The following is a 72,089-nucleotide window of genomic DNA, read 5'->3' on the forward strand; positions in this document are numbered from 1 at the left end:
AATAAGAATGAAACATGTTGGAGAACATTTAAAATGGTTCATGGCCGGGAAGTAGACAAACGTCACGGTAATTTCCTTCTTTGAAAATAGTGTCTATTTAGTGGGAGAGACCGAAAATACTGGCATCTACTTAGTGGGACTTGACATAGCTGAGTGATCTTAAAGTGTCTACGTTGTGGGACGCAAGAAAAAGGCTAAGTCTACCATAAAGCGGACACTCTTTAATGTGGACACATTATTCAACATATGACATAGGACGACAAATACAGATAACAATAACAAAATGTGATTTACAAGCACTATTAATCTGTCATTTTAAAAGTTTTTTTCTAGGTAGACTTAATCAATCAAGTAGTTCTAAGCACTAAAATTTGAACTGTGATATTACTCAGAGATGTCACTGAAACTATAATTAAAAGGTCACTGGACCAAAGTCACTTCGGAATCGCTGTCAGAGTCAGAGTCACTAAATATACACACATTTAGCCAAGCTTTAAAAGTTCAGACACGTGATCCGTGTAGTCAATCTCACTCAATGTTTGGCTGATGAGGTTTTGCTTGAGGGGTCGTAGTCGTGCGATATTTCTTCATTCGTGGTGGTTCACGCCAGTGACCTTGGAGTTGCTGCATCTTGACCTCGGTGACTGACTGCTCTCGGTTCAGAAGACCAAGAACCTCGTAGATGTTTGGGTGTTTCTTTGCTGCGACTCTTGATCTTGTGGTGAAATCCTTCGAGGTTGTTATTCGTCCGATGACCGTCGTTTCCAATGTGATTCCACATGGTAGGGCTCCATGGTTCTTCGATCCAAGTGATTGTAACATAGTCCATAAGGCGCGTGACCTTTCAGGCTCCACCTGGGCTATCACCAACAGTCTCAGCCCACACATCGACCTTGTCAAGGGGAACAAGAGGCAATGCAGCAGCTCTGCGGACCAGCTTCTTCACTTCAGGATCTTCCGAATATTCCACAGATAATCCAACCTTCTGGGTGTAACGCCAGATGCACTGAGTGAAGTGAAAGAAGCATCCTCGGAACTCGGTATTGGGAAAAACATGCTTGACGGCGTTATGGGTCGCTCTTTCAAAGTCTAGCTGTATAGTCGGAGGAGAAAGACGACGACCAAGGTTCTGTGCGGCTTCCTCAATGTACTCAAACATACGTATGTATGTTTGTTCTGTCCTATTTGGGAACAAGCAAAACACCAGTGGGAACGTGTCCTTGAACTGTTGCATGCAAAGTATACATTTGGTCAAATATCCTGGGTGCTGAGGAAAATGTACCATCTCCAAAGACTCTGTCAACATCACACAAAAGGTTTTTGTCAGTTGTGAAGATAAGTATTTGGTCTCCGTCACCGGTAGTGTGTAGGAACTGGTCACCAGCATCTGTCAAAGCCCACTGTCCTTCGAGTCGGATGTCTTGTCTTGTCTTGGGAAGACTAGGCAGGGTTTTCTGGCGCTGTCGGTAGAGGATTGTCTTCAGTGATGTAAACGCTGGAATCTCTCGAAGAAGACCGCCAGGCACTGTATCATGGTGCTTTCGTAAGTTGGTTCTCTCGTCGTCGTAAATCTTAGGGATCGGCGTTGTCTCATTCTTCGCTCTGTGAATCAGCTTGGATTAGAGTGCATCAACTTCAAAGATGAATACAGGATCCGCATGGTTTTGGGAGTTTTCTGCTGTCTGGAGTCGATCTTGACATGTCACAATGTAAGATGAACAGGTTGATTCTCCACACAAGGGGTAGGTCTTCTCTCCCCTCTCACGATTAAGAAACTTGTTCTTGTTGAAATATAGATGTCTTCCCTCCTCTATAAACTTAACTCTAACTTGTACATTTGCCATTTTTCATGCAAGGGTGATTGGACTACTCCTACAGTGTTTTCATAGTAAAAGAGTAGATAATAATATGGCAACAATACCATTTTCAGCGTACCTAGCGGTAATTTCTTTCTGCATACATGTGTTTTTATAATGTAATTAAGTTCAAATTAAATTGAGCAATGATAAGTAAATCTTATGAACTCATGACTTGTCCCATCCGAGTCTTGAGATTAAGATCACCTTTTATTGTAAAATGTCTTTAATTTAATTGTAAAATGTCTTAAATTTTAGAAGCATCTACATGGCGGCAACCTATTCATTTCTGCGTTATCTACTTTGCGGTACTTGGGAAATTTGATTTATCTACTTCCTGGTACGAAACCTTTAAAATTTGTTCTATCATTAGCCAGTTGATATGTTATTAAGTCAAAGAAAACGGATCCTAGCTGGGTGATTTGTACAGACAGAGACACAATAGCAATTCCTTGTGCAGTTGGTGTGATGACTGACGCCAATAAAGGCCATAAATGTAAGATACAGTAGTTGATGAAAGTGACAAAGAGGAACAGGGTGACTGACAACGTACACTGAGGTGGTGATCATGTTGATAGAGATTAAGAATTCAGATTACATAAGAAGAAATAAGTCTCACATGGCTTGACTACATAGTTATAGTTTTTTTGGAAATATTTGAATGATGGCTGAATTAGACACTAGAACATTTCACTACATAACCAAAGGAGAACCAACAATACAAACATGATGAAGGACTCAAATACTGACACTATGCAAGAAGAGCCCTTTCTTGTGTTCCTAGGTCAGTATACAGAAACATAATGACTGGTTGTTTCCACAGAAACAGAATCCAGTCCAGCTATTCAGGAGCAGACAGGTTGGATTGCCTTATTTCATGGCAAAGGCTGTGATTCTTTTCAGGATCAGAATGATTTAATCTCAACATAATATGAAAAAGCAAGACACTGATGTTAAAAACAATAATTTGTTTTACCAAACTCCCCTGGTATAACCACTGATGGTATGAGTGGTGGTGGTGTTCCTAAAGTGTTAGTCGTCCCACCAAAGAACGACATGGGCTCGATTCCCAACATGGGTGTAGTGTGTGAAGTTCATTTCTGGTGTCCATCACCATGACATTGCTGGAATATGGCTAAAAGCTGCATCAAACCAAAGTCACTCAGTCACTAATGATACCACATTTCAATGTATGTGTGTAAGGGAGAACACACTAGGTGTACACAAGAACAAAATGAACCAACATTAGAGCCAGTAATCAAGACTTGATCGATTAATAATCTCATAATAACGTGAAGATTATCATGAAATAAGCCTCTACGTCATTGAAAAGAGATGATGGTTTCTCTGTTGTTCTTCATCTTGAGGCCAAAGAACAAACACATTTTGAGAGAGGGAAAATGATAACTGTAGTAGTATTGTTCTGAGTCTAGGTATATCAAGGGTGCTGTTGTACAAAACAACCTTAGCACTAAGACTACCTTAAGTCTGCGTTAAGGTATGGGAGTTACGGCCATCTTAGCATTAAGATCACTGCGTACAACAAAATATAATAAACTTTAAGGGCGGTAAACATGGTGAAAGCATCATTTATATCCAGAATAAAAAGTTAAGCGCCAGGCTATTTCAAAGCTAAGATGTGATGCTATGGAAGTCTTAAATGCTAAAATATTTGGAAGCATCAATCCATATTTACAGAAGTTTCATCTAGTAACTGACTTAGGAATATCATAATCATTTGTACTGAAGGAAATCGTGTTAAAGATATGATGGTACTGCTTTTTAAAACAAAATAACTATTCCTACCCTGCTTGTACAACACTACTACACTTTGGTTTCACTTGTGAAAATCATGAGACCATGTAACAGTCATTTCTGATTTTCACTTTTCAAAAGAAGGTAATTTGTTTGAGGAAAACAAAATGCCTGTTTTCCTAAAGCACACCTATCCTGTTTAAAGTTGAAGATATATTCAGTAATGGTTTTGTTTTTCAGGTACTCAACCAAATTAGGATAGATGTTATTTTTTGTAAGGTTTCCTATCAGACAACCTATATTGGCAAGATATCGTGGCGCTTAATGTTTTCCTCTAAGTATATAATCAACAGATGAGTGTAAGACGTTTATACCGAGCAAGTAAACTTCCTACCATACAATTTTTGTTCAAGTCTCCCTTCTCCACACCCTACAAAAACTGATGAAAGTATTAATCCTAAATGATAAACACCAACTAAATAGTTGTTGATAAGACAGTTTATTAAAAAACACATCATATGGTTATATCATCTATGCAATCACAATTCACTGATTTAATTCAATTGTCTGTCAGAACCATGCATTGTGATATGTCTCATCACCTTTTAATGTTTACCTCCTGTTATCACAGAAGCCACATCATGTACGTCCCCGATCATGGCATCCTGGACATCCATTCAGTTGCTATATGGTTGATACTTTGCTGATGATGTGGTGTTAAGTCTTCACACCACACATTAGCCCATACCACTGAGAATCTGTGGGCCTCCTTACATCCAGCCATGTCACATAAACATGTTACCATGTGTGTCTACTCATCCTCTGCTGTGATCAGTTAGTAACATAGTGTCAGGTCCTATTTTCAGCAACAGAGTAAACCCTGATGCCTTTTGATATGATGAACAGGGACATAGTGACTGCCATGCTAAAGACAGAAGCATGTACAGATGGTTGTCAGACTTGCCAATGTCTGGTTCCAGCTTGTAAGTTAGTGCTTGGTGAAGTTCTTATCCAATGCTGCTTTTGTCCTTTGTATGTTGTACTTGTTGCGCTTGAGTCGGTCTTCCACGGTGCTGCTGCTGGCATGCTGGGCCATCAGAGGACTGCAAAACCAACAAGGGTAAACAACTTAGAAGCTGAAGGTGAACAATATGCATGGACATCTGTAACTTGGCCAAACTTCATTAGATATATTTCACTTCATCAGAGTTATAGGACTGTGTTTACCTATTTCATTGAAGGGTCATGTAGCAAGGGTTATTCTTGTTATTACTACCTCCATGACATCACCACCATTAAACACATTTATTATGTAATCCAACAGAAGATGAAAAGAGTATCTGGAGTGGTCATGTGCAGGGATATATGTACATACAATGGTTTAGGTTGGGACTACAGTCAATGCTTACAGACAAACATGTCATCACTTTTGTCTATCTGCAATTAATTCAGAAGTGATGCACCAGGCTATGCACCAATATGTTCATTATGTACATAAGTCATAATAACTTAAACAAAGAGTCAGCTTAGTAAATGTTCATGGGCCCGTGACTTACAGCAAGGTCTAAAGTCTAAAACTTGCAGATAGAAAAGTTAAAAGAACAATGTACTAAGCCATGCCTATGACACCTACTACAGAATCACTGAGCAGATGACATACTATGACACAGTTTGTAGGCTGAAATGTTTTCTTACTTTATAAAGTCTGCACTGCTTCCCTTCTTTTTCTGCTCTGCTTCCTCCCGCCTGTCTTCTTCTTGGTATCTCTGCACATTGCTCTTCCTCTGTTCATCCCTCCACTGAGCATTGTCCATCATCTCCTGCAGTCGCCTTTGTCTTTCCTCATCTGTCAGCTTCCTGCAATACAGTCAAGTCTTGTAGGGTCAACCCTGCGCAGATAACTCCTGAATATAGACAGCAATCCCTGCAATACAGTCAAGTCTAGTAGGGTCAACCGTGTCCACAAAACTCCTGAAAAATAGACAACAATCCCTGCAATACTGTCAGATTTTATAGGGTCAACCTCTGTCCAGACAACTCCTGAATATAGACGGTAATCCCCGCAATACAATCAAGACCTGTAGGGTTAAACCCTGTCTGGACAACTCCTGAATATTGACAGCAATCAATGCAATACTGTCTACTCTTGTACTGTCTACCCTGTCCAGACAACTCCTGGATATAGACACAGTCAACCCCATAGAAACTGGTATCTCATGTACTCCGTTGACCACAGCATTTAAGGCAGTCAAAGACAACATAGTCAATCAGACAACAGTCAACCCAACATTATCACCATAGTCAATCAGACAACAGTCAACCCAACATTATCACCATAGTCAATCAGACAACAGTCAACCCAACATTATCACCATAGTCAATCAGACAACAGTCAACAAAACATTATCACCATAGTCAATCAGACAACAGTCAACCCAACATTATCACCATAGTCAATCAGACAACAGTCAACAAAACATTATCACCATAGTCAATCAGACAACAGTCAACCCAACATTATCATCCATGTACTGATAGCAGTGTACACAACTAATGCATTTGCATACATAAAGCCAGCAAGCAAATGCACAGTAACCCTTTAGAGTACATCATGAATATCTATAGGACAACTCCATTTAATAGCTCATTTACAGTCAACATCAGTATATATTCAGCCATGTATGTGCACAGTCAACCTTGTATATACAGTCAACCCCTGCAGAGAGCAACCAAGCATTTAGTCAACCCCTGTATGTAACACCTGTATGTTCTGTCACTGAATGTACAGTCCATTTATCTATATAGAGTATGCTGCTATATTTAAAGTCAGCCCCAGAAGTGGAGGGGTAGCATAGTGGTTACAGCTTCCGTTTGTCATGCCCAAGACAAGTGTTCAGTTCATCACATGGGTACAATGTGTGAAGCCCATTCCTGGAATCCTCCACCATGATATTTCTGCAATAATGCTAAAAATGGGATAAAAGCATATTCACTCACGTGCAGTCAACCCTAAAGTTATGAAGAACCCCTGTACACAGTCAACCCCTGGCTATAAAGGATGTGAAATACATTTTTCACAGATGAAGTATAATCAGTACACTACTTTCCATTTTCAGAGGCTGTTCTGACCCAACCAGCCATGTACACAGTCAACTCCAGTCTGCAGTCAACCATTGTACAACAAGCCCTGTACACAGTCAACCCATATACACAGTCAATCCCTGTACACAGCCAATCCCCGTAGACAGTCAACAATCATGTAGACAACCCTTGTTCAGTCAATCCCTGTACACACAGTCAACCTCTGTATAAAATCCACCTATGTACAGTCAACCCCTGTACAGTCAACCCATGTACACAGCCAACCCCTGTACATCGTCAACAATTGTACTGACAACCCTGTACATAGTCAACCCCTGTACAGTCAATCACAGTATACAAACCATGTACAGACAAGTCCCTTTAACCAGTCAATCACTGCAAAGGCAAGCCACTCTACACAGTCGACCACTGTACACAGTCAACCACTGTACAGACAAACCCTGTATACAGTCAAAAACGGTATGGTCAACCACTATACAGGCAGCTCCAGTACAAAGTCAACCCCTGTACACAGTTAACTAATGTCAACAACCCCCTTACACGGTTAACCACTGTACAGGCAAGTCACTGCACACAGTCAACCACTGTAAAGACAACCCCTGTACACAGTCAATTACTGTAAACAGTCAACACCCTTACACAGTTAATCACTGTACAGAGTGAACCACTGTACAGACAACCCCAATACGCAGACATTCCCTGTACACAATCAATCACTGCACACAGTCAGCTACTGTACACACAACCCCCTTACATGTCAAGTATACACACTCAACCCCAGTAGAGTCAACCCCTGAACACAGTCAATCACTGTATGCAGTCAACCACTGTACAAACAACCCCTGTACAAAGTCAACCCCAGTACACAGTCAACCCCTGAACACAAGTCAACCAATATACTCATTCAACCACTGTATACAGTCAGCCACTTTACAGACAACCCCTGTTAATAGTCAACCACTGTACACAGTTAACCCCTGAACACTGTCAACCCATGTACAAACTCAACCATTGTATACAGTCAACCCCTGTAAATAGTCAACCACTGTACAGACAACACGTTTAAAAAGTCAACCCATGTACAGAGTGAACCACTATATTCAGTCAACCCCTGTACACAGTCAAACCCTGAACACAATCAACCCATGTACACAGTCAATCACTGTATACAGTCAACCCCTGTACAAACAACCCCTGTACAAAGTCAACCCCAGTACACAGTCAACCCCTGAACACAGTCAACCCATGTACACATTCAACCACTGTACAGACAACACCTGCAAATAGTCAGCCACAGTACAGACAACACGTTTAAAAAGTCAACCACTGTACACAGTTAACCCCTGAACACTGTCAACCCATGTACAAACTCAACCATTGTATACAGTCAACTCCTGTAAATAGTCAACCACTATACAAAGTTAATCCCTGAACACTGTCAGCCCATGTACAAACTCAACCATTGTATACAGTCAACCCCTGTAAATAGTCAACCACTGTACAGACAAACCAATTTACAGCCAACCAGCATACAGACAAAGCCATGTACAAAGTCAACCCCTCTGTATGGACAAATCCTATGAGTCAATGGAATGTGGAATGTTTGGCCACTGCCATCCTTGATATCTCTAGGGTATACATCTGATAAGTCTCCACTATACCCTGGATCTACGGCCCTGCCCGATGAATTTAGTACCTCCCTTGGTTGGCCTTTTACCCAATCAGGCATCTACGCTGGGAAGTTGAGCGTACCTATTGCAACTCACTTTCCCTTTTTAAATTACCTCACTGATTAAACTTGGCAGTGCCAATGAAAAAGGTAGAAAGTGTTTGTGCATGTATGTTTTTAAGTTTCAGACCTGTCAATTTGTCTACATGATTTCCCCCAAATCCGAGTTGCACTGCGAACAAATTTTCGCATTTGCAACTGCTATCATTGTTGACACTGGCAAGCTCGGTTGTAATGGCAGCTTAGCCGATTGGCTACTGTGAGAATGTGGAGCCAGCAAAGGAAGGTGATAAAATTATCTGGCCAAGCCATAGATGCATCCAGGGTATAGTGGAGACTTATCACAATGTATTCCCTGGAGATATCGAGGATGGGCCACTGCATGATGTAGGAATCTTGAAAAACCAAGTTGGTTTATATTATCACATGTTGCAACTCTTGTGTGGCTCACCTTCTAGGTGGTGTTGGTGACCGTTTCTTCCCTAAATGCCTTGTTTGCCTTGGAGAGGGACTGCGTGCCTTATGATTCTTCCTTTGTAGGTGATTCCCATACTTCCTTGCTGGAGACTGACTGCTTGACCTTGACTTACGTTTCTTTTGTGGAGGAGAGTTCCTACGTTTGTGTGAAGACTTTCTTTGAATGGGGGAGTGAGGCTGACCTCGAGACTTACCCCCATGTGTCTTATGTCTGACAGGTGATTGGGAATCCTTTCTCTGATGCCGAACTACAGGGGACCTTGATCGGTGATTCACAGGTTTCTACGTAAATCATAAACAGTACACAATTACTAAGTTATCATGATCAGTTTGTGACAGTTATCAGCATTTTGATCAACTACTACAGTAAACTATGCACATGATGAACCTATGTATAATGAACTGACTGTTTTGTCGAGGCCAGTTGCTTGAAGATCACAGTCAAAATGCATGTAATAAACTATAGTTACTAAAACAGATGGTCTGTTTCAGTTAACGATAACCGTAGTTTACTATAACTTGAAAAAAAGAAGCTGTACAAAGGAAAGTACTGTTCTTACAGACATGCTGAACAGTTCACATAATATAAACACCTTAAGAAAACCAGTTGTATTCTCTTCCGACTGACACCTGGGCAAAACCAGCCTTTGGAATCATCATGCTTAAGTTGCCCTGATGTTTAGAGCTGTCATGTTGTACAGCATCATTATATAGGCTTTAATTAGTATCAAACCTTTCAGTATTTGTGTCACTCTAAACCAGTATTTTCATGAACAGAATCATAAACTGATGTGAAACAAGTGACAATATATACATCAAGAACTTGGTTAACCATCCAATGACATATTTCATGACTGAATAAGCCTTGATGTTAACTATTTGGAGCATATCTGGGACATGATTGGTCATTGTGTGCAACAAAGGCATACTCCTTTACAGAACCTGGCCCAGTTGGAAGCTGCTTTACACGAGGAATGGTGTAAACAGACCCTTCAGAGGCTCAGGATTCTGACAGGGAGTATGAGGAGGTGAGTGCTGGTTGCTATACAGTCATATTGACGTTATACTCGGTACTGACCTTGAATCATGTAAGACACACAAAATGACATCAATAATGTTCACATTCAAGGGTCATACTTTTAATGATTTTTTAAAATTGAGCAGTTATCATAAAATCAACACAGATTCCAATCATTTTGTTGACATTGTGTGTCAAAGGCTCATTCTGCTGAAAAAAACTGGACAGCATGAGATAATTTATGTACCTGTTGAGAATCTATCATTGCAAAAATATAGGGAGTACTTAATTAAGTTCTTTGCACATACTTTGACATTTGGGATTTGATATCCATCTCATAAATCTTTCTATATACTAATAACTTCATTTGCTCTAGTTTTTCATCTGAGTCACCAAACCTCTGCATCATATGTATCAAGATGGGTACACACCATGAATGAACTGACAGTGTTCACCAGATTCACGTTTATGTCAAATCAAAAACGCACTTTTTTACAATAGCCAAATATCAATGATCACCATAACATCCGTATACACAATGCCACATGTGACCATTCTACAGGAAGTTTTGTCTTCATCTGTAGGAGGCTAGATATGCAGAACATGTTGTATGATCTTATATATACAAAGATATACCATATATTAGATTTCATTACCAAAAATCATCATTTATAAGAGCAAAGGGCATACATTTAAACCATATTTCTTTGCAACTCTTGAATCCTCTTCAGAAGAAGGACTATGTCTTTGGTGTCGAGACTGTTTGGGAGGAGGGCTGTCAGAATCAGAAGAGATACTACGTCTCCTTCGCTTTGGGGGAGTGTCAGCACTGTCCGAACTGGAGCTACGCTGGTGTTTTTTGTGTTTACCAGACTTTCTGTGTGTCAGCTGTGGCTGAGAGTGTTGTTGCTGTTTCTGACTTAGTATAGACAAGTATTGCTGTACAAGATCTTCCTTGTCACAACTTCCATGTTTATGTTTGTGTTTCTTCTTCTTCTTCTTCTTTTCCTTCTTCTGTTGAGCAACCTACACAACAGAGGGAAAAAACATACTGACAAAAGATAATACATAGGAACTTACGTGGTCATGCAAACTGTCACATGTGGTTAGAAACAAGGTCAAACAGGAGGTATTGGGGATGCAGGCCAGGTTGTTGGTACCCGACGTAAATGGCACTTGTCATTAATCAAGTCACAAGCCCAGCCCTGACTATCTAAATCTTGGAGCTAGTGCACATATTCAATTTGGATCAAAATTTCATGGATTTAACAATCCTACATTTAAAAATCTCATATATTAAACCTTTCACTATACATTAAAAAAGCACAAGTTAAAAGAAATGAAATATTTTAAGAACATGCTACTTCCTGTGTGTAAGAGTATGATATGTACATTCTCTCTTGTTCGAACAATAAACCTTTTGACTTGACTTGGCTTGAACTGACACAAGGTCAGGAGGGATTACCAGTGTGAGGTGAACACCATACATCCCCATACTCCACTGCACCTACTGTATATCTCATAGGGCTTCAGGATTTTGAGATAAATGAAAATCCAAAATGTGTCGATCAGTAATGATTGAGAGTGTTAAATGAGTATAATGTATTTCATTTGCATGGCACATTAACTTCATGGGGGAATGATCGCTTAAGCAAGTCCTGGAAATGTAATCAGTCACAATCTGGAGTTCCAGCTTACAATACAAGACTTCTGGCATGCCTCAATGTTACAACTCTTACTTGCAGAGGGATATATACCGGATATATATATATACATACACAGAGAGAGAGAGAGAGACAGAGAGAGACAGAGAGAGAGACAGAGAGAGACACAGAGAGAGAGAGAGGAGGGGGGAGGCTATTTGGGCCGTAAATGACAATGATAAATATGTCTATTTAACATTACTTAGGAAATATGGATGAACACACACACACGCACACACGCACACACGCACACACGCGTGCACACACACACTTTAAAACAATTCATAGAGAATGGGAGGACTGACAGAATAGTGCCCCTTGATTTGTTCGACTTACCATCTTTTGTAATTCTTTCATCTTAACAGGATTGCTAAGAATTTTACGTTTCGATTCTTCTTCACGTTTCCTGCAACAGATTATCATCAAAGCTAGACACACCAAATGGAGTCATACCCATTCTGGATCTTTTGAAAGCAGTGCATACATGTTATACAGGTTGAAATAGTGAGTATGGGTACAACTATCGGTACAGCATAGGCTGATATAGTGAGTATGGGTATAACTATGGGTACAGCATAGCCTGATATAGTGAGTATGGGTACAACTATGGGAGCAGCATAGCCTGATATAGTGAGTATGGGTACAACTATGGGAGCAGCATAGGCTGATATAGTGAGTATGGGTACAACTATGGGTACAGCATAGGCTGATATAGTGAGTATGGGTACAACTATGGGTACAGCATAGGCTGATATAGTGAGTATGGGTATAACTATGGGTACAGCATAGCCTGATATAGTGAGTATGGGTACAACTATGGGTACAGCACAGCCTGATATAGTGAGTATGGGTACAACTATGGGTACAGCATAGCCTGATATAGTTTGTATGGGTACAACTATGGGTACAGCATAGGCTGATATAGTGAGTATGGGTATAACTATGGGTAAAGCATAGCCTGATATAGTTTGTATGGGTACAACTATGGGTACAGCATAGGCTGATATAGTGAGTATGGGTATAACTATGGGTAAAGCATAGCCTGATATAGTGAGTATGGGTACAACTATGGGTACAGCATAGGCTGATATAGTGAGTATGGGTACAACTATGGGAGCAGCATAGCCTGATATAGTGAGTATGGGTACAACTATGGGTACAGCACAGGCTGATATAGTGAGTATGGGTACAACTATGGGTAAAGCATAGCCTGATATAGTGAGTATGGGTACAACTATGGGTACAGCATAGGCTGATACAGTGAGTATGGGTACAACTATGGGTACAGCACAGCCTGATATAGTGAGTATGGGTATAACTATGGGTAAAGCATAGCCTGATATAGTGAGTATGGGTATAACTATGGGAGCAGCATAGCCTGATATAGTGAGTATGGGTACAACTATGGGTACAGCACAGCCTGATATAGTGAGTATGGGTACAACTATGGGTAAAGCATAGCCTGATATAGTTTGTATGGGTACAACTATGGGTACAGCATAGGCTGATATAGTGAGTATGGGTATAACTATGGGTAAAGCATAGCCTGATATAGTGAGTATGGGTACAACTATGGGTACAGCATAGGCTGATATAGTGAGTATGGGTATAACTATGGGTAAAGCATAGGCTGATATAGTGAGTATGGGTACAACTATGGGTAAAGCATAGCCTGATATAGTTTGTATGGGTACAACTATGGGTACAGCATAGGCTGATATAGTGAGTATGGGTATAACTATGGGTAAAGCATAGGCTGATATAGTGAGTATGGGTACAACTATGGGTACAGCATAGGCTGATATAGTTTGTATGGGTACAACTATGGGTACAGCATAGCCTGATATAGTTTGTATGGGTACAACTACCTAGACAGTTCATGGCACATTTATCTAGATTTTCCATTTAGTAGGACATTAAAATATCACAGTTGCCTGAAGCAAATGAAATAAACAAACCATATTCAAAAACAATATTTTATCAGCACATAAATGTGATATAACATTGGCTCCTCTTTCCACCAGTAAGTCCCAGTGGCAGAAAGTCAGTAGTTTTACGACAAGAAGGCTCCGTTTTATATACAAAGGGAGAAAGATCACCCATTCTCATCAATAAGCATAAAGATATCAACTCATTTATGGGAATAATCCTGATAATCTTGCTATAAACATGTGCATAACCAGATGATTTCAGTCCAGCAAATTCTGCACCATAAGGTAACAAATGTCAAGCGCAATGTTCAGGTAAAGCTTTTCATTTACTCACGTAAACTTCACTTCATAATGCTAGGCCCATTTTATCAGACTGAAATATAGAACTCTTCTGAGCAGCCTGTGACATGCACCGCACCACAATCATATCGCTACAACTGTCATAAGTTGATGTTTAATGGAGTCCTGATTGTGTTAAACTGCTTTGTGGAACAAGGCTCTGGAATCACTCACTTGATGGCATAAAGTGGGTCCTCCCTCATTTTGGCCTGCATGTCCAAAGCAATGTTAGCTTTGATGCGTTCTCCAAACACATCCTCTACAACAAAATTTCAAGTGAGGTAACTAGAACTGCACTAACACAGCATCTGCAATCACTGGCACTTGTATCAAACTAAGAACAAATATCAGCTTTGAACTGTCTACAGTAAAACTGAGTAATATCAACAAAGCAGTGTGTCCCTCCATACATGAATGTTCAATATCTGACTCAGTCAGAGACATGGTTTACCATCTCTTGTCCCTGAGACAGGTCTTCTTTGTAGTACAAAGTAAAGCACCTGACCTTAAATCAGTGAGACAAGCACACTTGGGTGCAAACACAACAAGTGTGATTAATTGCATACTAATTGTGCCATGTGATTGATTAGTGAGAGGACTACAAGATCTGAACATGTTTAAAGTGATATTCTTTCAAATATAAAAACAATTAATGGGAGCAAATATTTACTTAATATTTTATGTAAAATATGACTCCTTTTGTTAAAACAAATCTCATGTTACCATGACTGAAAACTAACCTTCTTTTGGGGGAGTGTTATCTCCCCCCTCAAAATGTTTATCGATCTTCTTGCCAAGAAGGTAGTCATCTGTGTTGATCTTGTCCCGTGTATACATCCAGTCCATGTTCCCCACATCAGACTGCCTGTTGGACATGTTGGAATAGGTTTATGTAAGACATACAGTGGAATATCTCAAATCTGAACTGTGTGAAATGTGTTCTTTTACCAGCAAAATTGTTCTAAATTTATCATAAAAGCTTGCTTCATAATTACTGAGGACTCACTCAGTTACATATTACAGACTGAAATAGCAGTCCCAACATTCAAATTGCTTTCAGAATTTTGCTTTGAAATCCAGATGTACTCATGTAGTTGACAAAAATACCAGTCACAACAGTCAAATTACTATGAGAACAATGTTTTGTAACCTGGAAGTAGATGACTACAACAACAGTCCAATGAATAAACTTCTCCATTTCTTCTGTTCAGGTGGATTAATTTGTTAGACACACACTATCTAGTGTCACTTAACTTAATGACCAATTACTGTAGAGGCATGAGAGGAATAGCCCAGAGACGTTGTTTAAAGGTCATGTGCAACCCCAAAATCAAACAATTAAAACACACTTATTACTTAGTCATGATCATAAAATGCACTAATGATTAAGAAAAAACAAATTAACAGAATTATAAGCATATAATCGCAAATCAGAAGTCCAATATTTTGTACTTGGATTTACCTCCCTCGAAATTAAAGCAGCCATGATACCGAACCCAGTCACAGCCAGTGGGTGTGCACTCAAGTGTAACAAAGCTTTTTCATTGGCCACTGGTTCAATTTTTCCGATACGCTTAGCTGTCTCTTTGTTTATGGCTCAGAGTCAGAAGTCCAGTAGGTGTTAATTTCAAATTGGATGTGGTTAGTGATTGAAGCTGTGTATTGCATATTGTCATTAGCAAACAGGCAGGCAGACATATAGGTGTGAATCAAGTGCATACCAAAAGGTATCAGAATCTGCAAAGTTGTGTTTTACATTGCATGTGACCTTTAAACAATAAAGAAGAAGTTGACATCATGACATTTTGTCTTAGACCAATTATTTGCTGTTTTCACATTCACCTCATAGTTATGACCAACCAGTGAAACAAATGTAGGGAGACTAATTTGTTACTTGCTGACAAATGAAACTTATTGACATGGAAGGTTACCTACAGAGGCAGAAGCAAACCACATTAACAGACTTTTTCCACTGAAAGTATAAATAATATATTGAATATAAATATATTATATAAACTAGGATTGCCTCAAAGGCAATACTGATGGTCTTCAGACTTTCCCCATGCACCGACTGTGGCTATCTTCACTTGAACAGTTTCTGTGGATGCCAGCTAGACTGTCCATTACAGTGTTTTTCACATTAATTTGGCACTGAGTCAACACTGCTGACATGAACACAACATTGACAAACTGCAGAAAAACAAACACGATGGCACAGTCAAATATACAAACTACTGGAAAGATTAGAGCCTGACATTTCCACAATACTAATTGTTTTAATTGTAGACCTAAGAATAGAGGAGGTACGGCTTGTCAGCTTCCCAACTGGGCAGATCGATGCTCATGCTGTTGATGACTTATTTGTCTGGTCCAGACGCAATCATTTACAGACCACAGTCTATAGCTGGAATATTGCTGAATGCGGCGTAAAACAATATACAAACTACTGGAAAGATAGCTGAAATACTGCTGAGTGTGGCGTAAAACAATATACAAACTTCTGGAAAGATTAGAGCCAGACGTTTCCACAACACTAATTGTTTTGATTGTAGACCTAAGAACAGAGGAGGTACGGCCTGTCATACCTTCCCAATTGCGCAGATCGATGCTCATGCTGTTGATCACTGGATTGTCTTGTCCAGACTCGATCATTTACAAACATTGACATATTGCTGGAATACTGCTGAGTGCGGCGTAAAACTGCACTCACTGACTGTTACAGAATCGACTATTTCCTTAACGCTCATGTATTTCTGTGACCATTCAGTGCTAAGCTGGGGCAGTGCAGGTGAAGAGAAACTCGAGTTCTAACTAGACTGTGCCATAGTGGCATTAAAAATAGAAATCTGCCTGTCAGTGTGGCACGGGAACATTTTGTTAAAACTTGAGTAGATTCTGGATGGAAATGTGAAAATTTTGTTTCCGTCCTAAGTGTGACCTAAGTATTGATTTTTACATAACCATAATGTGAAGCAAAGATGTTCCCCATTCAATTATCTACAGTTTGGTACCTTAAACGAGGAAATCCATTGTGTTTTTGCAGAGTTATGACATTTTTATGAACCATATGAAAACACATCTTTGAAAATTTGACCAAATTTCAAGGGCAATAACTCCAAAACTATTTAAGATATCAAGATGCCTTGAACAAAAATTAAGCTTTCCAGGGTATGGGCTTTCTAATGGTGTATCAAACTTGATTGTGCTATATGCCATTCTGGAGAAGACGATTTTCAAAGACTGGCACTGTCAACACATGGAAATCGTTTTTTCAAAATAGCGGAAAATTTCATCTGCTAGTTTATGTTTTTTGCATGTTTATTCGATGTGGAATGGGGTTGTTCACATTGAGTGAAACTTTTGTCCATTTATCTCTTACAGTTTTTGAGGTATTCAGATTTTCACAATTTTGGTTGTCAACCCTTACCGGAAGCCAGAAGTCTGGATTTTTTGTTCATTGTATATCTTTCAGCATACACACTATCAACCCTGAAAGTTTCATCAAAATTCATCCAGCGGTTAGGTCAGGAGAGCTGGCACAAAATCCGTACAAATAATAATAATACTAATAATATTTGGATAATAACAGTAGGTCTTCCAGACTTTTGTCTGAACATCTAATAAAAGAGAACATAAAATACAAACTATTTCAAATCCAGACAGATTCCACTGTATTTGTACTGTCTGGTTCCAATCCTATGACTATCACATGTCATGATTAAATTTTTCTATGCTGTTGTACTCTTGTGACATGTGGCATCATCTTCTATGGCATCTGACGAATTAAAGCACACCATTCAGGGCAAAATGTACCCATTATAACAGTAAAACTATATGAAAAGATCTTACCTAATTTACATCCATTGAATAATTTTTTAAACACATCATCTAACCTGTACCCAACATCACAATTAACCGTAAAACTCAAGTGACCATGGTGCCATTACACTGGCAAGTGTTGTCTCACCTTTACTGGCTACCAAACAGTTATTTGCTAATAAATCACACGAGAGCAGTTCCAGTCACTTACACTCTGGGTATTTTTCCCCATGGTATTTGACAACAATAAAGGACAGCAAAAGAAAATTCTCAACAGTAAGTAACATAAGAGACCAATAAAAGATGAAGTCATGAAGCCTATAAATTTCTTTTAACACAGTTGAGGGAATGTCACACAATCTATGAAACAGCAAGTTCAAGTTCACAAAAATTATTAGTTGTTTCATTTGTTATCAATCTGTTATAAAAAACACTCAAACAGTTACACAATCAACTATTCAAAGTTACTGTAAGGTATAATCTACTACATTATTTCACACATGATGAGAAATTCTGAAATGGTGATAACTGTTACAGGTAGTTGTGAGAAAACATCTATTTCCATTGCCATGATTCCCTTCCGTCATGTTATATTAAAGTCAGTTATTTGAGGTTACTTTATCATGATACGAACATGCATTATTTCACAAATGACATGAGGAGGGATTCTAAGATGCTTCGGTGAAAAATCAAAGGCGCCGACAATACTTTATCAGACGATAATGTGCACTTTTTGTTTTAAGTCACAATGTGTTGATGTCACTGCGCCATTCCAGATTGCCCCCTCATAATCAAACGTTTTTGCATTACGTTACAATGTACCTGACGTCACGATGGATGTCAGTTGCCATCGCCTCATACAGCCTACCACTATAAACTGCTTCGTCGTATCCTGTTAGTTGGTTTCCAGTTGCATCACACAGCTAACATCACTGGTGTAAACATTACGTTTATGTTTTCCGAAGGATAAAATGTCTCATAGTTCGACTCACAATTTTACAGAGACACGGTAATGTTTGCAATGTTTACATTCCCACAATGCAATCGTGAAATGTCACATGACTAGTCAGCTTCAGCTGAATGTACTGATCTAAACTTTCGTTGGTAGTAGAAATGAGTCGGTCATATTGCCTTGTATGGTTTAAGAGAATCACAGATGTAAATTATAATGATCTAGAGAAGATATTTAACCCGAACATAAACCAAACTGTTCATCATTTGTTTTTCTAGTAACGTTTGTCTTAACGTAGGGGGCTGACACGTCAAAAGAACTGCACGTCAGTTAGCCCTGTGCAAGGATTCTTAATTTAGCTCACAGACACCGTCCTCTGTTTTCTGACACAGATTAATCTAAATCAGGCTTAGAAATTATTACTTACGGCAAGTGTCCGAGTGCTTTAACAATATGATAGTTCAGGGCGAAAGTGTGCTATATTACACTATACATGGTGGAAAAACAAACTGTATTTCTTAAGTATTGATAATAATATTTAAGTATCTGTGACCTCCCTTTTGTAGTCCAGGTGCCCTGAAAATTAAGAGTATGAGTTCAATGGACCCTCCAATACTGGACTAAGGGTAAATCCCTTGACATAAGGTATTCTCAAATACACCTGAACTGGCCCCAAGCCAAACCAGCCCCGGGATATGTAGCCCAAACCGGCCTCTGGATATATAGCCCAAACCTGCCCCGAACCCAAACCGGCCCCTGTGACAATTAACAGTGACGATGGTTCCTGAATTATCGGAAAACAAACTGTAATCCATAATTGACAACTCAGACAAAATGATTTCATTTAATTCCTTATGTATTGTCATCTGTCACAAAAGTCACACTGCAGGCACTGTTGTCTTTCTCGGAAGAGTCAGACACGCTATCCATGGTGAACAACTTATGAATCATGTCCTTCAGATGATGTCTGTTATAAGATCACATGGAAGGTGAAGATAACATTATACAGTACAGTTGACAGAGTGAACACCATCAGTGTCAAGTAATAGCATATGCTTAAGTCAACATGTAAATTAATTTGCTCACGATAATCCGGTCAAAGAGTTGTTAAAACAATACATTCACTTTAATCGCTCAGTGAGGCATGCGTAAAATAACAGTTTAATTTGGGAACTGAAGAAAGTTCTAGTTTTCATAAACTAAACTGTTAGCAGAACTCACTCTGTGAAAGGTGGTTAATGTGTGCTGAAAATATTGTTCCACTCATGGAAACATGTGAAAATATGAAGGACGACATCATTTGTGACATGGAAACATGCGAAAATGCGAAGGAAGACATTATTTGTGAATTCGTAACAGGAAAAATATTGGCATAACAAAGGTGAAACTTGAATTCATTCTATTGGATTTGCATGTTATTCTTACATTGGATTAATGTGTCAATTCTGTGGATACGATACAAAGAAATGTAAGCACACATTTTATTTCAGTTTAACATAGTATCGTTTTGCGGATTTATCTTTTAGATTTTAAAAACGATTGCAAAAAATGTCCTCTAGCATGGGATCTCCGTGATCAGTAGCACTTGCATGTTCACTTGCTTCTCAATGACACTAACATTCGCAAATATAGTTTCATAAATCGATAGTACATGTAGAGACACATGGTCAATGTGTTTTTGTCATTTATCTTAGAGGAATTTAAATTTATATGTCCTTGTAGAAATAAGTACTTCTCGGGGCCGGTATAGGTCAAATATCCTTGGCCGGTTCGGCTTGGGGCCGGTTCGAGGGTAATTCGGTATTCTGATATGTTGATATATAACAGTTAATTGTGAGGAAACACCTATTTGGTACTGCCATTATTCACCTATTTGGACTGCCACAAGCTTATGAACATGTTAGATACACCTGATAACAGTGTTGTTGCCGTTGTCGCTGTTTAACAATTTTCCTTAGCATTCCTATATTGACTGAAAGCAGCTTACCTGGATTTCTTCAGCACCTCTGATATCTTCTTCTTTTCCGATGCGTCAAGACTGTCCATCTTTTCTCAGCTATGTTTTATAAGCTTTGCTGAGAAATATCGTTTAGATATCGTCTTACTGTGAATAAAGTGCCAAAGTTGTGTCTCTCAGTGTGTGAATTTGTGAGTCAAGAAGACTAAAGTACATCAGAAACAAAACAACTAACAACTTCCGTTCCGTAAAACGTCTCTATAACTTGCTTACTCAGGATTTCATGACGTAGTACGCACAGAATCCACGAAGCAGGTGCACGTCGAAGTGTTGTTTACATGCAATATTGCCGCTATATTAGAATTTTCTGGACATGTCAGCAGCTGCCCCCAACACCGAGGAGAATGAGTTGAAGGGAGGACATCCTCCTGCGGGTATATGTTGTTCTACATTAAGCTGTTAGAGTGAAAAGTTATATATTTTCGGATGTTGGGCGAGAAGAGGGTTCGGAGGTTCATTAATTATCATTGCGGTTATTTCCCTTTCCTTCGGCTCATAGGCTCATGTTAAGATAAGTTTAAAGTACTCATTTAGCTGCTACGCTGTTTTCCTCAAAATCAGACACAACTGTCCTGCAGTCATAGTATTATATAAGTAATGTGTTCGCCACCTGATTTTATGACTATGTTACCATGTTTACCAATATTCTTTTCCGCTAATACATAGGGTAAGGTTAGGGCTTTAGAGTTAAGGTTGGAGTTTTGGGTTAGCCTTTTCTTTCTTTTTCTGCCTGGGTGGCTCCATTGATCCTGTTGACAGGGAAAGTTTGAACATGTCCATTGATAAACCTAGGAAATTTTTAGGGTGGTATTGCCCATCCTGTTTAAATTTGGGTGGTTCCCAATTCTTGATAGGAGGTTCAAAATGTCCCACCAGGTCAATGTTAGCTGGGCCCCTTTTAGATTTGGGTGAATACATTTACTTAAATTGCTATATATTTACTTAGGCCACACCTTTATTTTTTGGATGCAGAGTGTTCAAATATTTTGTGTCCAAAGGACGCAACCCAAATTTCTAAAAGCGGCAATCCATATTTTGATGCGCAGATGCCGCAGAAACACATTCTAGGTTTATCCTGCATGTAGGTCCTCATGTCAGGTAAAGTGCCAACACTAAGTGGTTGGTCCTTTTATGGGCGAAAGATTTCTGCCAGTAAACAATGTTTTCGTCGTTATCAATCTATGTCTAAGAACAGATGTTTTTTTTATATCTGTAAACCCTAGACCGAACTGTAAACCCTTGAAATAATCCTAATATATGGAATACATTTCAAGCGGGGAAAATGGGCAGAACTCTTACTGGCCTGAATTATATAACATGGTGTTGAGGAATGGTTGTGGAGACATTGGATTGGGATTCGTACCTGTAAATGTTACTTCTTAATGGAGAGCAATTCGTGAATTTCCTTGCTCATGCAAACACTGGAATTTTGATACGCGAATCATTGGAGATGTGTTTATCAGTGACTGGAAAAATGGTTAAAGGTCACATGCAACAAAAAATAAAAAAATAATTAAAACACAGATATCACTTATTCATGATGTATAAAATGTGTATTGCTGGTTAAGAAAATACAAATAAACAGAATTATAGGCATAAAATCGCAAATATAGTCCAATATTTTGTTCTTGGGTTTACCTCCCACAAAACAATACTGAACACAGTCAGAGCCAGTGGATGTGCACTCAGATGTAACAAAGTCTCATTGGCCACTGGTTCATTTGCCGATACGCTTAGCTGTCTCTTTGTGTATGGCTTATAAGCCTGATAGGTGTTAATTTCAAATTGGATGTGGTCAATGTTTGATGTTGTGCATTGCATATTGTCATTAGCAAACAGGCAAGCAGACATATAGCTGTCAATAAACTAGACATTGAGCTTTCTCTGAGACAGAGGCTGCTTGTCACAATCAAAATGATTTTTTGTATGTAAGACGTAGATTATTTACTTGTTTGTGTACACAACCAAAAGTAGACTACTGCTCATGACCTCGTACTCTCATACTGTTTCAAGCTCTGCGAACCTATTCACTGCACATGCATTTATAAGTGCAGCATAGCTGTTGAAACCACCTTTTCCCCCAATGCTGGGGGAAAATTAGTGGAATTGTCTGAACTTCAATTTCGTGGGCTTTTTTACATTGTATTTTTGAGGACCATTTCACAAAGAATAACCTTTTGGCGATCAAAAGTTCGTTTAAAAAATTCCTTTTTTCATTGTGCCGTGAAAGATAACAGCTCATAAGAACAAAGTCTCAAGCGCCACGGCCTACCAATTTTGTGACATATTGCACATTCAGTCTGTGTTATCGCTTGACACAGCGATGTGAGACAGTACTGGGAGAACATGTCATGGAGTCATACGGGGAACTATTCGTTACACAAAATAAGTTTATTGAATACAAAGAGAAAACAGAAGATAATGACAGTCTTAGTAAACCTCTGCAGTTTGGTGAACCTATGGACATAGAAACAATTCAAGGTATGGTGTCCAAGGAGGCTAACACTGTTTACCAGCATGAATGGGCTGCTTCCTTGTTTCATAAGTGGCAAAACCAAAGTTTACATTTATCAGTTTCTGAAAACCTGAAAATGTCAAGACACTGCTTGACTTTGGTTATACGTGATATACCTGACGATTTGTTGAACGAGGCTTTTCAACATTTCGTGTTTGAGGTCAGGAGTGCAAAAGTGAATCGTTGTATGGTGCATTTTGTGGCATTCAATCCTACCTACAGTTTCAGACATCTTGTACGGCAATTCGAAGTGGAGTAAATGTGCGTCTGAGAAATACCCGAAGAACGTGGAATTTGTATCAGTAGAGGACAAACCCAGAACAATAACTACAGCCACAGTCATGGAGTCACTCTTGAGCAAAGACGAGGAAACCAGTCTCCCTTGTTATCAACTTGAACTTGTAAATTGATAAATAAACTGCTTTAAATGAACATTGTTTAATGCAATTGAAAGGCAGTCATGCTTAGGTCAGTGTGTCAAATTATCCATAAAAGTTTCAAAATTTGGTCAATTTGGTTCATTTGTCATTTCTACTGTTTTGTCTATTGAAAGTATGACTGCTGTCAGTTAGGGAGATCTGGACGTCACCAAATTGACTGTCTGTGACTATGATACCTCACATGAGGAGTATCTTTGATTTAGAGACCTTGAAGGAGGTTCCTAAATCACAGATAGACCTACTTTGAGGTCTCTAAGTCACAGATAGACCTATCTTTGTGACATCCAGGTCTCACTGACAGGTTAAGGTACAGTGCTGGACAAAGAGATGACCTCACCAGAGGTTTATAAAGTCAGTTGAGACAACAGCAACCTCCACCAGCAAATCGACATCAGCGTCTCTTGGATCTCTGGTACAAAGTTCCTGCTCACGTCATCCATGAGGAAACGTGTTTTGACATGTATCGATTCAAGTGGTCTTTACACACGCTACTGAAGGCTTGGACAGTTCCATAATGTGACTTGAAACACATCTTGTGAATGATCTTTATGAGCCATAGCATCAGGTAATAAGTTTCTTTTGCCCAAGAGGGTAAGAATGGTTTTCTGGGAAGGTGCTTATATGAGTTTTCATGAGTTTCAAGAGAGAGTCAACTTCGCTTGCATAGTCTGTTGAGTATATATTCATGTTATTCTCTTCCATACCCCTTGAACGAATGGTGAGGGCCCTACTAGATGAGCATGTGCTTGTGTTGCAGTGAAGGTTGGAGGTATGCGGATAGCCTCCAAGACCCACCCATCTGGTGCTCCAGCAGCTGAAACCCCTACAGCAGAGGAAGAGGAGGAGTTTGGTAGTGGGTGAGTCTTCTCTACAGCATGTAGCAAAATGTTTCCTCTCACATGGTTTCCTTCACTTTCCTTATCAATGTTTTGTTGTATTTCCAGTTTCCCATTCACATTTCATCATTGCACTTGTTATGTAAGTCTTCTCTTTGTGGAAGTGGTACCTCTCAAGAACTAAAGTTACTAGTATGTTGTTGATCTGAATCTGTACTTGTCTGCATGAGATTTCTGGTTTTCTGAATGTTAGCAGTGGAGATGAAAAGCAGATATTGTCAGAGTCAACTGTCTGCTGGTTAGTATTTAAACAATGAGTTTTTCTATGTATGTGTGTGCTGACCTCTGATAACCTCCAACATGCTGTGTTGGTAGACTTGAGTGAAACAGAGTTCATTTCAGCTGAGCTGTGGGCAGGTACAGCTGCATGAGCAATTGAGCAAGGTTTCATGCTCAGCTTGCATGTATATATTGTTGTGTAGATGTATTGCACTTTGGTATTTTGATGTTGACCATCTGCCTGAGCAAATTATGATTAAGTTCAAACAGGTCATTTTGATGAGTGGTTTATGTAAAATGTTGCCAGATTTAATTGGACGAGTTGAAAACAAGTTGTCCTTCCATGGGCTGATTGTGTTCCCCAGTTGTTGTGACTAGCAGCTGAAGTGTGCCTGGGACCTTGGTTTGTCTTTGAGGTACTGGCAGAACTGTTTATGATAACTGGTTGGTGTGCCAGCAGTAGCTGCTCCCAGTGTCGGCAAGCCATGTTAAAGGTCACATATACTCTAATAGGGTACAAATGCAAAATCAGTTGCTGACATCATTGTAAATGAAACCCCGTCATTAAAACTGCTCATTTCGATCTTTAATTACCTTAAATCGACCTTTTTGTCAACCGTGCACAATTCTCAACCGCAAACGAAATTTCAACCAATCAGAGCGGCGCGTCTCGGTGACGTAATAGTGGGTATAGAAATGGGGGTCTGTGCAGTATTCATCTACATTTCAGGGGTTAAACTATTTCGTTTACAGGTTTGTACAAACCTGCAATCGCGAAAGCTGTTGAGAAAAATGGAAGCTATATGTTCTCACAATCTACTATCATTTAGTTTTGTCTCCTGCTTTGCCTAGTTTTCGAGTTACAACCCTTGTTTTCATAGACGATTCTGTCAAAATCACTTGGTGTTGCTAGGTTGTAATCCCTGTTAGGTGGTATAAACCTACACATTAATTGTCATTATTCACTTGATGGTCAGTTAATGAATTTATAACAGGTATAATTAGTGGTAACGCCACTTAGATTACCCGACAAAGGCCCCCATTTGGCATTTCTTTTGTCAGGATCGATCAAAGGATTAACCAATAACACGCTGATTGATTAATTAGTTTTATTGGGATTAAAATGGGGGATTTGTCAAAAGGTAGTGTTTATGTATGTACATTTACTAATCTATACTGAATACACTCTGTTGTGTCTGTCTATGTAAAACAATACCCTTCTTTCAAAGGATTAACCGCCAATACATCGATTGATTGCTCATTATTGGCTAACTAAATAACTTTTTAAAAAGAATGACGCACATTATGCAATTAGTTGCCAGGTGTGCTATCTTGGGTAACCAATGAAACTATACAGCAATGTGAAAAACCTGAAACGATACATCACGTTTTCGTATATTAGACTGTTAAAAGACACATCACTTGGGAAATCTGCAGATGAATTATTTATCACTTGTTTTTGTGGATATTGATGGATACATTCCTCGAAGAAGGTAATAGCCTGACATTGCTCCTATAACTGTAATTTTAATATTTGCAGTTTTGTTTTTGATAAGTTGTCGTAGCTTTCAACAGAATCATTGTTTTCGTCGTTAAGTGTAATGATGCAGACGACATACACTAGGGCATGCGTGCGAATTATGATTCATCAGAGACCATACAATAGATGGTCTCTGGATTCATATAGGAAAACTATGAAATGTCTAGTACATATTACATTCCTGTTATACATTGGCAGATCGCTTCTTTTTATTAAGTTGCAAGTAAATGCATGCAAGTATGATTATAAAGTAATTAGGATTATGAGACCAAGTATAAAGACGTATATTGACAAGTGTCTACATACTGGTGAGTGAAAGTTACAAACCAAGTAAATTTAGCAAGTGAAGAAATTTATCGTGCAGTATTTTCACTTCGACCCCGACCTCGCTTAGGGTATGTTACATGTTGTGTCATGCAAACTCCTTTTGGTAATGATTTAAATACATATTTATGTAGTTTTGATTTTCTAACTTGATGAGAACAAACCATACATAATCTCATTAATTCAAATGGATTTGACTTCACGATTGTCAAAAAATGGCGGCACCCTGTCTTGGGATGAATGCTATTTAAGTTTGTTTTCACCGACTTTCAAAGGGACAATTACTTTCTACTGGTAGTAAAATATGTATTTCATTGATGGACAATAGGATTTTGCATGACATTGCTTATAACATAACAATTTCACTGTTGGAAGTGAGGTGGAGGTCAATATAACATTGCTTGCAATATAAATGTCATTTCGACCCCCACCTTGCTTCCTTGGAAGAAGTCCTTATGTTAAAAGTTGTGTCATGTAAAATCCTTTTGGCCATGATTCAAATGCATATTTAACTACCAGTAAAAAGTAGTTTTGATTTTCTAACTTGATGAGAACAAATCATAATTTCAATAATTCTAACGGACTTTAGCCCGTGACTTCATGATTTTGAAAAATGGTGGCGCCCTGTCTGAGGATGAATGCTATTTAAGTTTGTTTTCACCGACTTACAAAATCAAAATTACTTTCTACTGGTAGTAAAATATGTATTTTATTGATGGACATTAGGATTTTACATGACATTGCTTATAACATAACAATTTCAGTCTTGGAATCGGTCAATATAAGGGGTCAATATAATATTACTTACGATAATATTGTCACTTCGACCACAACCTCGTTTCCGAAGAAGAAAGCGATATATTCATGCAAAATCCTGTTGGTCAGCAATGTGTAGTAAGCAGTCTTGATTTTTTAAACTCAGTGAAACTTGAACTCCATTTTCTATCCTGGAAGCGTGGTAGGGGGCGAACCATCCGATTTAGTAATTACCACAAGCTTCCACAAAGCTCACTTCGCACACACTAACAGCCAGTTTATGCACAAACCACGGAGTCTGATTGAAATCTGTGCATAGTGACACCATCACTCGACCCCAAGGAACAATTGACGGTAACACAACAATTCGGCATGTCTTTGGTGATGTCGAGAAATCAGCAATATGACGAGCATCCTACACATTTTCTATACATTTAACGAGAAATCGTTCCTTCTATGACGTCACTGTAGTGCTCTGGAGACAGGGTTACGTTACCTGTCTGCTGTTTCGTTTGTGTGCGAGAGAGAAGCAGACGGCTTTTTAGCAACTTTTAAGCGCTTGGTATTAACCACAAGGTTTTTTTTTAAAAAAAATGGTGTTTCATTTATGACTAACCAAAAGTCTTTCATATGCAGTGATAAAAGGAGTACCAAAAAATTGAGTTTAGTGGTCCTTTAAGGGTCAGGGTGAGCAGACCAAGTTACCTTTCCCCTAGGCTGCTGAGGTTGGATTGATGACTGGGATATACTGGACATCATGAAGGGATAATAATAGGAGATAAGAGCATGGTGCAATATGTTTATCACTCACTCCAGAACTTTCCTCTTAGCATTGTGCCCCCATCAGAAAAATATCTTAAGTTTTACACACAACAACATGACACTTTCTTCAAACACCAAGTGATAACCCCCCCAAACCCAAGCTGCTTGTTATGCACTAGAAGGTTATAGTCACAGGACTTTATCTAATGGGGTACCCTTTATTTCCCCTTTCCGCATGTAATGTGGGAGGAAGTCGTTGATGCCTCATCTGCCTGTCCGTCCATCCATATTCATTTTTGAGCTTAGCTAAAAAACGTGCAATATTTTTCGACAAAAAGTGGTAAATATAATAAGCAAAATGTAAAGTTATGCCTTTTACTATTTACAGACTTTTGTCATTTCCATTTTACTTGGTTTCCATGATTTGGGCTTAGTCTCAAAAGGGAGGTGTGGGCTTAGTTTCCCAATCACAAGTTGAAAACTTCTTGATATTGTAATAGGTGTGGTTTTGATGTTCGTTACATTCACCAAGTGAAAGCTGAGTTTGAGGAATAATGAGGTGGGAACAAGATGTTAATCAACCTTCATTGGACTTTGCGTTGTGTGTTTCTTTTTTAAATGTAGTGTTTCAGGCTGATGTGTTCTCTACTTTCAAACTCAGTAACCAGTTCCTTAATCGGGCAAGTAGGGAAAATAACAGAAGCAAGCTAACAACTGACAATAATTTATTACAAAACAGAATACGTAGCAAAATACAAACAAAAACTTAACAGCTGATAAATGACACACTATTGCATCAACAGGTTGATTCAGATCGGTTAAACTTTTACTTTTAAGCCACCAACCCTGTTCTTATATAAATGTTACCCAAAAGATACAGATCCTAGTTCGTTTCCTACTCCTAATTTTCCCCCAACCCAACCCAAAATACACCAACAGAAGAAACCTAGCAATACATGGCCTAGTGTACAGTTTAATGATCCACTCCTTAAATGGGGAGGGAATGACCCTGGAACAGGACCTGAAGGGGCGATTTTACCTGATGTTACTCGGTTGACCGAAGCTAGACAACTAAATCACTTATATAGCACTCTAGAACGACCTCCGACATGGGTCAAAGTTCACCTACTGATCACGAATGTCTCCGCCAATCAGAGCCTACCCAACATATTTAGCACCAACCACGTGGCCTACCCAATGTATCTAGCGCTACAATGAACAGTCACCTTGGTCGGAAAATTATCCCGCAACAGAGGCAAGTGAAACAATGTGCTACAAGACTAACCAATACAAAGCTATTCTATGCATGGTATGTAATGATGAAATATACATTTATGCACCCCCATGCCCAGTACTTAGGATAGAATTTAACCCAGTTTTTCAACAGTATCTTTCAGCAAAACATGGCAGATGTGCGAGGCAGGTCCCAAAGTGGTGCATTTGCTATTCACAGATATTTGTAAATTCCATTTTTCTCAGTTTCCATGCAAACGGTTTGGAGTAAGTCTCAATTGGGAGTGATGGGCTTCGTTTCTGAAGGGAGTGCAAATCGAAAGCTTTGGTGCCTGTTGCTTTTTTAAGATTTTTGTCATTTGTATTTTTTCAGTTTCCATGGAAACATGAACACCAACAAAACTTGGTAGATATATGAAACAGAATCTAAAGTGGTGCCTTTTCCTAATTACAGATCTTTGGCATTTTGTATTTTTCGTGGTTTCCATGAAAACTGTTTGAACGTGGTCTCTAAAGTGAAGGTGACCTTCATTTCTGGAGTGCAACTCAAAAGATATATGGTAGATATATCAAACAAACGCTACAGTGGTGCCTTTTGCTGTTTGGAGAATTTTGTCATTTTACTTTTCTTTGTTTCCATGAAAACGACTTTATCTCAAAAAGGTCATTTTAGTGGTTTTGTTTCTGGTCTGGAGCACAACTCAAAAGCACTTTGATATCTCTCTTCAACATGTTTAAGATTTAACAGATATATCAAACATAAGCCTAAGTGGTTTCCATTGAAACTTTTCGGACTTAGTCTCAAGAAGGAGGAGGTGTTTCGTTTCTGGAGCATAAACTTCTTAATATCTTTCAGCAGTACTTGACAGATAAGTGAGGCAGGTCCCAAAGTGGTGCCTTTTGCTATTTACAGATTTTTGGTGTTTATATTTTTGTCAGTTTCTATGGAAATGATTCAGACTTTATCTCAAAAAGGATGGGTGGGTTGCATTTCTGGAGCACAACTTGAAACCTTTAAGTATCTTTCAAGAGAACTTGGCAGATTTATAAGGCAGATTTTAAAGTGGCATATTTTGCTATTTACAGATATGGGGCATTTAGATTTTTCATGATTTCTGTGGAAACAATTTGGAATAAGGCTAAAAAAATCAAGCTGGTATTTAAGTAACTGTCTGATGATTTTTTCTTTCAAATATGTGGGAGGTAGGGGTATGTATCATCTTCTGATGACTCTTGTTGGCATTTCTATTTTAATACGGAACTGATTTGGACTTAGTCTCAAATCGGAGGGATGGGTTTTATTCTGGATCACAACTCGCAACCTTTCAATATATTTCTACAAAACTTGACAGATATATCAAACAGAACTTGGAGTGTTGACTTTTGCTATTTGCAGATGTTTGGCATTTTTGTATTTCATGATTTCCATGTAAACAATTTGGGCTTGGTGAAAGGAAATCAAATTAGATTTTAAGTAACTGTCACTTGATTTGTTCTTTCAAATTTATGGGGGCTGGGGAAATTTGTCATCTTCTGATGACTCTTGTCTGCTGGGGGAACAGAGGCAAGTTTTAACAGACTCACTTGCTAAGGTGAGACCACATGTATCACATGTGCTTTGTTGTAGGGCAAGACTAAAGTCCTAGAAACTCTCAGGAGTCAAGCTGCCAGACACGTCACCCATCACGGACTTAACATTGCTTAACTGAAACTGATTGGTGACTTGAGTTCTGTGCACAGGAACAAATGCCACCAAAATATCAAACAGCCGATGTGGTTTGGTTCTGGTTAGTTCCTTGCTACTTACTGATTGCCATTTATTAGACTATTCTTGTTTTGAGTTATTTTACAGTTCATTATTCTCATTCAGAGACAAACAGACCATATGTCCCTAGATTTATGAGCACATTGCCATGTGTTGCAGAGAGGCAAAGCCCGACAAGCACCATCAGTCCATCCTGGTTTCTGGAGCTGTAACAAAGGTAAAGTAGACTAGTGAATATCATTGTTGATAAGTGATAAAACATTTGTTACCCACACGATGGACAACCTTGCTTAGTTGTGGACCCAAACAATGTTGAAAGAAATTCTCTGCTTGTGTGTCATGCTTGATGCACTTTTTTGTCATGGGTGATGCTGTGACTGTATGTCATGTGTCATGCTCTGATTGTGTGTTGTGTATAATGGTGCAGATGTATCCTCCGCAGATCATGTGTCATGTCTCATGCACTGATAGTGTGTCATAATGTCCTGCTCTGAATTTGTCATGTGTCATGCAGTGATTGTGTGTCATGTGTCCTGCTCTGATCGTGTGTCATGTAGCATGTACTGATTATGTGTCATAATGTCCTGCTCTGATTGTGTGTCATGCACTGATTGTCATGTCATGCCCTTATGCTTCATGTCTGATGCTCTTATTGTGTGTCATGTGTTCTGTCCTGATCATGTGTCATGCTGTGATTGTGAGCCATATGTCCTGCCTGAGGAACTGTAATGCTGTGTTTGTTTGTCATGTCATGCTCTGATTGTCATGTATCATAACTGTAAGTTGCACTCTGCATATTGCTTGTAGGGTGACAAGGACTTTCCACCTGCAGCAGTGAAGGCATACCATGAGAAACCAATGCCAGCCATTGACCGCCACGGTCCTCCCAGAACCAACATGAACATCCAGCAGCCCCGCAAGTGAACTCAAGAAGGCGTTTTGTTGTCTGTCACAGCTGGAGCACATCACCCCACCCCCTCTTGTCATACTGCTACCCTACTTGGCTTTGTAGACGCTGGACTACAGGAAGCACTTGAAGTCATGGTGAAGGTTAAAACATTAACTTGTGTTGTAACAATCTCATGTCATTGGATAATTGCCATTACAAGTCATTACTGAAGAATTTGATGATATAACAATTTGACTGTTATGTGGTACAGCAGATTGGAGATGTGTCAATCTTTAGGATAGTGACATCATCAGCCTTTTGCAAGACACATGTGATTTATACTTAATATATGTGTTGTAAAAGTTGATTGAGTGATACTTTGCATCAAGAGACGTTCAAGGGCCATATGTCCAGGTGGTGATGATAGTTTACAGTTGTTAAAAAGTGCTAGTCTGTATAAATTATACCTATAACATACATCTCTTGTTGCAACATTTGCTGGTATACGATTCCTATAGCAACAGACCCATGGTGCCACATCGTCATCATGTACGTAAATAACCAAAGTGATGAAGTCCTCCAAACATCATCACATGTTCATATCTGATGTCTTGGTATGCTTGCATTTGGTTGTTGTGTATTTCTGAGTGAGTGCTCAGTCTGTTGTTTGCCTGAAAGTGTTACTGTAACACTGGTTGTACATCTAAGTAGATCAGGTTTCTGGGACAGTGTTGATATTGTCACACCAAGCACGTACACTTTATAAACATTTATCTCCACCATGCTCTTAATTGCACTCTAGTTGGTGTTGCTCGTCTTGAAACATTTTAAATACTAGTAATAATAAATCTTAGTGTTGTAAACTGAGAACCAATCTGCATATCGTATATCCCATTCATCCTGTAAGATTAGCCCCAAAACATAAAAACAGCATGAAAATGAATGTTCATTTTCTGCAGATGACAACTTCATGCTGTATATTCGGATCTCCATAAGTAATCTTTTATATTTTGGGAGGCCAAGTATATTTCATGTTGCTAGTTACAATGTACTGATTATATCATAGTCCTGTTCATGCTGTCTTGGTGATGGATATATATACATCTTGGTGAGAACAACTCCAGACAGAAAACAGCTGTATGCGATGGAAATTGTTAACGTGTAATTCTGTCATGGTGGTTTGACTGTATATTAAGGACATGATGGGAGGCCTCAAGTTCCACCCTGCTGATACGGCAGTAGCACACACTGTTTCTTCAGTCAGTGCACTCTTGTCTCTGAGAATGTTCAGTACATTCATGCCTGCCTGTGCCTGTCACAACAGCCCCTCATACGACTGTACGGAATAGACATGCTATTTGGAGGTATGAGTAGACTTGTACGTGCCGATGCAATCTGACAGCACCATATTTCAGTAGTTGCTATGTACCGGTGCCTTATATTGGGATGAATGTGTCTGTATGTCATTCCAGCATGTGCAGCATGCACTGCCACATGTGATCGCTCCATACAATGCTGTACATTCATTGTGCTTGTTTGTAATATCTTTGGGTGTACCTTAATCATCTGTATCATGTCTTTCTAAGTTAGCCTTTGAATTGTTATATTGAAAGCTCCTATGCTGTGAATAAAGATGGCAAACTTTCCTGCATGTTTTGTTGGTTGTCTTCTTGAAATATGCATGTGCCAAAGGCACTGCCCAGTAGGTTCATCTTCCTGAGGAAGGTAATTACATCAGCACACGTAACTTTAACAGTAGTCTTACTGAGGCAAGGTCTGCCTACAGTGTTTGTTCATTATCATGGGGTTCACCATTGATATTGTCAGCTGTTATATAGAGGTAATATTGCTAAAAGTGAGTGAAACAGTTCTCCATGAATGAGGTGATGCTGTGGCACCGATTCATAGCCAGCAACCTAAACGTTTCAAAGATCAGTGAGTTTTGACACTATTCCAAACCATATCACTTGGACAAACAATATTTTGGGAGTCGAATTTTCAAGAGATTCATGGCAAGGGATATTGAAGATGTAGAGATATTATTGCCACTTCCACAGCCAGACGGCTGATTATGCTTCTGCTTAGGGCTCTGACGGGTAGCAAAAATCGGACTCGAGTACCCGAGGGATAAAACCCGACCCGGACTCGAGTACCCGGAAATTATAGCACCACTTTTAGTGAGAGCTATGTGCGTGTGTCGTAAGTAGCTGAAACAAGAATGACCCATTTATGTTATAACGTCTGTACTTACATGAAATCTTTCCTTAAAACGCGTGGTTATCAAATTTGACGAAACACAAACCTAATATCATTTTACTTATTTGACTAGCATGGGTCTGTGCAGTGCCACATTATTCAGCTGACTCAATGGCACAAATAGCCCATAACAGAAATCAGTTTATGTGAAGCATACGGTCACATTTCGCAACACGTTGTTATTACCACACACAATCGAGAGTTTGAAAAACTTTGATAACAATGAGTTTCAACCAACCATACAGAGAACAAAACAAAAACAAGCCATTGTCAAAAACATTTATTAAAACACATTTCGTTGAAACCAAACGAATTTTTTTGAAAAGATTGCGCATTGTAACAAAATGAATTTTCCACACCAGCAGTTGACAACATTTAACACATTTGTACGTGTTGATGAAAGCACGTAATTTGAAAACTAGAAATTCAATAAACTGAAGATAACACATTGTATCAATCATAGTCAAAGTTGGTTAAATTGTCGAAGAATGAAACGATTTAAATGAAAAAGTCATATCCTTGAAGTATCCCAGGCTCACTGACTGGGGGAAAGTCCTGTAATGTTCTTGTGACTGTAGGAGCGCGCTCAGTTTCAGAAGCTGTAGAATCTGGCATTGGGGCAACAGTGGATTCTGGCTTTGCGGAAGAAGTATGCATGTTTTTGTTCAGAAATATTATAGCATCAGCCGTGTCAGGGTGGAGTGAAGCTCTTTGTTGTGTGATTGTAAGCCCGGCTGCAGAAAATGCTCGCTCTGATGGTACACTAGTGCCCGGAATAGAGAGGAAACGTTATGCAAGGGTTGCAATTCTTGGGAAACAGTGTTTGTTTTCTTTCCACCAGCTAAAACTGAATGATTTGCCTGTTTGCAAGTTAGAAACCTTTGAAGCAGAAGTAAGGAAATCCTTGTATTCTTGTTGTGCATTTCTTGAAGACAAGTCAGCGTTTTGGTCATCGGCAATCTCAATTATGTCTCCGAAGAGGAAGTTCATAGCCTTTTCCGTTTCACGGTACTTGGGTTTTTTTCATTGGTGATACTGGTTCCAGCTTGACAGTTACTTGTTCGGTGGCTGGTGTAGTGGAAAGTGTGGGTTCTTGACCCTCTCCAGATGTTTCCCTTAACAATGTCACAACATGTTCTTGTGTTCCTCTCCGCTGTTCTTCATAAAAAAACCGAACATTTTTGAAACACAGATCCAGTGCTGTGGCTGTCATGGTTGGGGATAGCCAGAAGTCAGCTGTCATAAGGCGGGATTTAAGTCCATCTGCTATAGTTGTTTTCATGTCAGCCACAATGCGAGTGTCCAAATCGGACGGAACGAGGTGTTTTGTGACTAAGGCAAACACCAGTGGGTACACTCCAGCAGCAGTGGGGAACTCCTCGCTGCACAACACCTCTGTTGCAGAAACAAGTGGTTTGAGGGCAACTATCAACTGTTCCACAAGAAGCCATTGGTTGCCTTTGAGGTTGAGATGTTTTTGTTTCTTGAATTTGTCATCATGGAGAACTGCTACAATGGACGTTTGCAACTCATTTAACCTCTCAAACATGAAATATACAGAATTCCATCTCGGTGGAAGATCAGTGACTACGTGCTTCACCGTTTTGCCAAGACGCTACTGTACATCTTCAAGCTCTTGTGTAGCTAGCACAGATTTCGAAAAATAACTAACCAGTTTTCGTACGTGAATAATCACCTTGTCAATGGCATTCAACTTCAGTGCATCGTGGACAGCTAACTGCAGGGTATGTGCGAAACATCTGACGTGTGGGAAGCCAGTTGCCCTCGCTGCCACAGTCATATTGCTTGCGTTGTCTGTTGTGAGACCACAAACATACTCAATTTCAAACTCTGTTTTGATGGATACCAAGGCATCAGCGATGTTCTCGCCTGTATGGCGATCCTCCATGCGTCTAGTGGCAAGAGTGCATGATTTTAAATCCCACTCGTCTATGATGTAGTGCCCTGTCACGGTGATGTAGCCATGGGAGGCACAACTGGTCCACATATCTGTTGTCAAAGATACGCCAGAGGACTGCTTTAGAATATCCTTAAGCTGGGTTTTTGTGTCGGCATATTCTTTCATAAGGTAATTATGGAGGGTCTCTGGACATGGCACGATATAACTGAGATTCAGTGAGTGACAAAAATCACGAAAACCATTACCTTTAACAAGGTTCAGAGGTCTGAGGTCTGTAACGCACATCAGCATGGCCTTGCGCGTGAAAGTTTCGTGTGTTTTTGAGTCGAGCTTTTTTCAGTTGTAACCACCAAAATATCCTTGCATCGGCAGTTGACCGGAGTTTGGGAAGAAACGTCCACACTGACGGACTTGTGTGTCATGTTAAGGTGTTTTCTCATTGAACTGGTTGAGCTCCCACCATAGCTCAACATAAAGCCACAAAGGCGACACCTGGTTTTTCGTTTGGAACTGTCAAGATCAAAATGCGCCCACATGTTCGATCTTTTTTCATCCATGACTGCGCGAAAAGTCACATTTAGTTTAGAGTTATCTCCCTTCATCGGGTACTCGAGTCCTGGAAATCGGACTCGAGTCCTGCCGTACCCGACCTGTCGCCGTCAGAGCCCTACTTCTGCTGTGTCAAGATTACTACCCAGTGGTATGTCAGAGGTTCAGGATCATCCCAGTATTACATTACCTTTCCCTCCCACCAAAATAGCTACAAAAAATACTCTATTCTAAACTATTTAAGGACCAAATTATTCCTGAAACAGAGGTTGGCATTTAATCTTCTCCAAACATGGCTTTAGTGTCCACGTGTCCTGTCAAGTTCAAGTGCAAGTGCATTGTCAGCAATACATGACATTCATCTGTGGACACAAAAAGATGATTCCATTCCGTGGTAGAGGTAAAACTATTATGAAATGCGTGAAAGTATATTTTTCACAATGTAGAGCACTCCAGTAGGTACATACACAGATAATTGTTTCAAGATACCTTTTCACATTTGGAATTTAAGGGCAGGAAACAATCCAAAGTAACATGCTTTAGAAGAAGCTGTTCTAAAACATGGTTGAATCGCACATGGCGGATTGTGTACCACCATGTCATCTACACTCAACAAGTCTGTTGAATACTTACAGGTCAATGTCTTAAAATTGTAACAGTACATTAATATTGCTTAAGAACTTTCTTCCATAACCTTGGTTATAGAATTCCTATCACAATGACATGCTAACACAAAATTCCCAGACTGGTGGGCTTGTGCCTCAAGTGATCCAGTAACTAATGGTGATGTTACAGACCACCATCCCCAGGCAGCTTGGGATGCATACTTCCCACGGGGCAATAACTTGAAACAGATCCACTCATCAGGGAACAAATAAACCACATGTGATCACATATTCGTACCTGCATAACTCTGGTATAGTAACAGCAATGAACATATTGAGAGGTTTATTTCTGAGCATTATTACAAGACTGTGTTCCTTCTTTGATGGTGGTAAAACTTGTGATCTTGGTTTGCTGACAATCAAATTATAATGATCATAATGAGAAATCAGACCCCCTACCTTGTTGCATTTGACTGTGGTATAGACTTACACTGTTGCATACATCACAAAATGTAATACAAATAAAACTTCATTGTACAAATACATGAACAAAGTGGGAACACAAGACATTATTAACTCTAACTTTAAGTGTTCAGAATTTCCAACAAGAATCTCAAACATTCATAACTTTTAAAAATTCATCCAAGATAAAACAGCTCTAACTGGCATTTGGGAATGCAGGTATATTAAACAATGTCATTAATGACAAATATCATTGTCTCTGTTATAGGTAACACAGTAATATGTCTATGCTATACAATCTGATTCCAGCTTATGAAAGATGAGCCTTTTGGTGAGCGTGAACTGTGGGGCAGGTGACTGCTTGCCTCCCTGTGGCGCCACCTCCATCCCAACCTCATTATTCACCTTTGTCAGAATACTCAGCAGGTCCTCTCTGCAACAACCAGAACATCAGGTCATTGTGAGTTAAGTTTTCCCAAAATCAAGACCTCCAACTGAGTGTCCCGTGGGATGATCTGAGGCATATTTCCCATGAAAGGAGAATGTATGGATTGAGTCACTACAAGTGGAAAATCTATGTCTATAGTCAAACTGTTCATCTATGCAATCTTTTTTACATTGTAACTAACAAAGTACATACGTGTGAGCAAGCGTATCTAGCATCTTGGTGAGCTTGTTGATGTACCATGACCCCTTGGACTTGCTGCGGTAGGATACATATCCAGGTGTTGTGGCATAGCCCACCAAGAAGTCAGCCTCGTTAGCCACCATCACAGTGGGTCTATCTGTCTTCAGGTCAGAATCACTCTGCACTTGCACCCCTGTACACACACAACAAATGTGGTCAGTCTACACAACACATTAGTAACAGTGAAGGACATTGTTTCTTGAAGCAGTCACCAATATATCATCCATGTCACAACTGCCTAAGTTTGGGACACCAGAGACTGAAAACATGGGGAACAACCCACACCACTGTGGTAATGTTACAAGTTACTCACAAAATCACAGAGCCAAACAACCTCATTCAGTATATACTGTAAATCACGAAATTTTTGCGAGCATGATATTTTTGCAAAAATTGTGAATGTATTAAGCTCGCAAAAATATGACACAATTTGCTGGTAGAATGCTATGAATAATCAGTAAACAACCTCTCCTATCTTCACTTTATTATTCACCACTTCATATAAATTAACAATAGATCTAGACAATACATATATTAAGCACTGACAACAACGCGGAGAATGACTAATTACTAGCATTACTCGTACTCACGTGTCACATGTCAAACAATGGATACCTGAACAAAAGTCACTCATAGTGGATAGCTTTCATGACACTTATCTGGAGATCAACAGCTTCGCCAACACTAACTAAACTGGTCCTTAATCAGTCCCAATTTATTAGAGTCATTCCATTTAATTTAATCCCTTTGAACTGTTTTAAGCTTATATGGCCTATGCAGCAAGTGTTGTTTTTAGGAAAACATCACTGATTGCATACATGCGGAAGCAGTCAACTAAATGGTGTTCAAGATTAGCGGCAACCTTTAATATGTGACTGGATTTACTTCAGATAAAACTTTCAGATGCAAGTCAGCTTTGAAACTGTCAAACTAAACTATGTTTTGAGAATTAGGCAAGTCGCAGAAATATTGTGTCGCAAAAACGTCTGTTGGTCGCCACTTGCAAAAATATCATGACGCAAAAATTTCGTGATTTACAGTACTAATAGGCATGCAACAAAATACTGCTCATATAATTTACATCTAGGTCCCACCAATATATTTAGTTAGTCTAATGCATGTTATTGTGGTATTTTGTTCTAATCTAGTACATCTTCAGATTCTGAGGAGAGGGAAAGAAGGGTTAACTCCGCAGAAGGACAGGTCCACTACCTGTCTATGAAGCATACACTTTCTATGTTACTCACCTTCCTGCATCTCCTTTCCTTGGCATGCCTGTAGGAAGAACAGTTTGGGTTTGCGAGCCAGGTTGGGGCAGCAGTCAGGTCTGAATGGAGCCTTGAGTTGATTAACCTCAACCACCATGCTGTCTGAGCCATACACCTTGCCTGCAGTATCTCCATGAGACAGTATGCAACACACAAAACAGTCATGCTCTGCCTTGACCATCTCTTGCCCAATGGTCCTAAGCACTTGAGTCATAGCTTCAGAGGACAGATCATTGTAGTGCACTATCTCAAAATGCAGTCTGGTGAATGTGTCTGCCAGTTTAGCTGCAACAACAAATGTGAAAAGTATAGGATACTTTTTATTATAGACAATATAAATAAACAATACCCATCCAGATGCATTCTGTATGAAGTCTAATGCTGTATCGTAAACAGTAATCTGTGAAATGTTAGTACCTTATGCCATATTATTTTCTGGAAGATGGAAGCCAAAATTCGTGATTGTCAATATTTTCTGCATAAATACTGAGGACTTTGAAATCCAAGCTAACATCCAAATGACTTGGATATAACATGTAACACTGAGAAAGGAAAAATAGCATACATCACAAACAGTGAGTGAGTTGGGTTTCATGTCATTAGTTATACAATGTTGTGTCAACTTAACACCACATTTCACTACTGGAATGGAATGTCTAGGAAAACAAAAACTTGGGAAGAACATGAAGCATATTAATTTTGTTGTTCCAGAACTTTCTGAATAGAATGTGTTTATGATGGACAATGCATCATCTTGAATGTTTTCTCAATAAATCATGATTCTGTTTGAAATTCCTCCTAGTATAAAATCACTATGTCTGTGTTTGGCAATAGGAGAATGTGTACCTACAACACAATCACAACAAATTGTTTACCCACACAACTGCTCAGTGAACAGAGGTATATTTGCAACCATGTCACTTGTCCTTAGGATGCACCAAATACTTAAAAGACTATGGTGAAATATGGAGGAGGAACAAAGCTCAAGAAACTCTCAGTGTTTAATCTACAATGAGATCATTTGCTATATATATGGCAGTGCTTCATTGCATCAGCATCACTCCAGCCACGAGAGAAGTTGATCACAGAGAGGTGGTTCTCCTTATTTTCATCCAATGATCTATCATCTTTGGTAAGCCCAGCACCTGTAGACAGTATTTCTGTCCCACTGGTGGCATGTAACAAGCAGTAAAACAGTTGTGATCTATTCCTACCAGCATCAATGTGGGTTCCTGTTCTGTTCTTCAAATCAGGAAGACCTTCTCTACCAGGCCAGAACTCAAAGTTGTTGATGATCACACAAATACCTGTATAACCCGAAAACAAAGCTGTATCACATACAACTTCCCTGCATCAACTACGCTATCACATCTGTTGATCATTAGATCAGCTTAACTATTATTATACATGTAGATCCTAAAGTATAAACACCACTAGCTGCTCCATTTCTGTACTGCATTGCCTTGACTATAGTGTATACATAGATATAATTTAAAGTACACTCAGGTATAGTGAACAATCAAGTATAGTGCACACCCAAGTATAATGTACACCCAAGTATAGTGCACACTGAGTATAATGTACATCTAGGTGTAAAGTACCCAAGTAGAGTGCACACTCAAGTATAGTGTACATTCAAACCTAGTGTACACTTAAGCATAGTGCACACTCAAGTATAGTGTATACCCAAGTATAAAGTACACCCAAGTATAGTGCACCCCAAGTATAAAGTACATCCAAGTATAATGCACACTCAAGTATAGTGCACACTCAAGTATAATGTACACCCAAGAATAGTGTACATTCAAGTATAGTGCACACCCAAGTATAAAGCACACTCAAGTATAGTGTTTGCCATAGTGTAATGTACACCTAGGTATAATGCACACTCAAGTATACTGCCCACCCAAGTATAATGTACACTGAAGTATTATGCACACAAAAGTATGATGTACATCCAAGTATAATGTGCACTCAAGTATAATGTACACTCAAGTATAATGTATACTCAAGTATAATGTACACCCAAGAATAATGAATGCCAATGTATGTTATCTTACCTCATACATAAATGTTGTTTTCTGACTGGCTAAGGCGCATTACAATGTACCTCGCTACCAATGGCAACTCATTCAGTTCTTCGTAGTACTTCTTTTATTTCGTTTAAGTTTGAGCATGCATGAAGCACGGAAATTACCAATGTTTTCTGAATGCAAATTGATGGAAGGTAGATGACTTTAAATTTTTTTTTTCACATTGTCTGCAAAATCTAGCAATGGCTACAAAAAGATTTGCCTTGCAATCCAATTAATAAATTTTGACAAAACATTAGTAGTAGTTCCTATGAATATTAAGAAAGGGAATTACACCGCAGTGATAAATTTACTAAGACAATACCTGCAGGAAAAACAGCAGGATGCAAGATTTGAATCATTTGATTCACACAGGTTGGATGAGGTTTCAATACGCTTCAAACAGTTCAAAATTAACATTGGTAAGATAAATAAGTTGTTCGCTTATCATGAAGGGGGCATGGTTTCATGTACCCTCGATGTATGGTTATGTTCCCTAAGCGACATCAACCCATGCCCCACTTGTGACAAGTGAACAACTTAAAATGTACACACAAGTATAATGTATGTCTATGTATAATGTACACACCCGTATAATGTACACACAAATATAATGTATGTCTATGTATAATGTTCACACCCGTATAATGTACACACAAATATAATGTATGTCTATGTATAATGTTCACACCCGTATAATGTACACACAAATATAATGTATGTCTATGTATAATGTACACACCCGTATAATGTACACACAAATATAATGTATGTCTATGTATAATGTTCACACCCGTATAATGTACACACAAATATAATGTATGTCTATGTATAATGTACACACCCGTATAATGTACACACAAATATAATGTATGTCTATGTATAATGTTCACACCCGTATAATGTACACACAAATATAATGTATGTCTATGTATAATGTTCACACCCGTATAATGTACACACAAATATAATGTATGTCTATGTATAATGTTCACACCCGTATAATGTACACACAAATATAATGTATGTCTATGTATAATGTACACACCCGTATAATGTACACACAAATATAATGTATGTCTATGTATAATGTTCACACCCGTATAATGTACACACAAATATAATGTATGTCTATGTATAATGTTCACACCCGTATAATGTACACACAAATATAATGTATGTCTATGTATAATGTACACACCCGTATAATGTACACACAAATATAATGTATGTCTATGTATAATGTTCACACCCGTATAATGTACACACAAATATAATGTATGTCTATGTATAATGTACACACCCGTATAATGTACACACAAATATAATGTATGTCTATGTATAATGTTCACACCCGTATAATGTACACACAAATATAATGTATGCCTATGTATAATGTTCACACCCGTATAATGTACACACAAATATAATGTATGTCTATGTATAATGTTCACACCCGTATAATGTACACACAAATATAATGTATGTCTATGTATAATGTACACACCCGTATAATGTACACACAAATATAATGTATGTTTATGTATAATGTACACACCCGTATAATGTACACACAAATATAATGTATGTCTATGTATAATGTTCACACCCGTATAATTGACACACAAGTATAATGTATGTCTATGTATAATGTACACACAAATATAATGTATGTCTATGTATAATGTACACACAAATATAATGTATGTCTATGTATAATGTACACACAAATATAATGTATGCCTATGTATAATGTTCACACCCGTATAATTGACACACAAGTATAATGTATGTCTATGTATAATGTACACACAAATATAATGTATGTCTATGTATAATGTACACACCCGTATAATGTACACACAAATATAATGTATGCCTATGTATAATGTTCACACCCGTATAATTGACACACAAGTATAATGTATGTCTATGTATAATGTACACACAAATATAATGTATGCCTATGTATAATGTTCACACCCGTATAATTGACACACAAGTATAATGTATGTCTATGTATAATGTACACACAAATATAATGTATGCCTATGTATAATGTTCACACCCGTATAATGTACACACAAATATAATGTATGTCTATGTATAATGTACACACAAATATAATGTATGCCTATGTATAATGTTCACACCCGTATAATGTACACACAAATATAATGTATGTCTATGTATAATGTACACACAAATATAATGTATGCCTATGTATAATGTTCACACCCGTATAATTGACACACAAGTATAATGTACACTCTAGAAACTATACATCCAAGTATAATGTACAACTACATATAATGTACAAACAAGTATAATGTATGCCCAGGTTTAATGTACACAAAAGTGTAATGTACACCTACGTATAATGTACACCCAAGTATCAAGCACAATGCAATACAACACCAGCAATGATTTGACCATGACTGCTGTCGATATCACCAGAGACCATATAATATTATATGGTCTCTGATATCACCAAGGTGGTGCATTGCCCAAAACAACATACAATCATGAGGTTTACATATATCTGGATCATGAGGTTTTCATAAATGTGTAGACTATGAGGTTTACATACCTCGAGGATTTGCATTCATCTTATATGTAGGAATTCTTGACTGCTTACTGTCAAGGTTGATGGCTGAAAAACAGGTAACATTATGACTTCAGTTTGACTTCAGTTTGACTTCAGTTTGTACACACCATGCCTGATGCCAGATAACAACTGTCCACCTATAGTCAAATCCTTTGGATCCAAAGTGTATCAGTTCAGCTACTCAGATGTGACATGCAGGGGAGTGTGCCTTCACGTTTGCTATTATTACATTGCTAGTATACTGAGATACCATGCTATGTTATGTTATAACATGGATATTCCACTCAGACAGAAGAACAACTCCACCCCAAACACTGGACAACAACATGCTCCTTTGTTTAATGTCTACAGATTTCTAGCAACCTTTCTGTCTCCAGGTAGACTCTCTGTGCATTACACTGTGGGATATCTTCAAGTATGGCTTTTACTGACAATTACCTTTGGAGGTAAACCTAAAGCACCACTATGAAACCTTAAGCATTACCATGATTACATGTTTGCTATGATACACGGTTTTCACTAGTTTTGATTCAAGCCATGTATTCACTGGAATGTTGAACTACAATAATGTGAAAATAGTAACAATACGTTTGGCCATCATTATTAGAGATATAATCTGTCTCATAATTGTATTTAAAACTAAACTTTGTTGGAGTGGTAACATGTCTGTCCTAAAATGCAGCAAACCACGTATGGAACAACAAGTGAGAAGATTCTTTCTAACAGATGGCTTGTGATGTTTTATGAATGAGTCAGGGTTAAAAATAAATCAAAAATGATATTTTTACATCTTAAATCCTACTATTATGAAGTACATAAAGTGCAGCAAAAGAATTCTGTAACATAAAGAAAATAATTCAAACATCCATGATGATAAAATATGTCATACACATTGCAAGTGACTACATGGTTTCAAAACAGACATGTACATAATCTACATTCAAACATGTTTGTTCTAGCATCCCTCTCAACTTTCGAGAGAAATTCTTGACCAAAATACCATAAACGTGACACAGCACAATGTTACTAGTAGGACAAAAAGACTAACAGTTTGATACGTTGTGCTCATATGGGTTTGAGTTTTGTTCAAAATCAAAGTAAATTCAACTAATTACTTGGTACTCAGTCTTCAAAAATATTTTTATAGCTTCCTAAAAAATGAACACAATATTTCAGTCATCATAAAGTCTATTTCTTCGCCTAATGTTTTTCAATCATATGCCAGGAGACATGTCTAATCCGCAGCAAGAAGCATAACATCCTCATAGAATATGGTGCTGTGTGAAGGACAAGTAAGTACATCTATCAATGCCTAAACAACTGGTGCATTCATGAAATAGTTGAAGCACAAATTGTGTGTGGTTGTCTGGGAAACCAGTGGTGTCAATGTCTGAAAGCCCTGATTCTCTGCAGCATTGCCAGCCAAAGCCATATATCATGTGAAAATGTTGGCCACTGAATTGTAATGGATGTCCATGTAGTGAGCTAATTCATGCTATGCAACAATGTCACAAATGCACAAATAAGGACTTACAGCTGAGACTTTGGTCTGTAGTTGGCTGAGCTAATTCAGTTGCTTCACCTGCAACAAGAACACAATAATGTGTTACAAGAACATCATTGTACTGTTGTAATATTTATGAAAATCCATGAAATTATAAAGTAGTGTTACCCACACATTGTTAATAAGTCATAACCATCTCTTTTATCAAACCCTATGCAAAACAGTCATTATTTGGTTGAAATATTGCCGATGTGACAATAAATATTAACTATTCTAGGATAAACCATGTCAAAACCATGAGTGTGGTTGATCTTCTGGGCTACCTCCTCTGTCAACATACTGTATATGAGTCCTTGATGAGTGAAATTCGAAGGATAAAAATGCAGTCTTTAGATTGGGGTAATTAATATTTATGGCAATTGAAATATACATTATTGAATACCATTTTTAGAATAATTAATAGAATATAAAACAAGAGTCATCAGAAGATGACATTTCCCCCGGCCCCAACATACGTGAGAGGACAAATCATCTGATGGTTACTTGATGTCTTTTTAGACTAAGTTTGAATGGAAGTCACGAAAAATATAAATGCCATATATCTGTAAACAGATAAAGGCACCACTTCAAGATCTGTCTTATATATCTGCCAAGATCTGTTGAGTTGTGCTCCAGAAATGAAGCCCATTCCTCCCTTTTGAGATTAAGTCCGAATTGTTTTGATTGAAACCGAGAAATATGAAAATGCCAAAAATTTGTAAATAACAAAAGGCACCACTCTGGGGTCTAGCTCACATATGTGCCAAGTTCTGCAGAAAGATATTAGGACGTTTTCAAGTTGTGCTCTAGAAACAGAGCCCATCCCTCCTTTTTCAATCGTTTTCATGGAAACCCAGAAAATGATAAATCACCAAAATCTGTCAATAGCAAAAGACACCACTTTAGGTTCTGATTGATATATCTAAGAGATTTGTAGAAAAATATCAAGAAGTTCTATTAAGTTGTGCTCCAGAAACGAAGCCTATCCCTCCTTTTTAAGACTAAGTGCAAATAATTTCCATGGAAGCTGGGAAAATTGAAAATGACAAAAGTCTGTAAACAAATTGTTTCCACAAAAATTGGGAAAATGATATATGACAAAAATCTGCAAATAGCAAAAGGCACCACTTTGGGGTCTGACACACATAATTATTTGCCAAGTTTTGCTGAAAGATATTAAGAAGTTTTCAAGCTGTGCTTCAGAAGCAAAGCCCATCCCTCCATTATGAGACAAAGTCCAAATCATTTCCAATGAAACCCAGATAATGATAAATCACAAAAACCTGTAAATAGCAAAAGGCACCACTTTGGACACTGTTACACATCTACCAAGTTCTGCTGACAGATATTAAGAAGTTTTTGAAAACGAAACACACCTTTCACTTTTGACACGAAGTCCGAAACATTCCTTGGTAACTGAGAAAATAATCATTCACAAAAACCTGTACATAGCAAAATGCACCACTTTAGGTTTTGATTGATATATCTACCAAGTACTGCAGAAAAATATTGAACGTTTTTTGAGTTATGCTGCAGAAACGAAGCTCACCCCACCATTAGACTAAAGCGAAAACGTTCCATGGAAAAAAATAAAAATGCCAAAAATCTGTAAATAGCAAATGGCACAGCTATAGGTTCTGATTATTATATGTACCACTTTTGGTCAAAAAATACAGAATGGCATTTGAGTTATTCTCCACAACAAAAGTGATTGTGGACGGATGGACAGACAGACGGGCAGACAAGGTGTCAACTATATTCCCCTGCACTAGAGCTCAACTGTGACAGCGGGCATCTAAGTCCAACAAAACTCAAAAGGTAGATTTCAAATTTCAATGCCAAAATTTTTGTTGCTCTTACTTCTTGAACAGTTGAATAATCATTCTTGTGAAGCATCACTTCCAAAATCTCTAAATGTGTGTTTTGCTCTACCATACATTACATTCTGAAATGGGCGAGAACATGAGATACCCACTATACAAATATCTGAAATGTGTTGAAGGATGTTGTAGCGAGACCTTCCTACCTGTTGTAACATAATGGTTCCGGTTCTCATCACCTGGCCGCTGCAACACTTCAGCTGCCATTTCTCTAGGCAGGTACGCTGCATACGACAAAACTGAGCATGAAAATATGCCATGTTGGTTTCCTACATCAATAAAACTGCACTATGTATACCACCTCTGCCTTAAAACCAACTGACATATTTAAACAGTACAGTTGCTAATCTGCAGTCAATGAATCCACGGCTTAGAGCGAAGACATTAACTGAAATCATGATGGGGCAAGCATTAGCAACAATGGTTGCATTGTTGACAACCTGATGTTGACAAATGGCCTATAGGGAGATGTGGTGATACAACCCTTCAAAGGTTGATTGTCTCATTGTTTTTGTGACCAATGACAGTCATAATAACAGAGCATGCCTCAGGCAATTTTGTTGCTGCTGCCATATAGGTACAGTATGTGTACAAATGGGCTGATGCAGCAGGGTATAGCTTATGACCTCCCCTGTGAAGAGTGCCAACAACATCTGACTTCAGATTTGAAATATGGCAGAATGTGGAAAGAAAGTAACTTTTGTTTGGCAAATCTCTCTACTTGTATTTGTTTGATGTTTTAGTATAACAATGCATGTCTACTGCAGCTGCACCAGCGTAGAAGTCATACACATCATTTCATTGCACTACTGACAATACTGTCTACCATCTCCATGCCACATGGTACGGGTTGCTATGATTTAAGAATTCACACACTTTTGCCTTCAGAAGTACCACTGTAAGCCATTTATCATGTTTATAGTGACAGTGCATTTCAATACACTTAGCTGAAGTACAAAACAATGTCTCAAATGACAAACATGACATCAGTCTCTGGGTGACTAACAATGAATGCTTCCTGTGACCACTGATGTCCCTGTGGCCAGACACTGTAACCATGAGCTGGATACTATGCCACCTTTAGGAGATGAATTAGTTATGATATAACACTGATATCCGACAAATGACCAAACATCACATTATTCTCAATATCCTGACATTTACTTATGCTAGTATATGTTCCCTGCTTTAGGCTTTATGACAATTCAGATCATGACATGCCTCCTGTTTGATGCCCCATGTTCTCACCTTTTAATTTCTGCACTAGCTGTTCTGACAACTGAAACATCTGTGCAAAACGCAATGCATTGACAAGTCTCATTAAAGCTTGTGAGTAATCCACACTTTGCAGACTTGGAGCACACTCTATCATCTTTTGTATTCTCTCTCCATGTGTCAAGCCTTGTAAACCTGATTGTAACCTCTTAATACAATCCTCCTGGTAGCCAAGGTGTGACCAGAATGTTGCCAAATTGTCCACACGTTTATGTTGACACAAGTCTTCACTGATCTGTAGTCGAATACTTTCCGGTACACCTGAGAACATCAAACATAAGAACCTAAACAGACTTTACTTCATACCTTCATAGGAATCTTTTCAGCCTTCGTGAGTCTGTTGTAGTTGTTATCTGATAAGGAAATGCATCATAATTGTGTATGCCAGTAAAGTTACAAAGTATGAACAGTAATGTCACATGTCTGCTGCCCCATGAAATAAAGATTTTAAAGACAAAATCCATTTTTTTAACTTTCCTCTGTGTTTGTTAAAGTAACCATTACCATTGTCTGCTGTATGGCGAGGTGGTGGGCCGGAGTGGGCTACTGGGGCAGGGGTCATCCTCACATCACCCTTGGTGTTGCACTCCTGGGAGGCTGATGCAGCTATCGCACATATTGTCTGGTGTCTTCTTTCTGCACACAAACATACATCAAATCGCATAAAGAAAAGTGTTACAAGCAAAACCAGAATCAGTCTGTCAAACAGTCCCTAGACAGCAATTATTTTCTCTTTCACTCAGCTCTTACTGCAATACTAATGTCCTAAATAAAGAAATTGTAGATTTTCCCCCCGCTCCAAACTTCCCATCTCACTGGTGTTTTAGCCTGAAGCAGCCTCTTCACTACCATCTCCTATTCCACACACTACCATAAAGTTATCACCTCATCCAGACAACAATGACAGTAATTAATATTCATGTTAAATGTAGTTCAATATCAAAAACAAGTTCAATGCCTTTTAATGTAATAAATAAGATATTTCCATTTAAACCTTTGGTGTAACAATATGTTACGTTTTTAAGAAAACACATCCAACGCAAGAAAACTGTAACACGGAAAGCCCTAAGCTACATTCCAAAGAAGTTTTAACATATTCACTTGTCAGGCACAATATTTGCATTTTCTACTCTGAAATTTTTATTCATGTTTGGTGAGAATAAAGCCAGTAATGGCACTTTCTTAACAATGAGACCTGTAAAATATTTATGTACAGCCTTGATACCTCTAAACAGGACTATGCAAATCTCTTTGCAAAACAGACTTATGCTGGCTTCCAATAACAGCAAGAATCCAGTTCAAAATTGTCTGTCTGACACCACATGTCTGTCTCCTTCACACGTATCAGAGCTGATATCAGCTTAAGTCCCTGGGCCCTGTTCTTTAAAGTGATCGAAGCACCATGACTGTCATAAATCACTGCTAAAGTATGGCAGTTATGATCATTTTAGCAATAAAATCACTTTGAGGAACCGGGCCCAGCATGGGAACTAAGATCTCAATGCCAGAATCTGCTGACAGTGCCATAATACAAATTCAAGTCTGAGAGCCTTTGAAGATTATGCTCCCCACATGTAGAACTGTCTTCTCGAAGATGAGAAACTTTCTCCAACATCTGAGTCATTCAGTTCGAGTCTCCTCCGCCAGTTCTAGGAATCTAGATATCTTTTGTCATCATCCCTTCCTGTGTACTTTAAATTGATGCATTTTGAGCTGTAGCTACCAACCTGTGTATTGGTGTAACTGTATCACTGACTACTATATGTGTATTCATCCAAGAGTATCACTGACAGCTTTAGTTACCTGCAGGTGTACTGGTCTAACTGTATCACTGACAGCTGTAGCTACCAACCTGTGTATTGGTCTAACTGTATCACAGACAGCTGTAGCTACCAACCTGTGTGTTGGTGTAACTGTCTCACAGACAGCTGTAGCTACCAACCTGTGTGTTGGTGTAACTGTATCACAGACAGCGGTAGCTACCAACCTGTGTGTTGGTGTAACTGTATCACAGACAGCTGTAGCTACCAACCTGTGGTTGGTGTAACTGTATCAAGGACAGTTGTAGCTACCAACCTGTGTGTTGGTGAAACTGTATCACAGACAGCTGTAGCTACCAACCTGTGTATTGGTGTAACTGTATCACAGACAGCTGTAGCTACCAACCTGTGTGTTGGTGTAACTGTATCACAGACAGCTGTAGCTACCAACCTGTGTGTTGGTCTAACTGTATCACTGACAGCTGGAGCTACTACACGTTAATTGGTCTAACTGAATAACTGACAGCTGTAGCTACTACACGTTAATTGGTCTAACTGAATAACTGACAGCTGTTGCTACCTACCTGTGTATTGGTCTATCTTCTTAACCAAGTCTAGTCTTGTCAGTGTCTCAAGATATTGGCGGAGTTTGTCAACATGATCTGGAGCAATAATCTTGGCTTCTTCCATCAATGTGATCAAGTCTAGGCCTGATGACACTTTGCCCAGCTTAGCCTTTGGTAATGAGTGAAGGAGGAAAGTGAGTTTCTTTGTGTCTTCCTCTGTTAAATCCTGTGCTGTGTCAAACAACATCAACCTGCAACTCACATAACACAGTAGACTTAGGAACCATTCTCATTTGTTTACTTCCAGTGGTGGATGAGGATTTTGCCAGAAAACCTATTCCTTTCAAGATTCAAACCAATGAATAATGCTGATAATTAGGACTCCACAGTATTACTGGTACACCAGTATATCACAATAACTCTTTTCAAATGATAAGTATTACAACATTTTTTTTCTGAGAACCAGGGCTCTTATTCTCGAAATGTTCGTTGCCCTAAGGATTTGTAACTTTGATTGCAGCCAATGTGTTGAAAATGGGCTTAAGAAGTTTGTAAGGCTACAAATGTTTCGAGAATAGCTGGCCTGTACATAAGGAACATATATGAAGTTTTTGTGATTATCTTTATGGTTTAAATTACAATATGCATATACTATTATTCACAACAAATCTCAGTTCCTCAATGTCTGTGTTTAATTTTGTCATGGAACTATTGTGAAAATCTGTCCTGTTCTTGCTTAAATTAACTTAACATATTTTTTCACTAATTTGATTCCTTATAATTATACATCTGAAACCTCAAAATAAACGCAGGAGGTTTCAAATCAAAGATACTCCACTATGAGTAGGTGTATTTAAGGGCTGTGTACTGGCAAATAAACTGTATTGCAATGTACTGCAATTCAGGTACCCATATTGCGATATGTATTGCAATGTACTGCAATTCAGGTACTCCTATTGCGATATGTATTGCAATCATTTGGGAACAGTGATTGAGTGAGTGAATGAGTTTAGTTTTATGCCACTTTTAGCAATATTCCAGCAATATCACGGCGGGGGACACCAGAAAATGGGCTTCACACATTGTACCCATGTGGGGAATCGAACCCGTGTCCTCGGCGTGACGAGTGAACGCTTTAACCACTAGACTACCCCACCGCCCCGAACAGTGATTGACAGTTAGTGACACTATGTTTCCATGGAAACATTTTGGACTTAGTCTCAAAAAGGAGGGGTAGGAGCACAACTCGAAAACATTTCAATATTTTTCAGCAAAACATAGCAGATATATTAGACAAATCTCAAAGAGGGGCTTTGCAATCTGCTATTGACAGAATTTTGGCATTAATTTTTCAAGGTTTTCATGGTTTTGGACTTAAGTTAAATAAAAATAAATAAGTTGGACTTAAAATAATTGTCATGTGATTTGTTCATTCAAACATGTTGGGGCTGGGGGATTTGTCATCTTCTGATGGCTCTTGTTTATACACTATATAGTATTACAGTATGCCGTTCTGTCATTGAATAACGTAGGAAAGCATCTGTTGTGAATGAAAGTCTCTGAAGATTATAACTAAAACCATAAAAATAATCACAAAAACTTCATGTATGTTCATCACCCAACATAGCAGTTCTCGGAAAAAATATTTCAAGATTTATCATTTGAAAAACATATTGCGATATACTGATATTACCATGTAGTCCTATTTAAATTGCAAAGTAATATTGCTCAGTTTTTAAGAGTGTGTTATAAAATTCTTTTCTCCTATCAGACAAATACTGAACTAGATGGGTAAGTCTTTACCTGTAATCAGAAATCTCCCCTGTTGGAAGATGTGTACTTTTCAAATCCTCTGTAATTTCATCATCTACATAGTCTATAAGGTCAAGCCGACCAATTTTATCAAACATTTCAACCAAAAGCCAACGGTTTGAAGCATGGATCAGCTTGCTGGTTTCCAGTGCTGCAAACAGTTCATGCCCAGTTGACATCTTGGTCAGCTTGTTCTTATGCAGATTGCCTTTTACAAGGAACTTGAGAGCTTGCAGATCTGACTGGTGTAGATCACTGTCAATCTTCAGCAACACAGCATGAAAGCCACGCTCAGCCACAGCATCGGCCTCGACATCCATACTCATTGTCTGTAGGGACAACTAACCAGCTCTAAGGACTCTTTACTTCTGGCACTGGAAATAGGAAGGGAGGATTAGGATAGGCTGCACAAAATCATGACCATCAGCTGATATATGAGATAAAAGATTATACATTTTCCATCTGTTATATCTATTGAAGTGGCCTCAGTGTTTCGAAGCTGATGTCAAACAGTAGAACAAGAGTCATCAGAAGATGACATATCTCCCCCTGCCCCAACATATTTGAAAGAACAAATCATTTGATAGTAACTTGATGTTCTTTTAGACTAAGTTTGAATAGTTTTCATGGCAATCATGAAAAATATAAATGCCATATATCTGTTAACCGCAAAAGGCACCACTTCAGGATCTGTCTCATATATCTGCCAAGATCTGTTAAAAGATATGAAATGGTTTTCGAGTTGTACTCTGGAAACAAAGCCTATCCCTCCATTTTGAGACTGAGTCCAAATTGTTTCCATGGAAAATGGGAAAATGATATATCACAAAAATCTGTAAATAGGAAAAGGCACCACTTTGTGGTTTGCCTCACATATCTGCCAAGTTTTGCTGAAAGATATTAAATAGTTTTCAATTTGTGCTCTGGAAACGAAGCCCATCACTCCCTTTTGAGATTAAGTCAGAATCGTTGCCATGGAAAATGGGAAAATGATAAATCACAAAAATCTGTAAATTGCAAAAGGCACCACTCTAGGGTCTGCCTCACATATCTACCAAGTTTTGTATGAAGATATTAAATAGTTTTTGAATTCTGCTCCGGAAACGAAGCCAATCTCTCCAATATGAGACAAAGTCCAAATCATTTCCAATGAAACCCAGAAAATGATAAATCACAAAAACCTGTAAATAGCAAAAGGCACCACTTTAGGTTCTGACTGATATATTTACCAAGTTTTGCAGGAGAATATTGAACGTTTTTTTAGTTATGCTCTGGAAACGAAGCCTATCCCTCCATTTGACTAACACGAAAACATTCCATGGAAAAACAAAACAAATAAATACGGAAAAATCTGTAAATACCAAAAGGTACAACCATAGGTTAAGACTATTGTATGTACAGTGTTCCCAGAAATTATTGAGAAAATCTTTGTTTTTTTTCTAATGATGCTAAGATTGGAAAAAGGGCTTTCACTATGCACTAAGCATACTAAATAAGGGAGACAACTCTTGAAGGCTTAGAAGGCAACTCATTACGTCAAGGGTTATCTCCCTTGTCTGAGCAGACGGCTTCCTGTGTTGACCTGGCAAAATTTACAGCAAGAGAGAAAAGAAAGCTCATTCTAGATGATTTTGAAAGGGGTGAGGCTGATGCTAAAGTGTTAGCTTGTAGACATGGTATTCCTCTGTCTACAGTATACAGAACTTTGAAGAATATTCAAACAGGAACCAGGATAGAGCACAAAGCAGGGGCAGGTCGGCCTAGGAAATTCAGTGTTGTGGATCGCCGAAGACTTGGGCAGATTGTGAGTAGAGGCAAATTGAAAAGTGTTGAGAACATCAGAAATGAAATGATTAGCAGAGGAAGTCCTCAGGTATGCAATGAAACAGTTAGGCAGGAATTACAGAGACTTAATTGGGTGAAAAAACGTGGAATTCCCTCGCCGTTGATGAAAGATGCACAAAAGGAAAAACGTTTAAACTGGTGTCAGGCTCATGAAAATCAAGATTGGGATAATGTTTTCTTTTCGGATGAAAGTTCTGTTTGGCTTTTCCCTAATTGTGTGAAAATTTGGACCAAAGATACTGTCAAACCTATCTACCAGCGACCAAAACATAGCCCGAAGTTTCACATGTGGGGTGGCATATCAGCTCGCGGAGTGACGCCACTGTGTGTTTTCACGGGAAACTTGACAAAAGAAAGATACGTTGACATTCTAAATGGTCACTTTCTTCCAACAGCACAAACATTGTATGAAGATGATTGGATTTGCCAGCATGATAATGACCCAAAACACACTGCGCGCTACACAAAACAGTGGTTGTCGGGCGAAAATGTTCAAGTTTTAGATTGGCCCAGTTACAGCCCAGACCTAAACCCAATTGAGAATGTGTGGGGAGTCATGAAGGACAGAATAAACCAAAAGGGACTGAGAAATATTGAAGATATGAAGGCCGAAGTGGTCCAATATTGGGATACCCTGTCACACGATTACCTACAAACTTTGATGGGTAGTGTGCCTAGGCGTATTCAGGCATGCATTGCTGAGCGAGGAGGTCTAACAAAGTACTAAAACAAGACTGAGACTGTAAAAGGATGATGTTTTAACATGTTTATGTAAGTAAAACGCCAGAAGTTAATAAACGTAATGAGTTACATGACGCAACATGATTCTCAATAATTTCTGGGAATACTATATCAATTTTGGTCTAAAAACATTGAGCAGTTTGTGAGTTATGCTCCGGAAACAAAATGATTACAGATGGACGGACAGACATTCAGAAGTTTTTTCACTTGGGCTAGAAAGAATGCTAATTTACTAGCCCCCACCCCAATTAACCACCCCTTTCCTGGTACCCACTGCAGGTATCAAGAGCTGGCTGCAAAACATCTAATGAGAAAATGTTTTACCAAAGCCCTGGGAAACACTACTTAAATACATGTATGAACCATTCTACAGCTTTGACATTTCTAAAGCATATGAAAGCCTGAAGGAATGTGTGAGCAGTCAAAGAGAAAAGTGGAAACAGCCATCTGGTGTGTAACCATCAAACAATGAATCACCTAACAAATCCCTGGCTAGTCCTGTGGGAGTGTTATTAGATCGTACTTGGGACCGATCCAACCAAACAGCCCAGCTTAACCACCTCGGTCAGAAGTTTAACATATTTTACCACTGCATCCAATGCAATAATGTAGTAATCACCAGCACACAAAGTCAGCAGTCTAGTCCACTCAGACACCCTCAGACAACAGTCAGAAGTAAAGAAAGTAAGTGACCTCATCTCTACTACCAGTTCTAAGTTAATGTATGGCACTTATGACGGACTATCTCAGCAGTATGACAGCTTCAAAATCTAGGGAAAGTTGTCAGAATTCCATTTTCAAGGAAGCCCCAACAGATGAGCAAGACAGACAGCTACCTTTGTGTGCTGGTGATTAGTAAAAGCGGGTTTGAATCCCACATAGGACTAAACCCTAAAAGTACTAGAAAAGTAATCCCAAACATTATATACAAGGGTTGCTTTAACAAAGTAACCAGCCTAACTATATTCTCGATGTTCAATATTTGAAAACTTTCCCTTATATTTTGATGGAATCATTAGCAAAGCCATATGTGGATAATATCAGTTAATAACATATTAGTCATCACAATGCTTTTTGGATTATATTTTTTTTACATTTCAGAAAATGAAAACCGACTTGTCATGTGGTACCTCTTGGATAATGGTGAGCCCTCAGATAATATCATATAAAACATGTTCAGTATTGAAGATTTGGATTGCTTGATTTATATGTAGACAGGGACTGTTTTTAAGGACACACCCATTTTAGTCTTTCAAAAAGATAGTGTCCACATACTCAGACTGGCCCTGTCTACAATTTATTGTCAGAGGGTTGTAGTTAAAAGGGCCCAAGAAAAGTCAAAAGGGCCATAACTCTAAGACAAAAGGATCATAGATCACATCAAACTATGAACATACAAACTAACATATATTTGTATTAAGCTTCATATGTTTTACTACATTTGTATCAATATGTAGTAATAATATAGTGTGATCATCATACATTTAGGTGTTGATATGTGATCCAATATTGATAAGTAGTTCAAATGTTCAACTGTTAAGTCCTCAACCTTAAAATTACCAGACTGAGCCACGTGCTCAGAGCATACATGGCAGAGAAAGTGACACACAGCAACGTTGAGTACATCTCTGACCACTCTGAGATGTTTGAAGTAAACAACACTGAGACAGTCTAAAATGTTTAGAATTAGAACTACTGCAACATGCAATGAATTCCTTCAAATGTCACTATTTTCTAAAAGTTTGTCATTTCAAACTTAAATCTATGACCTTTTGACTTTCTCTTGGCACTTGACATTTCCTTCAGTGAGAGAGGTTGAAAGTCGTACACAACCACCAATAACAAAGTTAAGTCCTCTCCCTACCTGGTCGTGTTATCAGTTAGTAATTTCCGTAATTACATGGCGTACCAGACTTCTATTCAATCTTATTCGGTCCTGGTTGATTTGTTTTCTTCTTTGATTCTCGCTCACAGGTGACTATATTGAGCACAGTGTTACTGTCTTTCCATAATCATCGTCACAAATTCAGACAAAAGTTGAAAGGTGGAAATTTGGCTTGACAGTTGGGGAAATCCCACATCCCGGAGCGCCCCTGTATTTACAAAGGGGAATAATTTGCACAACTTACGCTAGCCCCTGGGTTTATAAATAGCACCACGTCACAAAATTTACAGTTGTACTGCCACCTTGTACTATTTACAATTGTTGATATCGAGGTAAATTCCAAACTGCAGACAGAACCGGTAATTCAAAGATGCTGTGTATAGCCGACACTCACCGTATAGCCGAGGTGTTGTAGGAGTACATGCGGAAATGAAATTATTAATGTGTAGTCCATGATATTCATTACAGCCCGGAATCATTTCAACCTTTTTTGTTTGTTATATGTTGTTGTTTTAAGGTACACTTTTAAAATGAAGCACATCAGAATCTTTGCGCCCATAAAAATCTGCGTAAACGTCAACACTGCCATACCGCATTAGCCAGAGCGGCCAGACAGTTTATGTTATTGTCCGTGTAGTGGTAGTTATAACATTAGAGGAATGGACAGGTCTTAAGTCCCGACTGAACATGAATAATCATTAGTGGGCGGAGCTTATGTGACCAGGTCGTACGTCTTTCTTACGCACAACTTCTCAGTTGAACAGCATTCGGTTTACTTCTGCTCAGTCGTGTTAAGTTGATAAGCGTGCAATGAGAGTGTATTTCAACCTAACTACCATTTCAATACTACGGAAAATAAAGACATGTCCCAATGTTGATAATTTACCGCTGGGGCGGGGTGATGATGTTCTTTATGACACCAAAGTAAGTCTACCAAGTGACCCCCAGGCTTGGCATGGACAAAATCAATGAAAGCACTCCTTGTACATGTTTACCACTGTACATTCATGAAACTGTATCAGTTATGTATCGTTGTATGAAAGAGTTTGACATGGAAATTGAGTGTTGTTGTTGTCAAGTCATAATTACAGTTTATATAATCAGTCAGTGATTCCAGGAAATTCATAAAACCAAAGAATATATAAAGTATATACATTTTCCTCAGCACTGAGCCTGTTTTGTTTCCACTAAGCAGTATGGGTGAGCATGTACCTGAAAAAAATTTGAGAGCATGAATTCTACTCCTTTAGCATGGGTGGTTATAAAGTGTTTGATCAACATGAGACCCAAGTCCAGTGTCCCCCATCGTGATATTGCTGGAATATTGCTAAATGTGAAGTAAAACCATACACACACTTTCAGCAGTGTGGTGGGTTGTTTGCAGAATTTCCCAGTGTTGGAGCTGAATTTGGTGTTTGGTGATCAATGCTTGGGTTATGTGTCATGTTCTTTAATAATAAACTTGAAATATAGGTGTGCTTATACATCATGAGAAGCACGTTTTTAAGGACACCTTTAGTACATTTTACAAGAGGTACCACATGCACATGTGACTCTTAAGACATCAGAAGTTTACATGTTTGGGACAGCTTTTGAAAATGTGAATAAAGTGTAAAATGAGAGGTAGTTGTTTATGATGCCTCATATCATACCAGTCACATCACAATCAAGGATATCAACTGTAAATATTTGCATTGAGGTAATATCTGTGGCATCCTATAAATGCAGCTGAACACTGACAGCTGAATCATGTTCTTGGTGAACATGTCACAGTGGACATTTTCTGTCCAAATCATGGTGTTACTTGTCTGTGTATTCAGAAATGTTGTAGAGCGTCAGCTGGCCAGGTAAAACATAACCATTGTCACATTTTCCCATAAAATGACAAAAGAAATCAATTTTGTTGAAGGTGTTTTATTACAAAACAAAACAGTGCTGCATATCTTCCCAAGTAGTAGACTTGAAGAATACCATGTTAAACATAATGATATGTAGTACTAAAGTCATTAAGTTGGTATAGACACATACCTGTCGAAAAGAATCCAACAAACAAGTAATGCCATTGGCTAACCAACAATGAATGTGTCAGAATATGGTATTTACTATTCTATGACACTGAACATTATACCCTTTGTATTTGCAAGAGCTTAGCTACCACTATAAAACAAGCCCCAGGGCTATAAAATAATCTGGTATTTTGTTATGAACTCATGATAGGAAGCTACCTGTCACAAAAAGGCCAACAGAAACAAAATATGGAGCACATTCTAATCCTGCTGATTTGATGACTGATTGTCAATATGAGGAGAAAACTGACAGAGGATGTCTGTACAAGGGGTGTTTACATTAGGTACTGATGTGGTAGCCACTGGTGGTTCATACAACTGCAGCAATCAGTACCTAAGAACTGTGACAGTGATACTGCATGTCATGGTGACATAAATAATCTGGTGAAATAAATAATACAAGTAACTGGAATTACTTGTAGTTTCTGGGATACCCATCCTTAATGATGCTGTACCTTTCTTTTTAATTGACTCTACATTATACATGAATCATTAGTCCCATGCACTTGGAATAAAGCATGCAAACCCTACAGTTTATGGAGTTTCAATATTTCCTTTGTACAGATGATAGTAAATTACATTCCAAACTTGTGGTCAATTTCTGAATGTACTGGGTCAAAAGTTCTTACTTTCCGAGGTTTTTAACTATTTCTATTTGTCATACACCCTTGACCAGAAATGGAACATTGCCCTTAACACCTACAGTTTATGGAATTTTGAAGATGTTCTCTAAGCTTATTACAGTAAAGAGCATTTCATACTTGTTAAGAAGTTGTGATTCTACCTAGTCAATAGTTCAAATTTTGAGAGATTATGAACAATCGTATTTGTCACATCACCTTAACAATATATTGAATTAACGCCTTTAAAATCTACATTTTAGGGAATTTGGACATGTTCTCTGGGCTGATGATACCAAATTGCATTTCAAACTTGTCATTAACTTCCCACTGTACTTGCACAAGACTTCTATTTTTGACAGATTTTTAACTTTTTTATTCGTCATATGACTGAGACCAAAAATGGAATAATGCCTTTAAAATCTACAGTTTAGAGAATTTGGACATGTTCTCTGGGCTGATGATACCAAATTGCATTTCAAACTTGTCATTAACTTTTCAATGTACTTGCTCAAGACTTCTATTTTTGACAGATTTTTAACTTTTTTATTCGTCACATGACTGAGACCAAAAATGGAATAATGCCTTTAAAATCTACATTTTAGGGAATTTGGACATGTTCTCTAGGCTGATGATACCAAATTGCATTTCAAACTTGTCATTAACTTTTCAATGTACTTGCTCAAGACTTCTATTTTTGACAGATTTTTAACTTTTTTATTCGTCACATGACTGAGACCAAAAGTGGAATAATGCCTTTAAAATCTACATTTTAGGGAATTTGGACATGTTCTCTAGGCTGATGATACCAAATTGCATTTCAAACTTGTCATTAACTTTTCAATGTACTTGCTCAAGACTTCTATTTTTGACAGATTTTTAACTTTTTTATTCGTCACATGACTGAGACCAAAAATGGAATAATGCCTTTAAAATCTACAGTTTAGAGAATTTGGACATGTTCTCTGGGCTGATGATACCAAATTGCATTTCAAACTTGTCATTAACATCCCAGTGTACTTGCTCAAGACTTCTATTTTTGACAGATTTTTAACTTTTTTATTCGTCACATGACTGAGACCAAAAATGGAATAATGCCTTTAAAATCTACATTTTAGGGAATTTGGACATGTTCTCTGGGCTGATGATACCAAATTGCATTTCAAACTTGTCATTAACTTCCCACTGTACTTGCACAAGACTTCTATTTTTGACAGATTTTTAACTTTTTTATTCGTCATATGACTGTCACCAAAAATGGAATAATGCCTTTAAAATCTACAGTTTAGAGAATTTGGACATGTTCTCTGGGCTGATGATACCAAATTGCATTTCAAACTTGTCATTAACTTTTCAATGTACTTGCTCAAGACTTCTATTTTTGACAGATTTTTAACTTTTTTATTCGTCACATGACTGAGACCAAAAATGGAATAATGCCTTTAAAATCTACATTTTAGGGAATTTGGACATGTTCTCTAGGCTGATGATACCAAATTGCATTTCAAACTTGTCATTAACTTTTCAATGTACTTGCTCAAGACTTCTATTTTTGACAGATTTTTAACTTTTTTATTCGTCACATGACTGAGACCAAAAGTGGAATAATGCCTTTAAAATCTACATTTTAGGGAATTTGGACATGTTCTCTAGGCTGATGATACCAAATTGCATTTCAAACTTGTCATTAACTTTTCAATGTACTTGCTCAAGACTTCTATTTTTGACAGATTTTTAACTTTTTTATTCGTCACATGACTGAGACCAAAAATGGAATAATGCCTTTAAAATCTACAGTTTAGAGAATTTGGACATGTTCTCTGGGCTGATGATACCAAATTGCATTTCAAACTTGTCATTAACATCCCAGTGTACTTGCTCAAGACTTCTATTTTTGACAGATTTTTAACTTTTTTATTCGTCACATGACTGAGACCAAAAATGGAATAATGCCTTTAAAATCTACATTTTAGGGAATTTGGACATGTTCTCTGGGCTGATGATACCAAATTGCATTTCAAACTTGTCATTAACTTTTCAATGTACTTGCTCAAGACTTCTATTTTATACAGATTTTTAACTTTTTTATTCGTCACATGACTGAGACCAAAAGTGGAATAATGCCTTTAAAATCTTATTAAAATCTAAATATTTTAGATATTTAAATACTTACCTTACCATAGGTCTTATGCATATTACCTCAAGCTTCGCTAGTAGAGATCAGACAGACGTTGATTCGCCATTCCCTGAATGGCTACCTCGTATAATCTACGGATGTAGTCACGGAAGTGACGTGATCTCCCTACTCGCGGGAAAGCGAGCCATCCCAAAATTCACTTTTACTGGCAGCAGGAAAGAAAGGTCCGATGAGTCCAAAGTGGGGAGGAGCATCCAGCGTTGGGAAGGAGTCACCGCCCTATGGTAAGGTAAGTATTTAAATATCTAAAATATTTAGATTTTAATAAATTTTTAACTTACCTTACCATAGGTCTTATGCATATGGCTTCGACAGAGAGGACGGTGGTGTGGACTCCGGAGGACCTTCACATCTTCAGCAGACCAAGCACATGCACAGGAGACCCGGGAGACCAATGCCAACGTCACAGGGCAAACCTGGAAACAGGACAAAGGATAACCCAAGGGAACTCCAAAGAGAAACCGACGCACCCAGAGGGTGAGGTTAATCTTAAGACCAAAGGTAAGAACAACACAATTACCTAATGGGCGGAAGGCTGGGTGAGTTGCTGTGCAACCACCAACGGGCCAAAAGACTGAAGCCCCTCCATGTCCTCGACAGCCAAGTCCCTCAGGTAGTGTGAGGCAAAAACGGTGGACGACTTCCAAAAACAACCCTCCATAATCCGTGGCACCGTACAGTTCCTGTGGAGGGCCATAGTGGACGCCAGGGCTCTAATTTCATGGGGGTTGTTCGCCGTCGGATGGGGGAGTTTCTTGGCATCGTACGCCGCCAGGATAGTCGCACGAAGCCACAGAGCAATAGTGTTTCTATTAACTTCCCCCTTGCACGATGAAGAAAAAGGGATAAACAGTCTCTTTCGGGAATGTCTCTTCAAGGCAGACCTCTGGATGTAATATCTAAGGGCCCTGACTGGACACAGGAACTCCTCCTCCGTATCATGTCGTCCGAGGATGGTCGATAAAGGCGGGATGGAGAACCGTCTATCTGGTTGCCCGGGAAGCTGATTCTTGGCAAGGAAGTCCCACAGCAATCCCAAGTGGACTCGACCATGCCTAGCTTGTTCAAAACGCACTTGTGTGACATCCAGGGCATGAATCTCACTAACTCTAGCTGCCGTAGCTAGGGCAAGTAAGAAGACCGTCTTCCTGGACAACAGCTCGAAGGAAGCATCCTCTAGGGGCTCATATGGGGAGCCTCTCAAGTGTTGCAAAACAACATTCAGATCCCAAGCTGGAGGGCGGAACTTGACCTTCTGGTCCTCCAACTTGAACGCCTTCAGCAGGGCAACCAGTTCTGGAACTTTAGAAATCTGACGATCCGTCTTGACCGCCAAGACGGAGTTCAATGCTGACAAGTAGGTACCCAACGTACTCCCTTTGAGATGCTTGGAATTACGTAGAAACATCAAAAAATTCGCCACGAACTGTGGGGAAGCTGTCATGGGATCCTGTGATCTCTGAGCACAAAAGCTTTCAAATGAGCGCCACTTGTCATCATAGAGGGATCTGGTGGATGTCCGATGAGCTCGGGTTATGGCATTCGCCACATGCAAGGAATAGCCTTTCGCCCTTAATGCCTTCTGTAAATGGTCCAGCCGTGCAGATGGAATCTCAGCGGATCTGGATGGAGTTGTTGGCTGTGCGGATGACGAAGGAGGTGTGGCCAATCTGGAAGCTGAACCGGATCTCCGCTGACGAGGCGTCGCAAATCGGGGAACCACGGTCTGGCTGGCCACCAGGGCGCGACCAAAAGCAGTCTCAGGTTCTGTGTCTGCTTGATCTTGCCAATCACTTCTGGGAGAAGAACGGGTGGTGGAAAAGCGTACGCGTCTAGACCCTCCCACGACAGAGATAGAGCGTCGACTGCCCAAGCCTGTGGATCCGGTACGGGAGACACGTAAGTTGGTAGCTGATGGTTGAAGCTGGTGGCGAAGAGGTCCACCAAGGGTCTCCCGTGGCGAAGGCAAATCTGACGAAACACGTCTGGATGAAGCATCCATTCCGTCGGTGAAGGTCTGCCTGGGCGCGACAACGCGTCTGCCAGAATGTTCTTGCAGCCGGGTATGTGTCGAACCCTGATTGTGATCCTGTTGCTGTCTAGCAGATCTGCTAACACGAACATCTGGTCTAGAAGTTGCTTGGACCTGGTCGTGCCCTGATTCCGGATAACCCAGACGACTGTGGAGTTGTCCGACGCCACCAGGAGCTTGGTGTTGGACAAAATCGGTAGCCAGCGGCGAACTGCTAGAATGACGGCTTGCAATTCCAGGTTGTTGATGTGCCACAACCTTTCGGCGTCGGACCACAGCCCTGAGGTCGTTCGGCCCGCCAGATGGGCGCCCCACCCTAGTAGAGACGCATCCACGAACAACTCGTGGTCGTGACTGGAGTCTTCCAAACAGACGCCGACGCAGACATTCGATTCTACCATCCACCACCGGAGATACTGATGTAGATGTGGAGGTAGAAGAACCCGTGACTTGAGGTCGTTCATCTGGATGAATGGTGACAGAAACCTCTGTAAGGGCCGTAGCATAAGGCGCCCTCTGAGAGTAAGATCCTGCGCCGATGTCAAAAGACCCAACAGAGACTGCCACTCTCTGAGGGTCATGGGTTGAGAGAGACCTCGATCCGCAAACGCCAGAATCTTTAGCCATCGATCTGGAGGGACCCTGACAAGATTGTCTTTTGTTAAAAATAATCCCCCGATGAAGGTCAGTTCTTGAGTTGGTTCCAGATGTGACTTGTTGGTGTTGACCATCCAACCCAGTTGATGCAGCAGGCGGGTGGAGAAGTCCAAGTGTTTGCGTAGCAGTAGAGGACTGCCGTGGTTGAGAAGGCAGTCGTCTATGTATGGATCGAAGTCCACTCCCCTTAGATGAAGAAACCTGGTAACCGGAAGCGTGATGCGTGTGAAAAGCCACGGGGCCGTAGAAATGCCAAACGGAAGCACCCTCCACTGGTAATGTATTCCGTTGAAGACGAACCTCAGGTACTTCCTGTGACGCGGATGTATGGGAACATGTAGGTAAGCGTCCTGTAGGTCCAGACTGGCTAGCCAAGCCCCGGGAGACAATTTGGCTCGAATCTGCTCTAGGGACGTCATTCGGAAATGAGGAGGGTCGGCCAGATACTGTCTGTTGAAGACCGCCATGTTGTGAATCATGCGCATCTTGTCGGAATCTTTCTTTGGCACCAGGAAGATGGGTGAGTAGAACCCCGGGGAGCGGTGGGGTTCCAGCACTGTCTCTATGGCTCTCTTGGATAACAGAATGTCGATATTGGACTCTAGGAGAGCTAGTTGGTGTTGAGGATATATCCGCGACTGGGGAGTAGATGTCAGCGGTGGAGTCTCGACCAATGGTAGTTTGTAGCCGGACTTCAGAATCTTGCTTACAAACGGATCCTCTAGGAATGACCAGTTGGGCCAGAAGATCCCTAGTCTCCCACCTACTGGAGTCGGATGGACAGGTACGACTGGGGGTGGGAGGTCCCAGTCGGAGACATCCACGGCTTCAGCGACCAGAGTAGGGGCGCTTGCCTCTGCCTCGCCCTGGCATCGAGGGGGTGTCCCGGCTGCGCTCCTGGGGCTTCCGCTGAGTGTCATTATCCTTGGTGCGGCCCCGTCCCCTCCCAAAGGAGGAGCGGATGGATTCCCTCCTGGGAATATAGCGCTTCTTTCCACTTCCTCTGGCTCTGCCACGAAAGGCAGAACCAAGCGCCTCAAAGGTAGACAGCGCGACTTCAGTGTTCGTTAATTCCGCGTGCGACTTGTAAATATCTGGAATCTTGTCGGCGAACAGAAACTTGGAAGTGAAGGGAGCCCGAAGTAATTGGCGCTTAAATTCCTCCTGCCAATTACATGTATCCAGGAAGCCGGAGCGGCGAACCGAAGTTGTCATAGCCAACGCTGCACGTAAGTGACCGAGTAAGTCATGAAGAACTTTGCCCTGCCACTGGAAGATCGTCGTGAGATGATCCACCCTGGAGGCGTTGTCTTCTGATAGGTCTGCTGCAGCCGCTGAAGTAGCTGAGGCTAACGCCGAAATGGGTTTAAGCATACGCTTGAGTTCCGTGTCAATAGCTGCTAATTTGGAGTCCTGCACTTTATAAGCTGAGAGTGAAGAACTTGACAAGCGCTTGAGTGAGTCGTCCTGGGCTGCACCATTATCTGTGAAGTCTAGGCTGTGGATCTTGTAATCCGACTTCCTTGACTTAGACGCCTTGATCGTAGGATTCAGAGACAGCTTGGCAAAATCCTCGTCCAGGAGAGACACTGCCTCCGCCACCATAGGATGAGGTGGAATTAGTAGTTCCGGGGACAAACGGATGGACGCCGGATTATTAGGATCGACTGACGGAGAAGGACAGTCAGGTAGCCTGTCAGCAATCCACTCAAACACTGCCGATAGTGGTAGATAGGTGCCATCATCCTCGCCTACACCTGCCTCTTCTTCATAGTCAGGGCAGAAGTGTTGCTCCTCCAAATCTTCCCAAGAGACTGAAGTCGATTCCCGCCGCTGGGTGGAAGAGGTAGAAGGCGTCCGAGTAGAAGAATCCTTCAGTGAAACTCGCGAGGCCTCTGGTGAACGTGAACGCCGGGTTCTGGAAGAGCGCCGAGGAGATCTGGATCGCGAACGGAAGCGCCGTCGTCTAGGAGAGCGTGAGCATGAGCGCGAGCGCCGGCGCCGACTACGGTGAGGAGAACGGGAGCGCCGATTCCTCGGAGATCTGGACCATGATCTGCGTCTCGAGCGCTCAGCTTCTAAGCGCCGAGCGCGCTCCTCGTCTAGCTGACGTTGTAGCACCTCTTCTCTAGATAGCGTGTGAGAGATCCTGGGGATCCGGTAAGGCGCTGGCGGAGGCACAGGAGCCGGCGTCTGAACAAGCGCTGGCGTAGGTATAGGTGCTGGTATTGGAACCAGTGAAGGTGTCCCCATCAAGGCTGTAGACGCTGACGTGGGCATAGGCGCTGACGTAGGTGTCGGTGCTGGCATAGGCGTAGGCGTTGACGTTGAAATTAGTTCGGGAATCAAGGCAGGCGCTGACATGGGCGCTGGCACAGTAGCTGAGGTCGGCGCGGGCTCTCTAGTAGAAGTGCTGGGCGTCAGGAGAGACCGTAATAGCCTCTGAACTTCTGGGTGCGCTAAGGCGTCCGGACGGGATAAGTCAACAAAGGCGTCCGAGCGAAGTGGCTCCGGAGACGATCGAACCGGCGTCGTAGATGAGCGCTCCAAACCAGACGTCGGCGTTGGTGCTGTAAAGGTAGGCAGCTCCGGGTCGTCCTGTAAAGAACCTAAAGAAGAAGCTGGGGAAGACATTCTCCTCTTCCGCTGAGTAAACCTCTTTCTACGGACAGCTAAAAAGGTCTTGAAATCCGCCACAGAAAGACTAGTACAATGCTGAAACGAAAAACACCCCTACATAAAAAATGCAGCAAAAGCGCACCCCCAACCTAAAGTGGGTACGCCTGTAAGCTCGCGACAGCGACGGCTAGCAACCAACATGGCTACCTGTGAAACATGCCACGTGGGACAAAAAAACACATGAAAAACGGCAAAAATCGGGAGGAAATACCATACAAAATAGCAGAACAGATGGAGGAAGTATTCCTGACGGAATAAAGAACCTCCAAGGCCGCCATGACACCTCACAAACAACGCAGGAAAACCCACATCGAAGTGAGAAAAAAAAGAAACATTTACAACACGAGGTAGCAAGGTAAGTGAAGTTAAATTCAATTTAACTAACCACACACCTAGGGAAACAAGACATACCTACCTGTCGAACGACAACTTTATTCAACACAATAGAAAACTCCGAGCGAAACAAACACGTCTGATCAGACGAACGCTAGAAGTAAAAGTGAATTTTGGGATGGCTCGCTTTCCCGCGAGTAGGGAGATCACGTCACTTCCGTGACTACATCCGTAGATTATACGAGGTAGCCATTCAGGGAATGGCGAATCAACGTCTGTCTGATCTCTACTAGCGAAGCTTGAGGTAATATGCATAAGACCTATGGTAAGGTAAGTTAAAAATTACATTTTAGGGAATTTGGACATGTTCTCTAGGCTGATGATACCAAATTGCATTTCAAACTTGTCATTAACTTTTCAATGTACTTGCTCAAGACTTCTATTTTTGACAGATTTTTAACTTTTTTATTCGTCACATGACTGAGACCAAAAATGGAATAATGCCTTTAAAATCTACAGTTTAGGGAATTTGGACATGTTCTCTAGGCTGATGATACCAAATTGCATTTCAAACTTGTCATTAACTTTTCAATGTACTTGCTCAAGACTTCTATTTTTGACAGATTTTTAACTTTTTTATTCGTCACATGACTGAGACCAAAAGTGGAATAATGCCTTTAAAATCTACATTTTAGGGAATTTGGACATGTTCTCTGGGCTGATGATACCAAATTGCATTTCAAACTTGTCATTAACATCCCAGTGTACTTGCTCAAGACTTCTATTTTTGACAGATTTTTAACTTTTTTATTCGTCACATGACTGAGACCAAAAGTGGAATAATGCCTTTAAAATCTACATTTTAGGGAATTTGGACATGTTCTCTGGGCTGATGATACCATATTGCATTTCAAACTTGTCATTAACATCCCAGTGTACTTGCTCAAGACTTCTATTTTTGACAGATTTTTAACTTTTTTATTCATCACATGACTGTCATCAAAAATGGATTAATGCCTTTAAAATCTACATTTTAGGGAATTTGGACATGTTCTCTGGGCTGATGATACCAAATTGCATTTCAAACTTGTCATTAACTTCCCACTGTACTTGCACAAGACTTCTATTTTTGACAGATTTTTAACTTTTTTATTCGTCATATGACTGTCACCAAAAATGGAATAATGCCTTTAAAATCTACAGTTTAGAGAATTTGGACATGTTCTCTGGGCTGATGATACCAAATTGCATTTCAAACTTGTGACTAACATCCCAGTGTACTTGCTCAAGACTTCTATTTTATACAGATTTTTAACTTTTTTATTTGTCACATGACTGAGACCAAAAATGGAATAATGCCTTTAAAATCTACATTTTAGGGAATTTGGACATGTTCTCTAGGCTGATGATACCAAATTGCATTTCAAACTTGTCATTAACTTTTCAATGTACTTGCTCAAGACTTCTATTTTTGACAGATTTTTAACTTTTTTATTCGTCATATGACTGTCACCAAAAATGGAATAATGCCTTTAAAATCTACAGTTTAGAGAATTTGGACATGTTCTCTGGGCTGATGATACCAAATTGCATTTCAAACTTGTCATTAACATCCCAGTGTACTTGCTCAAGACTTCTATTTTTGACAGATTTTTAACTTTTTTATTCGTCACATGACTGAGACCAAAAATGGAATAATGCCTTTAAAATCTACATTTTAGGGAATTTGGACATGTTGATACCAAATTGCATTTCAAACTTGTCATTAACTTCCCACTGTACTTGCACAAGACTTCTATTTTTGACAGATTTTTAACTTTTTTATTCGTCATATGACTGTCACCAAAAATGGAATAATGCCTTTAAAATCTACAGTTTAGAGAATTTGGACATGTTCTCTGGGCTGATGATACCAAATTGCATTTCAAACTTGTCATTAACTTTTCAATGTACTTGCTCAAGACTTCTATTTTTTACAGATTTTTAACTTTTTTATTCGTCACATGACTGAGACCAAAAATGGAATAATGCCTTTAAAATCTACATTTTAGGGAATTTGGACATGTTCTCTAGGCTGATGATACCAAATTGCATTTCAAACTTGTCATTAACTTTTCAATGTACTTGCTCAAGACTTCTATTTTTGACAGATTTTTAACTTTTTTATTCGTCACATGACTGAGACCAAAAGTGGAATAATGCCTTTAAAATCTACATTTTAGGGAATTTGGACATGTTCTCTAGGCTGATGATACCAAATTGCATTTCAAACTTGTCATTAACTTTTCAATGTACTTGCTCAAGACTTCTATTTTTGACAGATTTTTAACTTTTTTATTCGTCACATGACTGAGACCAAAAATGGAATAATGCCTTTAAAATCTACAGTTTAGAGAATTTGGACATGTTCTCTGGGCTGATGATACCAAATTGCATTTCAAACTTGTCATTAACATCCCAGTGTACTTGCTCAAGACTTCTATTTTTGACAGATTTTTAACTTTTTTATTCGTCACATGACTGAGACCAAAAATGGAATAATGCCTTTAAAATCTACATTTTAGGGAATTTGGACATGTTCTCTGGGCTGATGATACCAAATTGCATTTCAAACTTGTCATTAACTTTTCAATGTACTTGCTCAAGACTTCTATTTTATACAGATTTTTAACTTTTTTATTCGTCACATGACTGAGACCAAAAGTGGAATAATGCCTTTAAAATCTACAGTTTAGGGAATTTGGACATGTTCTCTAGGCTGATGATACCAAATTGCATTTCAAACTTGTCATTAACATCCCAGTGTACTTGCTCAAGACTTCTATTTTTGACAGATTTTTAACTTTTTTATTCGTCACATGACTGAGACCAAAAATGGAATAATGCCTTTAAAATCTACAGTTTAGGGAATTTGGACATGTTCTCTAGGCTGATGATACCAAATTGCATTTCAAACTTGTCATTAACTTTTCAATGTACTTGCTCAAGACTTCTATTTTTGACAGATTTTTAACTTTTTTATTCGTCACATGACTGAGACCAAAAGTGGAATAATGCCTTTAAAATCTACATTTTAGGGAATTTGGACATGTTCTCTGGGCTGATGATACCAAATTGCATTTCAAACTTGTCATTAACTTTTCAATGTACTTGCTCAAGACTTCTATTTTTGACAGATTTTTAACTTTTTTATTCGTCACATGACTGAGACCAAAAGTGGAATAATGCCTTTAAAATCTACATTTTAGGGAATTTGGACATGTTCTCTGGGCTGATGATACCATATTGCATTTCAAACTTGTCATTAACATCCCAGTGTACTTGCTCAAGACTTCTATTTTTGACAGATTTTTAACTTTTTTATTCATCACATCACTGTCATCAAAAATGGATTAATGCCTTTAAAATCTACATTTTAGGGAATTTGGACATGTTCTCTGGGCTGATGATACCAAATTGCATTTCAAACTTGTCATTAACTTCCCACTGTACTTGCACAAGACTTCTATTTTTGACAGATTTTTAACTTTTTTATTCGTCACATGACTGAGACCAAAAATGGAATAATGCCTTTAAAATCTACATTTTAGGGAATTTGGACATGTTCTCTAGGCTGATGATACCAAATTGCATTTCAAACTTGTCATTAACTTTTCAATATACTTGCTCAAGACTTCTATTTTTGACAGATTTTTAACTTTTTTATTCGTCACATGACTGAGACCAAAAGTG

The 72,089-nt window shown here is 39.2% G+C and overlaps 3 protein-coding genes across 3 annotated transcripts; 1 reads left to right on the forward strand and 2 right to left on the reverse strand.

The window, feature by feature from the left end:
• Positions 1-4,093: 4,093 nt before the first annotated feature.
• Positions 4,094-20,933, reverse strand: LOC137298540 (pre-mRNA-splicing factor CWC25 homolog). The gene is made up of 8 exons (XM_067830838.1): positions 20,669-20,933; positions 14,651-14,775; positions 14,085-14,169; positions 11,977-12,046; positions 10,628-10,963; positions 8,894-9,201; positions 5,307-5,468; positions 4,094-4,714 (listed from the first exon to the last, which is right to left on the reverse strand). Exons 1-8 carry the CDS (start codon positions 20,725-20,727, stop codon positions 4,600-4,602), a joined length of 1,260 nt encoding a protein of 419 aa, XP_067686939.1. The 5' UTR covers positions 20,728-20,933; the 3' UTR covers positions 4,094-4,599.
• Positions 20,893-33,682, forward strand: LOC137298542 (death-associated protein 1-like). Its single transcript, XM_067830839.1, has 4 exons — positions 20,893-21,072; positions 24,411-24,510; positions 31,308-31,365; positions 31,956-33,682. The coding sequence occupies exons 1-4, from the start codon at positions 21,012-21,014 to the stop codon at positions 32,070-32,072; spliced, it is 336 nt and encodes a 111-aa protein (XP_067686940.1). The 5' UTR covers positions 20,893-21,011; the 3' UTR covers positions 32,073-33,682.
• Positions 33,683-34,559: 877 nt separating this feature from the next.
• LOC137298190 (caspase-8-like) lies at positions 34,560-58,010 on the reverse strand. Its single transcript, XM_067830346.1, has 12 exons — positions 57,753-58,010; positions 53,294-53,676; positions 51,509-51,741; positions 49,669-49,800; positions 49,138-49,425; positions 48,036-48,113; positions 46,001-46,048; positions 44,449-44,511; positions 41,001-41,093; positions 39,766-40,071; positions 38,471-38,651; positions 34,560-38,263 (listed from the first exon to the last, which is right to left on the reverse strand). The coding sequence occupies exons 2-12, from the start codon at positions 53,626-53,628 to the stop codon at positions 38,116-38,118; spliced, it is 1,905 nt and encodes a 634-aa protein (XP_067686447.1). The 5' UTR covers positions 53,629-53,676; positions 57,753-58,010; the 3' UTR covers positions 34,560-38,115.
• Positions 58,011-72,089: the final 14,079 nt, after the last annotated feature.

Source organism: Haliotis asinina, chromosome 10 (genome assembly GCF_037392515.1).
Source record: "Haliotis asinina isolate JCU_RB_2024 chromosome 10, JCU_Hal_asi_v2, whole genome shotgun sequence".
Classification (NCBI taxonomy): Eukaryota; Metazoa; Mollusca; class Gastropoda; order Lepetellida; family Haliotidae; genus Haliotis; species Haliotis asinina.

Excerpts from the sequence above, each read along its gene's own strand:
- LOC137298540 (XM_067830838.1), bottom strand. The coding sequence starts at position 20,727 with ATGGACAGTCTTGACGCATCGGAAAAGAAGAAGATATCAGAGGTGCTG. Across the intron at positions 14,776-20,668 it reads GAGGTGCTGAAGAAATCCAG|GCAGTCTGATGTGGGGAACA; the intron begins GTAAGCTGCTTT and ends CATGTCCAACAG. Across the intron at positions 4,715-5,306 it reads AGCAGTGCAGACTTTATAAA|TCCTCTGATGGCCCAGCATG; the intron begins GTAAGAAAACAT and ends TTGGTTTTGCAG.
- LOC137298542 (XM_067830839.1), top strand. The coding sequence starts at position 21,012 with ATGTCAGCAGCTGCCCCCAACACCGAGGAGAATGAGTTGAAGGGAGGA. Across the intron at positions 24,511-31,307 it reads GAGGAGGAGTTTGGTAGTGG|AGAGGCAAAGCCCGACAAGC; the intron begins GTGAGTCTTCTC and ends CATGTGTTGCAG. Across the intron at positions 31,366-31,955 it reads TTTCTGGAGCTGTAACAAAG|GGTGACAAGGACTTTCCACC; the intron begins GTAAAGTAGACT and ends TATTGCTTGTAG.
- LOC137298190 (XM_067830346.1), bottom strand. The coding sequence starts at position 53,628 with ATGAGTATGGATGTCGAGGCCGATGCTGTGGCTGAGCGTGGCTTTCAT. Across the intron at positions 49,426-49,668 it reads TCGCCATACAGCAGACAATG|GTGTACCGGAAAGTATTCGA; the intron begins GTAATGGTTACT and ends TGATGTTCTCAG. Across the intron at positions 44,512-46,000 it reads TACAGACCAAAGTCTCAGCT|CCATCAACCTTGACAGTAAG; the intron begins GTAAGTCCTTAT and ends CCTGTTTTTCAG.